The following is a 72089-nucleotide window of genomic DNA, read 5'->3' as shown; positions in this document are numbered from 1 at the left end:
TTTGGTCTCTGTACCTTTTTCTTCTAATGCAATGAACACAGCAGCTCTCCTGCTGTTATTCAAAAAAAAATAAACGGTAGCGTGCTGGTAGTAAAATGGTGGTGTACTAGGGGTGGAATGGTTCACATACATACGCGTTGTGGGGTGGGTCGACCCGGCCGGGTCGGGGGCTAGCCGGTGAAAGGTTCAGAGACGTGGACGTGATTACGTGAACTCGATTGGACCTGTGTGCTCGTGCTTGGTTCAGACCTTTGCGACCATGCAATGGTTTCCCCTGAGAGCAACCAATTAACAACTTGTCTGAAACGTACTTCCGCGAGGCAACTGCACGCATATTCTAAACCGAGAGTCTGAGACGATGGCTGGTCGTTCCCCGATCGACGCGGTACACAACAAACACACGTCGTTATGACACTTTCTGTTCGTCAATGCCCGCGTTTGGTGTACGTAATTCGAAAGGATCCAGAGCTGGAGAAGGTAGCAGGTAACGCTTTTGCATGCTCACTACTGTTGCACAAGACGAGTCGTAGCGTCAAGTCTCCTGGTCTTAAGAAATGCATTTCATTGCCCTTTATCACCCGGCCTTTACCCAAAACTGAAACTGAAAGTCACGATAAGCAAATCCGATACATAATCATTCGGTTGGTGCACGCCAGTCGCTGACGCGCGTGTGTTGCTCCCGTTGCGCGCGCGTGTCGTCGTTGGAATTTGGATCCTGAAAGATCTCCGAGCAAACACTAGACCCGTCATACTTATGTAACCATATCTTTCCCACAGCTCTGGTCGATCGTGTAGACTATAGAATCCACCCGGTTTCACTTTGTCCACAAGAACCGTATCTTCCCACTGTACGGTCAAGCCAAGTCGCCTGCCGACGCGTTACCGTGCAGACTCATAGACGCAGCCGCTGCATTTTTCTTTTCTTGTCTGACAAAACGAAGACTGAACTCGTAGCTGCCAACAAACAAAATAAGTTCCACGGCGATCAAATCCAATCTACTGGCACTGGGCAGCGCTAAGATATGGCGACCTGTTCCGAGTTCCGACCACCGCAGCACTGCTGCCGGAATGGCGACAGACGGGCCGCGAACGTACGCACTCGCCGGCACACGGCGAACAGGGGACGTACGTGCCGCGGCTGGTCGCTGCTTGCTGAGCTCAGCTGTTCTGAAGCCAAGTAGGAGTCCGTGTCATCTCTGCTCATGTCATCGGTCGTCATGAGAGCCACATGCTGAAGACTGGCCAGTAGATCGATCGCAAAGCTCTGACGTGGACAAGGAATAACGGTACCGGCCGCCGCCCGCCGGGAGGCGATTTGCACAAAAATAACCCAAAAGAGAAAGAAAAGCACAGACTGACCCTCCGGCGAAACTATTTCACCAATCTAACCCTTTTGTGTGGCGCCCCTCCCACGGGCGCCACACATGCCCATGTGGCGCCCCTCCTGCCGGCGCCACTGTCCCAGCCGACGTGGCCCCCTCGCCGCTGAGCTGGTGCGCCCATCCGATGTGGCACCATGTGTGGCGCCCATCCGAACGGCGCCACACATGCACTTGTAATTGCCCAAAACATACTGTGAGACAATGCGTCTGGGACTTAGCCGTTTTGCGAGGCTCAATGTGTGGCGCCGATGACACGGGCGCCACACATCCACTTAAGTGTGGCGCCCGCGCCCGCGCCCAGCCCGACCATCTTCTTCTCTGTTTCTTCTCCTCGCTCCCTCTCTCCCCCAAGGCGGCCGGCGGTTCCTCCTCCTCCCTCCCTCTCTCCCCCAACAAATCGGCCACAAATTCGTCAGATCTGTTCGGCCAATCTCTTCCCCATCCATTCCTCAAGGTAACCCCCTTCGAATCCCTCACATTCATCCACTAATTTCATAGATCTTGCTAGATTTGTACATAAACCCTAGACATGGAAACTAGATTTGAAATGGCTATGTATGTGTTGAATGTGTATGTGTAGGAACCCTAGATATGTAGGAACCCTAGATGTGTTGAATGAAATTTTTACATGTATGTGTTGAAATCCTATGTATGTATGTGTTGAAATGTCTAATATTTGCCTAGCAAATGCATTCAAATTTGTTACATATGCCTATTATTTGTGATGGAATAACTCATATTTGAACCAAATATTTGTTGGAACCCTAGATATGAATGTATGTGTGTATGTATGGAACCTTATGTATGTATGTGGTGAAAGGCAAAATTGGAGCTTAGCAAATGCATTCTATTGTCTTACATATGTCTATTATGTGCCTAGGAATGGTATGTTTTACGAAATTCATATGTGTGATGTATTTGGATATGAACTCTCATGTATGTGTTGCTCATTTTTGTTAGTGGAATGACTCATAATATGGTTATGTAAACATGTAGGATGGTGTGGCTTCTGGATGAAGAGTACGACAGGGAGCACCGGGCTGTTCATATGACGGAGAGGGGAACGGATCTTCACCCTTTGAAGATTCGTTACCATGGCACAGCGGATATACCGTATGACGAGAGGCACACGGAGTTCATCCAGCCTACCGGTCTTATGCCGTTCATATCCCTTGTAAGCCGTGGGAGGCCACACATGAACCCCTCGGCACTCACCGCCCTTGTCGACCGGTGGAGGCCGGAGACTCACACCTTCCACTTGAGGGCCGGCGAGATGGCCCCTACTCTCCAGGATGTTTCCATGATCCTTGGACTACCTATTCAGGGCGAGCCACTGTGTATGAACACAGCTTCTGATGGGTGGCGCCAGCAGATGGAGGTGCTTATTGGCAGGGCTCCTCCGCTGCCAACAGAACCAAAGAAGAGAGCTCCCGCCGGCGCGTCTTTCGAATGGATCAGGACTAACTTTGGAGAATGCCCGGAAGAGGCCGACGAGGACACTCGGAGGACGTACGCCCGCGTGTACTTATGGTACATGATTTCGAGGACTCTCTTTCCTGACAGTGGGGGGAAGCTGGCCCATTGGTGTTGGCTGAAGGCGCTTACGGTGTTGGATAACCGGTGGAGTTGGGGAACAGCGGGACTTGCCTACCTCTACCGGCAGGTGATGATTTGCTCTATGTACTATTTTCCTATAGTAGTGTGCTAGACAAAGTACTAACCAAATGTCTTATGTGCGCAGTTGGACGAAGCTTGTCGCGGGACTGGGAGTAGGACTGGGAGCGGTGGTATTGGTGGATGCATGCTCCTACTTTCCGTATGGAGCTAGGACCACCTATCAGTTGGGCGTCCCAGGGTACTCAACGAGAGGCCATGGCCTCATCACCCTCACAACCCTGATCGGGAGCCCACTTGGGCATACCTTTGGGACAATGTCTCGGAGATGACGAGCGATCCAATGGTCATGTACAGGCAGTACACTACGGAGTTGGACACTCTTACCGCTGAGCAGGCAACCGATCACTCTTTTGCAATCCTAGTTTTCATTGATTCTACTGGCATGTTCTAAATTCTGAGATATTTGTATGCTGCAGGTGGAATGGGAGCCATATGGTAGCTACTACCATATTGGCGCGGGGATGGCTGACCTCAACCACAAGTGCACGGAGGAGGCGCGGTTCTGGCGTATGCGCTGCCCACTCATATGCATGTGGCTTGTTGAACACCACCAGCCGCAAAGAGTGATGAGACAGTTTGGGTCATATCGTGAGTGCCCATGATGTGGCAAGACACGGACAAGGCGCTTCATAGGTAAACTTCTGAAATCATGCGATGGAAGATTCTTGATAGAAGAGGTACAAACTAACTTGTTGATTCTTGCAGGCTTGATAGGCAGCGGCAGAGGAAGATCACAAATTGGCCAGTCCATCATAGCGGCCACGTCGCAGCGTTCCAACACTGTTTGCAAGCGGCACGGAATGCTGGCCCTGAGCAGATTGTGCCTCACGACTTCGCCGCTTTCAACAACTACCTCGAGTGGTTCCATGAGAACACGCGTATCGAGTTAGTTAAGCACGCGTATCCTGAGGAGATCATGGACGACCCCATCCAGTTCGATGAGGTTGGGCAAAGCCAGCACGACACCTTTGCTCGCAGAGGGAGATCGACTTCTATTGCTTCTGAGCTGAACTTCGTGGTAATGGATTCTCTCACTAACTATTACATCATCTACATTGCCATGTGCTCGCTTCAATTGTGTATGCTATGTTTGTCACAGCGGGAGGAGATCCAAAAAACAGCTGAGGAGTGCGAGGTTATGTGGGAGCAGAGCGGGAGAGATGACAAGCCTGTCGGACCGTTGCGGTATTTCATTAAGGTATGATCACCAACTTTGAATGTACGCTACTATGATGTGGTAGCTTTGTAACCATGAACGGCATGACGCAGAACACTGCACGAAAGATGCGGCGGTTAGCCAGCTTGCTAGGTTGCCGGGAAGCCGAAATCGCTACATCTTCCTCTTCAGAAGAGCGGGAGGTATGGACTATTTTGTTGCTGTCAAACACGTTCTTACTAATTTCAACTTTTGTAATCTCATGTGTTCATGTTTGTGAAGATTCCTGAGGACGAGCTAATTCTGAGTCAAGGCATACTTCCAAAGCATACCTCCAAGCAAGCCCCAAGGTCAGCTTACCAGTTGAAGCCAAGGGGCAAGGGTCCAAACCGGTACACTCCTGAAGATTATGTCAACCGAGGAAAGAAGGTTGTCACTGAGGAGGATGAGGGGCCGCCGCGGAGATCAGCTTTGTCGAGGATGAGGAACGACGAGCCGTTCTCTTCAGAGGAGGAGGAGGAGGAGGAGCAGGAGGAGCAGAGCGACGAGCGGGAGCGGCCCACAGCTGACGAAGAGGATGGCCATCCGGAAGCAGCTCGCGAGAACGGCACGTCGAGGACGCTACTAGGATGTGCTACGTGTTGTTCTGAAATCTATCTTCATAAGTATCGATTTGTGAACCCTATGTCATTTCGAACCATGGTCTGTTATGCTACTTGTTGTTTGAATCTACGTGCTACAATGTGACCTATGAAGTGTTATATGTGTACGTCATGAAATTGCTACTTGTTGTGTCCAATGTTGTACTCATAAGTGTTATATATGTAATGCTACTTGTTGGAGTTTGGTAGGATTTTTCATGGTTTTAACACAAGTCAATGTGTGGCGCCCTCCACACTGGCGCCACACTGGAGTGTGTGGCGCCCGTGGCATCGGCGCCACATATGCCAACTAATATAAACTTCTGGGTCGAAAACATCCAGGGGCTCCGGACGATAAGTCCTTAGCCGTTTTCGCGAGCCTCTATGTGTGGCGCCCGTGGCATCGGCGTCACACATTGAGCCTCGCAAAACGGCTAAGTCCCAGACGCAATGTCTCACAGTATGTTTTGGGCAATTACAAGTGCATGTGTGGCGCCGTTCGGATGGGCGCCACACATGGTGCCACGTCGGATGGGCGCACATTTCCGGCGGCGAGGGGGCCACGTCATTGAGACGATGGCACCGGCAGGAGGGGTGCCACATGGGCATGTGTGGCGCCCGTGGGAGGGGCGCCACACAAAAGGGTTAGATTGGTGAAATAGTTTCGCCGGAGGGTCAGTCTGTGCTTTTCTTTCGCTTTTGGGTTATTTTTGTGCAAATCGCCCCCGCCGGGACGCCGACGACGTCAACGCGCGGCGTTGAAATTTGAACGCGGCTCGCTCTCTCTCTCTCTGCAATCCTGACCGATCGACCGCCGATAGCATTGCGCCAAAAGGCCCAAAACGCATGACGACAACAGAACGGCGACCCAGGCGACCACCCGAAGGCGACAGGCGGGCGTACGTCTCTGAGTAGAACGTACGCTAGGCGCGGCGAACGAACGTATGGCCGGCCGGCGAGTAACTAATTAATTATGGCTCTCATGTCGCTAGCTGATTTAATTAACTATCGCATACGTCGCATGCATGGCGGCTTAGCATTGCTGCCCATAATAACATATTAACATGTGCACGGATGGCGCTGCAGGCATGGACGTCTTTTCCACGTTCCGCTCCACCTTCTTCGTGATGATCGTGATGCATATGCTTTGCGTTGATTGTTACACTACTTATCTTCACTGAACCACGTTACCCGATGGCAGAGCCGGTGCCCACGGAACGTTCCGGAGAGGAGGTTCTGCAGTATGCACACCACAGGTCCAGACGCACATCATGCGGTGGTGAGCACAGACAAGACACGTATCTGGCCAACCGTACGTCGTGGGTGCGCGACCGCCCCCACCATTCGACCATCAAGCTCCCCGCCAGCAACCGTTGCACCTACGCAAAGGAGCACGAGCTAGCTCGGGACGTGTCGATCACCTGTTCCGATGCGCATTCGGATCGTGTCAAGATCCTCGAGTCCTCGACGTGTGGCCAACCTCGTGGCCACATCTAGCTAGCCGGCCACGGCCGGGATCCAAAAACGCACTCTCAAAAGGTAAAATGTACACTAATGCGCACGGGGGACACACTAATGTGCCGAGCGAGCAAGGGATGTCGGGGCAGGTGGACCCGCCGTGTTCGCTGGCCAACGCAGATCGGACCAGGGAGACGCGCGCGGCAGCCCTTGTTTTTCCGAGAACCTAACCGAGATGAGAACCTAACCGAGATGTTGCACCGTGCATGCATGCACGTCCTCTCTCTCGCCGTTGCGATGCGCCGTCCATCACCCATCGATCGGGACGGAGCTGCCTAGCTTAAGTGTATTGGTGTCAACTGACCCCAATGAAAAGTAGTAAATCCTTCACTAACTAGAGTTAACTATGCTTTATTTACTGAATATGACACCAGTGCAATTGAGAGCCTTCTAGCTTCGTCCCTTGACGATCGATCGATCGAGCAGCGCTCTCGCATCCATCAGTCATCCGTCCTCGCCTTTTGCGTGAAGCACCTGCCGGCGTGGGCGCCTGCTCGATCCGGTGGTGCACAGATATGACAGCAGCCGCCGGCCGCTGCGTGGGCTGCACTGATGCATGCACCGCATGATGTATCAGTGGTTTGTTGATCGCCCTCGCGCCAAGTTGCCAAAACGATCAATCCTCACACGGGTGTGGCAGTTTGGGCGATGTATACATTGTTGAATATAATTGCATAGACTCTTCCATTAGATCGATCTTTTGGTTAAACATGCTAGAGCATGCAATTTCACGTATACTACTGAAATTCTATTCTTTGCCGAGAGGGTTAAATACCGGGTAGGCTTATTGGCCCTACGGGTAGCAAGCATCCAAGACCCATAGTGCATCTGATTTTCCTTCCACACACCATCACCACATTCTTCATGATCATGACCTATCAGTTCATAATGCTTGCAAAAGAACTTTCTCATATTTGAAAGCCAACCTCCGTCTTCCTTTCGGCAAAGACAACGAGACAAATCGCAGAAGAGGTCTTGTATCGATCCTGACGCGGATACACACATAGTTTCCCTCATAGTAGAGCTTCGGTGATCTTTCGACCTCCTTTACTTTCCCCACGCGCAAATCACCTCCTACTTCCGATATAATTCCGGTATGCCATGAATTTGATCCCAAACATGCATGCAACGAAAAACGAATTCATCCGGATCGGATCACCGAGGCCCTCGTAATCCTCAATCAGCACACCCCAACCCCTAAAAGTCCAGTGCCTTGGTATAAAACATGTTTCCAATCACCTAAATGCATCTGAAAATTAAACAGGTTCTTCCTAGCTTCCACCGGATCACGCGAAAGGTTCTGGATGCTCTTCATCTTCTCAAACAGCGCCTCTATGCTAAATGATCTGGTGGTTTGCACATTCCCGATCGCCAACCATATGGCTTCCTGCTTGTACTCCTTTGCCTTGTTCGCTCCGATCACAATGTCCCCTGAGCTCCTCTTCGTTCAACTCCAGGTGGCTGAACATGTGAACATGTTGTCCAGATCCACATCCTCCCCCCCCCCCCCCCCCCCCGCTTAATGACGGGGAATCTGCAAAATCTCCTTTGCCTCCATGGACACCAACCAGATCCTGCCGTACATGCTTCAAAGGAGAAGAAATCGAACGGAGACACATACATAGGGAGTCGGGATTGACACAAGGGCGAACGGAGACACACACATAGGGAGTTGGGATCGACACAAGGGTGAAAAATATAAAGGAACTGGTATGGGATGAGGCCAGAATCCGAATGCCGCTAGAGCACTAAACCCTAAACGAGAAAGTGCGCTTTTTCTTTTTCTTTGCCAAGTGTTTTCTTAAACATTTGCGTAGTGTTTTCGCAAACTTTACTGAGTGGCCAAGTGTTTTTTTGTCACACACTCGGTAAAGATGTTGTTTGCCTAGTTCCGTATGACGTAGGCTCAAGCGTGTTGGTGCATGCCAGTCACTCACGCGTGTTGCTCTTCTACCTAGCGTGTGTCGTTGGAATCTGGATCCTGACAACAAAGCCGTCATATACTCCCTCCGTCCAGGATTAGTAGGCTCCTAACGAAAAACTATTTGTCCAGAAATTAGACCTCCACAAGGCTTGTAAAAATTGATTGCTCCTAAATTAGTGGGCCTATAATTACTCCACCACCGCATGGTTTCTGGACAAATTCTCCACCGCACCTTCCTCCCTCCCTCTCCTTAATTATCTCCACCACCGCATGCATGCATGTGAAAACGTTTCTGTTTTGTGAAGTCTGAACGTACTCCCTCCCTTGCATGTGAGTAATTGCATGCATGTGAGTAATTGCATGATGTTGCATGCGAGGCTTTCCCTTCATTTCCACCGCACCTTCTCTGTCTCCTCCTCTCTGTCTCTTCTTCTCCACCTTCCTTCCTCCCTCTCTCTCCCTTCATTTCAGCTGGCTATAAAACCGTAGACAATAGAGTCCATGTGAGACACAAAACTTGGAGGTCCCTGCCATGGAGGAGGTGCAAGGCGTGCTGAAGGTTCATGGCGTGGAGGTGGTGCAAGAGCAAGATGGCGTCCATGGCGATGTCGATGGCGTACAAGGCGAGGTGGAGAATGTAGATGATGATGTGGAGGTCACAGAAGGCCAAGTGCAAGAATTAGAGGATGAATTCGAGAGGGTTCATCAGAACATCCAAGATCTTTTTCAAAGAGTCGATCGTGCAACCAATGTTCGAGGTACAGAGGCAAGGATTTCAGGTACTCCAAGGATTACAAGCTCCGGCTTCATCAGAACCTACTCCAACCCGAGCTCAACTTGCGAGGTGTGCATTCATCCGGCTTTGTGCCTCAAGTGTGGCGTCTGCGGTGACCCTTCCATATTCGTTTGCTTAGGATGTAGGCTACCGGTACCAACAGATTTGCGTTGTTGCGAAGCTTGCGGAAATCCTTGCTTGTGTGACAACTTTTGGTGCAAAGATTGTGCTACTACGGTGGCGATAAACGAAGAAGGGGTATGCATAAGGTGTCGTCGCAACCCATCTATCTATCTCGAGGAAGAAAAGAAAGCACATAATGTGCCGGATAGTCAAGTTTAGATTCGCCGGAATATGTAATGGTTTCATATGCTTCAAGTTTATGTAAGAAAGTGAGTGAGAATATGGTTTTATATAACCTTATTATGAGCTTATAAAAAGATGGTTTGAGTCACATACGGCATTCTACTTTGTTCTTCAGCAGAGAAGTTCATTAGCTTAGACAAAGAAGTTCAGTAGCTTATACAGAGAAGTTCAATCTGGACAACTCAGAAAAACGTATATGAATTGAAACGCATGATCTCAAACAGATGAGTACTGTCCATAGCATTACAAAATTGAAAACAGATGAATTGAAACGCATGATCTCAAACAGATGAGTACTGTCCATAGCATTACAAAATTTAAAAAGTAGGAGTAATAGGAAAGTTTGCGTTAAGCCACGCAAATGCATCTTCTACGAGCTGCTTCTCTACTTTCAAACGGATTGGTAACTTTCCTTGCCTCTCAAGTGCTTTCTTCTTCAAGTGAGGTACATCATAATGAATTGATCCCTTCTTCTTGATAATCTCCCTCATGCATGCTTGGTGGCTCAAGAAAATCCTATAACATGGTTCAAACATGTCAATATCACCTTAAGAAAAAGCGTACGAATGAAAAAAAAGTGTACTGCCACGTACCTATTGAGTTTTTGATGTGGATATTCCGCTAAGGATTGATTAACCTTTGAAACTATTTCTGCAAGAGTTTTTGGCATTTTCTTTTGAAACAATGATTGAATAGAAGCAAACCAACCAAGATCCAAAATATTGCAGTCCGGTGAGTTAGGAGGTTGATAGACCATCCGAATGTCCCAACCTCCACGTGCAGCCTCAGTAAGAAATATTGGATCATCGGGCTGAATATGAGTTCTAGCGTTGTCTTGCTGAATGTAGATTGGTTTGTGCCTGTCACTAGCCGGCCACTTTGCCTTGATCGCAGGAAGAATGAATTTAACAAGGTACTCTCTACTTTTGGCCTTGTCAACTTCGGTGCATGGTTTGAGCTCCCAATCTCCCCTCTTCCTGTTAGAAACAATAGAATGTACACTTAGTGCAGCCCAAGGAGTACTGAATTTTTAGTTGTAAAATGCACATACCTATTAGCACTTCTCTTTTGTGCTTGCACCCATTCAACATAAGCCCAAACGCCTATCTTCCCATCAAAAGTGCAATTACCTTGTGCATCATATCTTGGTCTAGCCATTACGGAAACAAACATTATTTTCTCGATATAATTCTTGTTCTTTGTTGATCTTTTTGGGGCTTCCTCCCTTTTGCTCAAATATACATTTTCATTCCTCCTAATTCTGTAGAACCACTTCTCATCATAATGGGCAACATTGAATCCACCCTTCATTGTGGGATCATCACCAAACAGAGTAGAAGGCTCAACTTGATGGAGAGCATAGACCAAACGTTGCTTCTCGTTTTCGTCTCCCAACATGGGCTTCACATCGCTTGTGACTCTTCTTATTTCCTTCTCTTTCAACCTGCACAAATCGTATGAATGAAATAATTATTTCGTAACTAAACAACAATTTCAGCAAAGAAATAGTGTACTACTGCAAGTTCATACCTTTGGAAAACAGTAGATTTTGGCATGTTCATAGCTTCTGCAAGTTGACGTATAGTGGTGCGTTCGGTTGTTGGGATAGCTTCCATTGCTTCTATGTCCAGTATGTTCTTCTTTCTACCAACTTTCCCGATCTTTCCACACTTCACACTATTTATGCCACCTCCATTTATTCCCTGCCTCCAAATTCTTGTGACTACCCTTCGTGGACACTTAGCCAACATTGCAACTTCAGCCGTGACGCCACGTTTCATCTTACAGGAGGTTCCATTACGTTGCTGGATCCATTGGTAAATCTGCCGTTTTTCTTCCGTGCTGTAAAACTTTCTTGTACGCTTATTTGCTAGATCATCTACACACATGAAACAGAACAAAAAGTAGTGCAAGTTAGGAACATATTGGCCGCGGCACAAAAAGTACACAAGCCTATGCCGTAGGCTTACTCAAATCTATGATCTTGCGAGGGTTTGCTTGAACCGGTGTTTGGCTTGGAGGGTACTCATCTGCGTTCTCGAAGTTAGGGTTGTACCCAACTCCACGGTACCCTTGAGGCAATGCACTATCACTAGCTGGTTCATCTACAAACAGAAACATAAGATTAAAACAGTACGATTACTTTGACAACAGTAGAATGTAGGAAACATACTCAAGTTGAACCCTCTGTCCCGGCCAGAATAAGCTTCAATATTTTCTGCTTGTGGTCTTGTACATAAATCTACATGGAAAACAGAAAACAGAAGTACTCATGTAAAACAGAACTCATCTAAACATATTTCGTGTAAAACAGAATAGAACTAATTTAAAACAGAAAAACCCTAAACATAGTTCATGTAAAACAGAACTAGTCTAAAACAGAAAGCATGTAAACAGAATTCGTGTAAAACAGAATTCATCTAAACACATGTCATCTAGACACATGTCATCTAAAACAGAATTCATCTAAATTACTCTAAAAACATAGTTCATCTAAAACAGAAAACAGTAAACAGTTTTATCTAAAACAGAACTAAACTACAGTAGAATTCATCTAAAACAGTTTTCATCTAAAATAGAACTAAACTACAGCAGAATTCATCTAAAACAGAAAACAGTAAACAGTTTTATCTAAAACAGAACTAAACTACAATAGAATTCATCTAAAACAGTTTTCATCTAAAATAGAACTAAACTACAGCAGAATTCATCTAATCTAAAACAGAATTCATGGTTTGTAGAGTGATCATGTAAAACAGAAACTAGGCTGATCATCTTAACCCTAAACAGAAACTACCAGGGAGTGCATCATCTAAAACAGAAACTCCAGTGATCATCTAAACCCTAAACAGAAACTACCAGGGAGTGCGTCATGTTAAACAGAAACTACAGTACTGATCAAGTACCTCTAGTGTTGAAGAAGCTGGAGTGCATGTCGACGCAGAAACCCCCTCCGAAGTTCAGCGGAGGGTCCACGGCGACAGGGACGACGTTGTTTGCCCTAGTTTCTTCACGGCGACGTCGACATGGTCCGCGCGTCCCTGTTCCGCCGCCGCTCCCTTGTCCACCGCCGCTCCCTTGTCCACCGCCGCTCCCTTGTCCAGTGCCGCTTCCGCTACCTTGTCCCGCCGAAGGAAAGGAGAAAAGACTGCCGCTGCCGCCGATGAGAGAAGAGCCGTGCGGGCGCATGAGGCCGACGCGCCGCACAGGAATCGACGGTGGAGCGCCTGTACGGCGAACGGGCCTCTCCCGCAAGGGATCCATTCACGAACGGCGCCGCCGATCGTAGACCAGACAACCCGAGGGTTCCAGTACTCCGCCGCGACGAGCTCTCTGGTGGTTCTTCGGCCATTGGGGACGGGAGAGGAAGCGAGAGGAGAGGACGCGATGAGATGCAGAAGAGAGGAGACGAGGAGATGCCGTATATAACAGCGATCCTTTTGGAAATCAAAACAACAATTGCCGCCATGATTTTCGGCAGTCTGGGCGCGGAAGGAAAGCTCAGCTCGGCGGGGAAGGAAGTTCTGCCTCGCGGGGAAGGAAGGAGAGACCAAAAAAATCCAAACTGCCAATGCATGCCACGAAAAAATAGCGCCAGAAATTTCTCTCAGCCGCGCAGATTTCGTTCGGGTTTTTTCCTGCATCCATGCGACGATTTGCATGGCCGTAATTACTGGGCTTTTATGGAGAAAATATGGAAACTATTTTCTGGTTGGTTGAAACAAACGTTTTTGGCTCCAGGAAACGAACCACTAATCTGCTGCCTTGGTCTTGCTGTTTTTCATTAGAAGCCTAGAAATCCTGGACGGAGGGAGTATTAGAGTAGACTTACACACAATTAATTGACCCAGTTGTCTGGTCTTAAACTAAGAATCCACCCGATTTCGCCTTGGCCACCAGAGCCGTGTCTGATCTGTGCCTTACTTACTTGGGTGCGGTCAAGCCAAGTCGCCTGGCCACGCGTTACCCCGCAGACTGACTCATGCATATACACGCGCAGCCTCTGCATTTTTCTTCTTTCTTTCCGATAAAGACTTGACCGGCCGCTAGCTAGCTGCGAACAAATCAATCTCCACGGCGATCGAATCTACTGGCAGACTGGACCTTTTCTTGCCATGGCTGCCGCAAGGCCGGGCGCGCGACAGATACGGGAACGTACGCATTCGCTGGCACACGGCAACGGCCAACGGCGACGTACGGTTTCGAACGTATCCACTGCAGAGTCATCACTATTCACGAGCTGTATGTATATATGCGCGTCATATGATGAAGACCGGCCGGCGTATCACATCGATCTCGAGGGATCGCTCAGCTAGCGTGTGGACAGCGAGCGGCGAATAACGGTACCGGCCGCTAGGATGCCGACGATCGAGGTCAGCGAGCGGCTTTGAACTTTGAACGTACATGGCATAAGTCACTCTGCAATCCTGACCGCTCGACCGCCGATATGTATATGTATAGCTATGCGCCAAAACGCATAGGACAAAGAGCGTATGTTTCAGAGCCGGATCAAAGTAAAACGTAGACACCGGATGGCGACGCCGAAAATTTGTTTTTACAGGCGTCGGTACCTACCGAAGTGACGTCAGTAATAACATCAGCTATGTGCTGACCATTTTTTTCACAAAATTGTAAAATAAATTTGAAACATAACTGAAACACTAATATTTTTGTGAAACAAACCGTAGTGACGTCATCAATGATGTTATCAGTTTCACTTTTTGTCAGACTGTTTCACAATATTTTCATGTATCATTTTAGTTTCAAAAAAATTCACTTGTGTTGCAAATATTAGTTTTATATTAGATAAATGTAAAAAACCTCACCAATCTCAAAGCAGAGAATGGATGGTAGATGTGACACCTACACCTACCCACTCCTTTAAAATCGCCGCTCTCATGGCGACGGTAGCTGCTCTCAGCTCGGCAGCGTAGTATGGCTCTAATGTTGCCGATTTAATTCGAAAACTGTACGTGGCATGGACGCGCGCGGGATGGCATGGCTGCCCATGCATGACACGCGCACGCATGGTCTCTACCAAGTACCAGTGCACCGTCGTCGTGCGGACGTACGTGACGACGCATATGGGTTCCCGTCGATTGATACACTTGTCTTGTCTGAACCGATTAAGATACCTGATGGCCGTGCCCCCAGTACGTGCCCACGGAATGTTCCGGAGAGGCTCCCGCGCACGCACTGACGCACATGCACTGCCCGAATCAGACCGGCTGATCACCGGGGTGATGGCGAGCACACACCGGCCGGTGTAGTGCTCGATCGCGCGCTCGCCCACCACCATTGGACCATCCGTCTCGCGGCCAGCAATTAACCGTCGCTCCTACGCAAAGGATGTAACGTGTCGCCTCTTCGGTACGTCGACGTGCGCGCTGCACAAATTCCCATCATATATAGCGTCATCAAAAGCCACAACCGGCCGGCCGGCGGGCCGGTTATCACGATCGGCTACGAGGGAGCGCCGATTCGATACGTAGCCAACCGCGCGGCCACATGCACACGATGTTGCCGGCCAGGGCCCAGATCAAAACCGCACTCTCAAAAGGCACCTGTGACTCTGTGAGGATGATAATATGATATCATATCAGGAGAGAGCACGATAGATGATACACACTACTGCGCACGGGGTACACGCGAGAGCAAATGAATGGTGACCAAGAGACCGAGGAGAATGTGGCGAGCGATTGACGGTGAGGCACGACCCGCCGGCCCGCATACTGGGCCAGGTGGACCCGCCGTAGTGTTTGCCAACGCCGATCCAATCAGGAGACGCGCGCGGCGGCCAACCCTGCTACTGCCTCCATTGAAGATTATAAGGCTTGAGAGCTTTTTTAAAATGTTAGGAATTATAAGGCCTATCTCCTTCTTTTTCTCTCTCTTCTTTCATGCATGCAAAACTATTAATCCGTGCACTAATTAATGAGAAGAATAATGGTCTTTCTTGATGTTAGCAAACTGGCCCCAAGCCTTATAAACCCTAACAGAGTGAGTAGCTTGCTTGATCGGTTTTCCGAGCAACCTCTCTATCTGTCGCCGCTGCGTTGAGACCATATCACATATCGATCGAGCAGCCGTGGCGCACTCTGCTCGATTGACGTAGATAGGTGGTGCGCCGTATGTACGTGGAGACGCCGAGAGCTTCCAACCATGGACCCATAGTCCTTTTGCTCGTTTGCTTGCTTGCTTGCTCACCGTTGTGTTTGTTTCTCAAGTAAACAATGCTACACGAGTATATGATCCAGATGAGCATCCTTTTTGTTGCACCCTCGCCAATTGAGTTGGCAAATGAACCAATCATTCGCACCGGTGTGGCAGTGTGCGTGATGTACCATTGGTAATGCATCATGGCTCATGATTCATGAATGACGGTTCAATCGAGAAAAACTCATCCGATAGTTAGTACCAAACTCTAGAGCACTAATCCCCGCAAAAACTCTAGTACCAAACAAGGCATCACGGTGGAAAATTGTTTGAAAACTCATCCGATAGTTAGTACATAGTTTTGACTTGCAAATTTATGTAAACTTACCTATATGCCTGCCCTGCGACTTAATTTACATGAAATTCCCCCCTCCACCTTTTTCCTAACTTTCCTAGCTTTGTTCCAGGATGTCAGAACGCATTCAATACACCCAAGGTTTGCTGCAGTCGGTGCAACCAACTTAGAAACACACGTTGAAAGTTATTAAAAACAATAAAAAAAATAGTCTGATACACCATAAAATTACTATGTCACAAAAAGTTCAAGTCTATACCCTACCCACACCTAAGGAACAAAAATAATTCAAAACATGTACCAATTGTATTTACTTTAAATTGGACCTGAGTTGAGCCCATTAGTACTATGATGGCAGCAGGATTTTAAACCTTTTCTTCCTATGGCTTTGTCTCAAATTTGGATTTGACTTAAATGGTATAATTTACTTGTAGATCCTTTGTCAGCTTTTAACATGTGTTGTCGACATTATTGTGCACGGGCCGCTTGCACAACAAGCTAATTTAGGTGCGTCATATGCCTCATCTTCTTGGTGCCGCCTAGAGAAAAGACAAGATAGATGAGGAATGTCCCATGAAAATCGTAGATCTTTTTCCGCTACTGACGCGCTCTAGATCCTTCGGGGCAACAATCAACATGGTGGCACACCGATCAGAAACCGAGGAGTGCAAATGCGCAACTTCTCTAACCAGTAGAGCCGTGCCCAAAGTCGATTCGGCATCCCATATCGCTCTAGTAAAACAACGGTCCTTGTATCGGCGCAAAACGGTCTTGGGAGGCCAAGTAGAGCCACTCGGTGTGTAATGTTAAATGTTAGTGGTGTGAGATTTTCTTATGCCTAAGTAGAGTTATATATGAACGTGACGGTTAGATGGGGCGATAAGCATGGTTGAGCGACTTGGCCATAATAAGACTCACTCTTCTTTGGTGTAGATGCGTTTTCTTCCTAGTTGAGAAGATGCGACGTGTACATGTGCACTTGGCAATAGAAGGTGCTTGGAAGCTGGACATTTCTAGAAGCCGATGATCAAGATGGATGAGGTTCCTTAATTAATCCAGAAACCTACTCATCCCTCCAAATATGGTCAAATTGAAGTCAGCTTGCTTGCATTTCATGCATGCTTCCGCTGTACTACTAGTAATATGAAATCAAGCCCCATAAGCAAAGACTCCGTATGAACATTCCTGGTCCGGTTCAGGTTCGGATAAGTTTATGTTGGCCGTCACCAACAAGAGAATCTTCCTCCCCAGCCAGCCAGATTCTTTTCAGTTTCAACGCGCAGCCTAACATCCGGGCCCCTGACAATCATCAGCATGCAGCTCGCGTGCGGTGCATGCCCGGCGCGGGTGGCCAACCGCCGTACATAGATGATAGATCTCCGGTGGTCCGCGGAGCCGCGTCGCGCTCGCCGGGGTTTGGCGCCGGCCGGGACCGTGCACGCCCAGTGCGCGCGCGCGCACCGTGTGATTCGCATCGTACGTGTCCGTCTGGCGGGGAGGTCAGGTGGTGGCCTGGCCGCCCGCCCGCGCGCAACAATCATTGTCAACGTCTACCGTGCCGATGGAGACGGCCGGATGGAACGGTGGCGCCACCCCCGGGATGGGATGGGCCCCGCGAACCGCTAGCGACGAGGAGACGGCGACCGGCGCGCGCGGCAGCAAAAGGGCGCGTTTAGTGGAGCGACCTCCTACCTCGCATCGGCCCAGCAATTTTTGCTCGTTTTTTCATTGCCCGTGCTGAATGATGTTGTTGCACGAACTGCTTCTCAAAGAATCATCGGGTCAGGTCCTAGAGAAATGCCTAATTCGGCAGTTTCCAGCAGTGCAGGTAAATCTCCAACGCGGCTGGTGCAAAAGCGAATCTTCGGCGCACGCGCGGAGACGAGGATGGTGATGGCGGAAGCTGCGGCGTGCATTGCCGAAAGCGAAATGGGGGCGGGAAGGATTCCGTCACCTCCCGCCGCGCCCCATCACCTATTTCTACCCCATCCTCCACTCTCCCCCCAAATTTCAAGCTCATCTTCCCGTAGGCAAGCAGGTAAGAGGCGCACGCATCTCCGGTCGACAACGGTGGCAGCGGCGGCGGCGACTATGTCTGGGCGGCTTCATCTACTTCCTGATGCAGCACATCTTCACCTCCGGCGATGACTGTAAGAAATCCCTTATCTCGGTACCGCGGTTATGTTTAGATCTAAGTTAGGAGTTGTCAGATCTTGACTGTAAGGAATCCTTATCCCGGTACCAAGGATGTTTAGATGACATTTCCGGTTGCTTGTTTATCCCAAATGTGTTGACCTACCATGATCTTGCTAGGGTTTGTGTTGTTCACAATTGCAATGAACTGCTTGTATAATTTAGGATAATTGTTGGTATGGTTTGTGTTATCCACTTTAGGCATGTCTTTGCTTCCAAGTAGATTCACGTTATATGTACTACGATGTGTGTAGGACTCCTTCTGTGATGAGTTTAGCCAGACGCTTTTCTGCGTTGGGGACTCTCAGATCCCTTCGCAAGTTCCCGATTCACGACCCCTCTATGACTCCAAGGTGGCGGTCACCCCTCCACCGGTCGTCAATGGGCCTATGGCTGACCTGGTGGCTCAGGTAGCGGCAAAGGTCGCGGCTAGGTTGGCCGCCAGAAAGACTAATAAGAACCACAGGGGAGCGGACAGGGACTTGAAGGCCTCATAGAAAGGGACTCGCACAATGAAATGGCTTCCATTCATGTCCAACTTCGTCTTGGAGAAGATGTGCAGCTTGATCAAGACCGGAGTGAGAATTGACAAAGGATTCAAAGAAGTCCATCTGACTGCTATGGCGAAGGGCCTGTTTGAACATTGTGGTGTCTCCGCGTGCTCCACTCAGGTGTACAACCACCTGAGAAAGTGGAGGCGGAGGTGGATCACCATTACCAGACTCTGCGATCTAAGCGGGGCTCAGTGGTGCGAGGATACCAAATGCATCATCCTTGAGGGTGAGCACTACCGCGAGCATGTCGCGGTGAGCATGCTCAGTCCACCTAACTTTTTTGATCAGCAACGAGCATTGATTCCTACATACTTGCATATTGCACTTATTATATTACTCTATGTTGACAATTATCCATGAGATATACATGTTACAAGTTGAAAGCAACCGCTGAAACTTAATCTTCCTTTGTGTTGCTTCAATGCCTTTACTATGAATTATTGCTTTATGAGTTAACTCTTATGCAAGACTTATTGATGCTTGTCTTGAAGTACTATTCATGAAAAGTCTTTGCTATATGATTCACTTGTTTACTCATGTCATATACATTGTTTTGATCGCTGCATTCACTACATATGCTTTACAAATAGTATGATCAAGGTTATGATGGCATGTCACTCCAGAAATTATCTTTGTTATCGTTTTACCTGCTCGGACGAGCGTAACTAAGCTTGGGGATGCTGATACGTCTCCGACGTATCGATAATTTCTTATGTTCCATGCCACATTATTGATGTTATCTACATGTTTTATGCACACTTTATGTCATATTCGTGCATTTTCTGGAACTAACCTATTAACAAGATGCCGAAGTGCCGATTCTTGTTCATTTGTTTTTGGTTTCAGAAATCCTAGTAAGGAAATATTCTCGGAATTGGACGAAATCAACGCCCAGGGTCCTATTTTGCCACGAAGCTTCCAGAAGACCGAAGAGGAGACGAAGCGGGGCCACGAGGTGGCCACACCCTAGGGCGGCGCAGCCCCCCCCCCTTGGCCGCGCGGCCCTGTGGTGTGGGCCCCTCGTGCCGCCTCCTGACCTGCCCTTCCGCCTACTTAAAGCCTCCGTTGCGAAACCCCGCATCGAGAGCCACGAGACGGAAAACCTTCCAGAGACGCCGCCGCCGCCGATCCCATCTCGGGGGATCCAGGAGATCGCCTCCGGCACCCTGCCGGAGAGGGGAATCATCTCCCGGAGGACTCTACGCCGCCATGGTCGCCTCCGGAGTGATGTGTGAGTAGTCTACCCCTGGACTATGGGTCCATAGCAGTAGCTAGATGGTTGTCTTCTCCCCATTGTGCTTAATTGTCGGATCTTGTGAGCTGCCTAACATGATCAAGATCATCTATCTGTAATTCTATATGTTGCGTTTGTTGGGATCCGATGAATAGAGAATACTTGTTATGTTGATTATCAAAGTTATGTCTACGTGTTGTTTATGATCTTGCATGCTCTCCGTTACTAGTAGATGCTCTGGCCAAGTAGATGCTTGTAACTCCAAGAGGGAGTATTTATGCTCGATAGTGGGTTCATGTCTCCGTGAATGCGGGAAGTGACAGAAATCTCTAAGATTATGGATGTCTTTGTTGCCACTAGGGATAAAACATTAGTGCTATGTTCGAGGATATAGTCACGATTACATTACGCGCAATACTTAATGCAATTGTCTCGTTGTTAGCAACTTAATACTAGAGGGGGTTCGGATGATAACTTTGAAGGTGGACTTTTTAGGCATAGATGCATCTTTGGATGGCGGTCTATGTACTTTGTCGTAATGCCCAATTAAATCTCACTATACTCATCATAATATGTATGTGCATGGTCATGCCCTCTTTATTTGTCAATTGCCCAACCGTAATTTGTTCACCCAACATGCCGTTTATCTTATGGGAGAGACACCTCTAGTGAACTGTGGACCCCGGTCCAATTCTCTATCTTGAAATACAATCTACTGCAATCGTTTCTCATGTTTCTGCAAACAATCATCTTCCACACAATACGGTTAATCCTTTGTTACAACAAGCCGGTGAGATTGACAACCTCACTTGTTTCGTTGGGGCAAAGTACTTTGGTTGTGTTGTGTAGGTTCCACGTTAGCGCCAGGAATCCCTGGTGTTGCGCCGCACTACATCCCGCCGCCATCAACCTTCAACGTGCTTCTTGGCTCCTCCTGGTTCGATAAACCTTGGTTTCTTTACGAGGAAAACTTGCTGCTGTGCGCATCATACCTTCCTCTTGGGGTTCCCAATGAACGTGTGAGTTACACGCCATCAAGCTCTTTTTCTCGGCGCCGTTCTGTCGGGAGATCAAGACACGCTGCAAGGGAGTCTCCACTGCCCAATCTCTTGACTTGGATTTTGTCTTGCTTAGTTTTATTTACTACTTTGTTTGCTGCACTAAATCAAAATACAAAAAAATTAGTTGCTAGTTTTACTTTATTTGCTATCTTGTTTGCTATATCAAAAACACAAAAAAATTAGTTACTTGCATTTACTTTATCTAGTTTGCTTTATTTACTGTTGCTAAAATGGCTACCCCTGAAAATACTAAGTTGTGTGACTTCACAACCACAAATAATAATGATTTCTTATGCACACCTATTGCTCCACCTGCTACTACAGCAGAATTCTTTGAAATTAAACCTCGCTTTATCGAATCTTGTTATGCGAGAGCAATTTTCTGGTGTTAGTTCTGATGATGCTGCTGCCCATCTTAATAATTTTGTTGAATTATGTGAAATGCAAAAATATAAAGATGTAGATGGTGACATTATTAAACTAAAATTGTTCCCTTTCTCATTAAGAGGAAGAGCTAAAGATTGGTTGCTATCTCGCCTAAGAATAGTATTGATTCATGGACTAAATGCAAGGATGCTTTTATTGGTAGATATTATCCCCCTGCTAAAATTATATCTTTGAGGAGTAGCATAATGAATTTTAAACAATTAGATACTGAACATGTTGCTCAAGCTTGGGAAAGAATGAAATCTCTGGTTAAAAATTTTCCAACCCATGGACTGACTACTTGGATGATCATCCAAACCTTCTATGCAGGACTAAATTTTTCTTCGCGGAATTTATTGGATTCAGCTGCTGGAGGTACCTTTATGTCCATCACTCTTGGTGAAGCAACAAAGGTTCTTGATAATATGATGATCAACTACTCTGAATGGCACACGGAAAGAGCTCCACAAGGTAAGAAGGTAAATTCTGTCGAAGAAACCTCTTCCTTGAGTGATAAGATTGATGCTATTATGTCTATGCTTGTGAATGATAGGACAAATGTTGATCCTAATAATGTTCCGTTAGCTTCATTGGTTGCACAAGAAGAACATGTTGATGTAAACTTCATTAAAAATAATAATTTCAGCAACAATGCTTACCGGAACAATTCTAGTAACAACTATAGGCCATATCCTTATAATAATGGCAACGGCTATGATAATTCTTATGGGAATTCTTACAACAATAATAGGAACACACCCCCTGGACTTGAAGCCATGCTTAAAGAATTTATTAGTACACAAACTGCTTTTAACAAATCTGTTGAAGAAAAGCTTGGGAAAATTGATATACTTGCTTCTAAAGTCGATAGTCTTGCTGCTGATGTTGATCTTTTGAAATCGAAAGTTATGCCTAATAGGGATATTGAAAATAAAATTGTTACTATAGCAAATGCCATTCAAGTTAGAATTAATGAGAATATAAGATTAATGGCTGAACTGCGTGCTAGGTGGGATAGAGAAGAAAATGAAAAACTAGCTAAAGAGAAGAATGTAGCTAAAGTTTGGACTATTACCACGACTAGTAATGCTAATGCTACACATGTTGCTGCACCTCCTACTATTAATGGTAAAATAATTGGTGTTGGCAATGTTTCTACTCCTAGTGCAAAGCGCGAGAAACTGCCTGAAATTGCTAAAACTATTTGGCTTGCACGATAAATCGCTGAAATTTTTTCCAACATTGGGGATGATGATCCCATTGCTTTAGATTATAATGGTTTGAATTTTGATGATTGCCACATCTCTGAAGTTATAAAGTTCTTGCAAAAACTTGCTAAAAGTCCTAATGCTAGTGCTATAAATTTGGCTTTCACGCAACATATTACAAATGCTCTCATAAAAGCTAGAGAAGAGAAACTAGAGCGCGAAGCCTCTATTCCTAAAAAGCTAGAGGATGGTTGGGAGCCCATCATTAAGATGAAGGTTAAAGATTTTGATTGTAATGCTTTATGTGATCTTGGTGCAAGTATTTCTGTTATGCCTAAGAAAATTTATAATATGCTTGTCTTGCCACCGCTGAAAAATTGTTATTTGGATGTTAATCTTGCTGATCATTCTACAAAGAAACCTTTGGGGAAAGTTGATAATGTTCGCATTACCGTTAACAATAACCTTGTCCCCGTTGATTTTGTTGTCTTGGATATTGAATGCAATGCATCTTGTCCCATTATATTGGGAAGACCTTTTCTTCGAACTGTTGGTGCTATCATTGATATGAAGGAAGGTAATATAAAATATCAATTTCCTCTCAAGAAAGGTATGGAACACTTCCCTACAAAGAGAATGAAGTTACCTTTTGATTCTATTATTAGAACAAATTATGATGTTGACACTTCGTCTCTTGATAATACTTGATGCACACTTTCTGCGCCTAGCTGAAAGGCGTTAAAGAAAAGCGCTTATGGGAGACAACCCATGGTTTTTACCTACAGTACTTTGTTTTTATTTTGTGTCTTGGAAGTTGTTTACTACTGTAGCAACCTCTTCTTATCTTAGTTTAGTGTTTTGTTGTGCCAAGTAAAGTCGTTGATAGAAAAGTTCATACTAGATTTGGATTACTGCGCAGAAACAGATTTCTTTGCTGTCACGAATCTGGGCTGTTTTCTCTGTAGGTAACTCAGAAAATTATGCCAATTTACGTGAGTGATCCTCAGATATGTACGCAACTTTCATTAAATTTGAGCATTTTCATTTGAGCAAGTCTGGTGCCTCGATAAAATTCGTCAATACGAACTGTTCTGTTTTGACAGATTCTGCCTTTTATTTCGCATTGCCTCTTTTGCTATGTTGGATGAATTTCTTTGATCCATTAATGTCCAGTAGCTTTATGCAATGTCCAGAAGTGTTAAGAATGATTGTGTCACCTCTGAACATGTTAATTTTTATTGTCGCTAACCCTCTAATGAGTTGTTCTAAGTTTGGTGTGGAGGAAGTTTTCAAGGATCAAGAGAGGAGTATGATGCAACATGATCAAGGAGAGTGAAAGCTCTAAGCTTGGGGATGCCCCGGTGGTTCACCCCTGCATATATCAAGAAGACTCAAGCTTCTAAGCTTGGGGATGCCCAAGGCATCCCCTTCTTCATCGACAACATTATCAGGTTCCTCCCCTGAAACTATATTTTTATTCCATCACATCTTATGTGCTTTTCTTGGAGTGTCAGTTTGTTTTTGTTTTTTGTTTTGTTTGAATAAAATGGATCCTAGCATTCACTTTATGGGAGAGAGACACGCTCCGCTGTAGCATATGTACAAGTATGTCCTTAGCTTCTACTCATAATATTCATGGCGAAGTTTCTTCTTCGTTAAATTGTTATATGGTTGGAATTGGAAAATGATACATGTAGTAATTGCTATAAATGTCTTGGGTAATGTGATACTTGGCAATTGTTGTGCTCATGTTTAAGCTCTTGCATCATATACTTTGCACCCATTAATGAAGAAATACATAGAGCATGTTAAAATTTGGTTTGCATATTTGGTTTCTCTAAGGTCTAGATAATTTCTAGTATTGAGTTTGAACAACAAGGAAGACGGTGTAGATTCTTATAATGTTTACAATATGTCTTTTATGTGAGTTTTGCTGCACCGGTTCATCCTTGTGTTTGTTTCAAATAAGCCTTGCTAGCCTAAACCTTGTATCGAGAGGGATTACCTCTCATGCATCCAAAATACTTGAGCCAACCACTATGCCATTTGTGTCCACCATATCTACCTACTACATGGTATTTCTCCGCCATTCCAAAGTAAATTGCTTGAGTGCTACCTTTAAAATTCCATCATTCACCTTTGCAATATATAGCTCATGGGACAAATAGCTTAAAAACTATTGTGGTATTGAATATGTACTTATGCACTTTATCTCTTATTAAGTTGCTTGTTGTGCGATAACCATGTTCATTGGGGACGCCATCAACTACTCTTTGTTGAATTTCATGTGAGTTGCTATGCATGTTCGTCTTGTCTGAAGTAAGAGCGATCTACCACCTTATGGTTAAGCATGCATATTGTTAGAGAAGAACATTGGGCCGCTAACTAAAGCCATGATCCATGGTGGAAGTTTCAGTTTTGGACATATATCCTCAATCTCATATGAGAAAATTATTAATTGTTGTTATATGCTTATGCATAAAAGAGGAGTCCATTATCTGTTGTCTATGTTGTCCCGGTATGGATGTCTAAGTTGAGAATAATCAATAGCGAGAAATCCAATGCGAGCTTTCTCCTTAGACCTTTGTACAGGCGGCATAGAGGTACCCCTTTGTGACACTTGGTTAAAACATGTGCATTGTGATGATCCGGTAGTCCAAGCTAATTAGGACAAGGTGCGGGCACTATTAGTATACTATGCATGAGGCTTGCAACTTGTAAGATATAATTTACATGATACATATGCTTTATTACTACCGTTGACAAAATTGTTTCATGTTTTCAAAATCAAAGCTCTAGCACAAATATAGCAATCGATGCTTTTCCTCTATGGAGGACCATTCTTTTACTTTCATTGTTGAGTCAGTTCACCTATTTCTCTCCACCTCAAGAAGCAAACACTTGTGTGAACTGTGCATTGATTCCTACATACTTGCATATTGCACTTATTATATTACTCTATGTTGACAATTATCCATGAGATATACATGTTACAAGTTGAAAGCAACCGCTGAAACTTAATCTTCCTTTGTGTTGCTTCAATGCCTTTACTATGAATTATTGCTTTATGAGTTAACTCTTATGCAAGACTTATTGATGCTTGTCTTGAAGTACTATTCATGAAAAGTCTTTGCTATATGATTCACTTGTTTACTCATGTCATATACATTGTTTTGATCGCTGCATTCACTACATATGCTTTACAAATAGTATGATCAAGGTTATGAGGGCATGTCACACCAGAAATGATCTTTCTTAACGTTGTACCACCTCGGGACGAGCAGAACTAAGCTTGGGGATGCTGATACGTCTCCGACGTATCGATAATTTCTTATGTTCCATGCCACATTATTGATGTTATCTACATGTTTTATGCACACTTTATGTCATATTCGTGCATTTTCTGGAACTAACCTATTAACAAGATGCCGAAGTGCCGATTCTTTGTTTCTGTTTTTGGTTTCGAAATCCTAGTAAGGAAATATTCTCGGAATTGGACGAAATCAACGCCTGTGGTCCTATTTTGCCACGAAGCTTCCGAAGACCGAAGAGGAGACGAAGTGGGGCCACGAGGTGGCCACACCCTAGGCGGCGCGGCCCCCCCTTGGCCGCGCGGCCCTGTGGTGTGGGCCCCTCGTGCCACCTCTCGACCTGCCCTTCCGCCTACTTAAAGCCTCCGTTGCGAAACCCCGCATCGAGAGCCACGATACGGAAAACCTTCCAGAGACGCCGCCGCCGCCGATCCCATCTCGGGGATCCGGAGATCGCCTCCGCACCACTGCCCGAGAGAGGGGAATCATCTCCCGGAGGACTCTACGCCGCCATGGTCGCCTCCGGAGTGATGTGTGAGTAGTCTACCCCTGGACTATGGGTCCATAGCAGTAGCTAGATGGTTGTCTTCTCCCCATTGTGCTTAATTGTCGGATCTTGTGAGCTGCCTAACATGATCAAGATCATCTATCTGTAATTCTATATGTTGCGTTTGTTGGGATCCGATGAATAGAGAATACTTGTTATGTTGATTATCAAAGTTATGTCTATGTGTTGTTTATGATCTTGCATGCTCTCCGTTACTAGTAGATGCTCTGGCCAAGTAGATGCTTGTAACTCCAAGAGGGAGTATTTATGCTCGATAGTGGGTTCATGTCTCCGTGAATCTGGGGAAGTGACAGAAATCTCTAAGATTATGGATGTGTTGTTGCCACTAGGGATAAAACATTAGTGCTATGTTCGAGGATATAGTCACTGATTACATTACGCGCAATACTTAATGCAATTGTCTCGTTGTTAGCAACTTAATACTGGAGGGGGTTCGGATGATAACCTGAAGGTGGACTTTTTAGGCATAGATGCATGCTGGATGGCGGTCTATGTACTTTGTCGTAATGCCCAATTAAATCTCACTATACTCATCATAATATGTATGTGCATGGTCATGCCCTCTTTATTTGTCAATTGCCCAACTGTAATTTGTTCACCCAACATGCTGTTTATCTTATGGGAGAGACACCTCTAGTGAACTGTGGACCCCGGTCCAATTCTCTATACTGAAATACAATCTCTTGCCAATCTTGTTCTCTTTTCTGCAAACAATCATCTTCCACACAATACGGTTAATCCTTTGTTACATCAAGCCGGTGAGATTGACAACCTCACTGTTTCGTTGGGGCAAAGTACTTTGGTTGTGTTGTGCAGGTTCCACGTTGGCGCCGGAATCCCTGGTGTTGCGCCGCACTACATCCCGCCGCCATCAACCTTCAACGTGCTTCTTGGCTCCTCCTGGTTCGATAAACCTTGGTTTCTTTCTGAGGGAAAACTTGCTGCTGTGCGCATCATACCTTCCTCTTGGGGTTCCCAACGAATGTGTGAGTTACACGCCATCAAGTAGCTAGGGCTGAAAGACATTTGATGGCTCCCTTTTGTAACTATGATGAGGTGGTATATATACTAACCCCTCAGGTGATGGTGAACTTGCGGTGTTAGGATGACACCCACTTTTGTTGTGGTGGTAGGATCACACCATAGTAGTGTAGGATGAACTTGTGATCCACTTTTGGATGATCATGATGCCCCGGTTAGTTTATCACTTGTTGTCAACACTTGTGTGGTTCTATTGCTCTGTTATGAATTGGTACATGGTTCTGATTGATTACCTGTTCGTTTTATGCCGTGCTAGTGGTATGTGCTGTTCAGCGGACGGGTTCGAGAAATCTAGAGTTCATGGAGGGTCTGTCAAGACCAGGTCAGTGGCTACTCCAACAAGAGCTACCGAGGGTATGAAACATTGGAGGAGGCAGATCAAGAGTACCTCACTGATGCGTGTAGTTGACACGTCCATTGGGAACCCCAAGAGGAAGGTGTGATGCGCACAGCGGCAAGTTTCCCTCAGTAAGAAACCAAGGTTTAATCGAACCAGTAGGAGTCAAGAAGCACGTTGAAGGTTGATGGCGGCGGGATGTAGTGCGGCGCAACACCAGAGATTCCGGCGCCAACGTGGAACCTGCACAACACAACCAAAGTACTTTGCCCCAACGAAACAGTGAGGTTGTCAATCTCACCGGCTTGCTGTAACAAAGGATTAACCGTATTGTGTGGAAGATGATTGTTTGCAGAAAACAGTAGAACAAGTATTGCAGTAGATTGTATTTCAGTATAGAGAATTGGACCGGGGTCCACAGTTCACTAGAGGTGTCTCTCCCATAAGATAAACAACATGTTGGGTGAACAAATTACAGTTGGGCAATTGACAAATAAAGAGGGCATGACCATGCACATACATATTATGATGAGTATTGTGAGATTTAATTGGGCATTACGACAAAGTACATAGACCGCTATCCAGCATGCATCTATGCCTAAAATGTCCACCTTCAGCTTATCATCCGAACCCCCTCCAGTATTAAGTTGCTAACAACAGACAATTGCATTAAGTATTGCGCGTAATGTAATCAGTGACTACATCCTTGAACATAGCACCAATGTTTTATCCCTAGTGGCAACAGCACATCCATAATCTTAGAGGTTTCTCACACTCCCTGCATTCACTAGAGACATGAACCCACTATCGAGCATAAATACTCCCTCTTGGAGTTACAAGCATCTACTTGGCCAGAGCATCTACTAGTAACGGAGAGCATGCAAGATCATAAACAACACATAGACATAAATTGATAATCAACATAACAAGTATTCTCTATTCATCGGATCCCAACAAATGCAACATATAGAATTACAGATAGATGATCTTGATCATGTTCGGCAGCTCACAAGACCCGACAATTAAGCACAATGGGGAGAAGACAACCATCTAGCTACTGCTATGGACCCATAGTCCAGGGGTAGACTACTCACACATCACTCCGGAGGCGACCATGGCGGCGTAGAGTCCTCCGGGAGATGATTCCCCTCTCCGGCAGGGTGCCGGAGGCGATCTCCTGAATCCCCCGAGATGGGATTGGCGGCGGCGGCGTCTCTGGAAGGTTTTCCGTATCGTGGCTCTCGGTACTGGGGGTTTCGCGACGGAGGCTTTAAGTAGGCGGAAGGGCAGGTCAGGGGGCCACACGAGGGGCCCACACCACAGGTCGGCGCGGCCAAGGGCTGGGTCGCGCCGCCCTAGGGTTTGGCCGCCTCGTGGCCCCACTTCGTCTCCTCTTCGGTCTTCTGGAAGCTTCGTGGCAAAATAGGACCCTGGGCGTTGATTTCGTCCAATTCCGAGAATATTTCGTTACTAGGATTTCTGAAACCAAAAACAGCAGAAAACAAAGAATCGGCACTTCGGCATCTTGTTAATAGGTTAGTTCCAGTAAAATGCACGAATATGACATAAAGTGTGCATAAAACATGTAGATAACATCAATAATGTGGCATGGAACACAAGAAATTATCGATACGTCTGAGACGTATCAGCATCCCCAAGCTTAGTTCGTCGTCCCGAAAGGTAAAACGATAACAAAGATAATTTCTGGAGTGACATGCCATCATAACCTTGATCATACTATTTGTAAAGCATATGTAGTGAATGCAGCGATCAAAACAATGTATATGACATGAGTAAACAAGTGAATCATATAGCAAAGACTTTTCATGAATAGTACTTCAAGACAAGCATCAATAAGTCTTGCATAAGAGTTAACTCATAAAGCAATAATTCATAGTAAAGGTATTGAAGCAACACAAAGGAAGATTAAGTTTCAGCGGTTGCTTTCAACTTGTAACATGTATATCTCATGGATATTGTCAACATAGAGTAATATAATAAGTGCAATATGCAAGTATGTAGGAATCAATGCACAGTTCACACAAGTGTTTGCTTCTTGAGGTGGAGAGAAATAGGTGAACTGACTCAACAATAAAAGTAAAAAGAATGGTCCTCCATAGAGGAAAAGCATCGATTGCTATATTTGTGCTAGAGCTTTGATTTTGAAAACATGAAACAATTTTGTCAACGGTAGTAATAAAGCATATGAGTTATGTAAATTATATCTTACAAGTTGCAAGCCTCATGCATAGTATACTAATAGTGCCCGCACCTTGTCCTAATTAGCTTGGACTACCGGATCATCGCAATACACATGTTTTAACCAAGTGTCACAATGGGGTACCTCCATGCCGCCTGTACAAAGGTCTAAGGAGAAAGCTCGCATTGGATTTCTCGCTATTGATTATTATCAACTTAGACATCCATACCGGGACAACATAGACAACATATAATGGACTCCTCTTTAATGCATAAGCATGTGGCAACAATTATTATTCTCATATGAGATTGAGGATATATGTCCAAAACTGAAACTTCCACCATGGATCATGGCTTTAGTTAGCGGCCCAATGTTCTTCTCTAACAATATGCATGCTTAACCATAAGGTGGTAGATCGCTCTTACTTCAGACAAGACGAACATGCATAGCAACTCACATGAAATTCAACAAAGAATAGTTGATGGCGTCCCCAGTGAACATGGTTATCGCACAACAAGCAACTTAATAAGAGATAAAGTGCATAAGTACATATTCAATACCACAATAGTTTTTAAGCTATTTGTCCCATGAGCTATATATTGCAAAGGTGAAGAATGGAAATTTAAAGGTAGCACTCAAGCAATTTACTTTGGAATGGCGGAGAAATACCATGTAGTAGGTAGATATGGTGGACACAAATGGCATAGTGGTTGGCTCAAGGATTTTGGATGCATGAGAAGTATTCCCTCTCGATACAAGGTTTAGGCTAGCAAGGTTATTTGAAACAAACACAAGGATGAACGGCGCAGCAAAACTCACATAAAAGACATATTAAAAACATTATAAGACTCTACACCGTCTTCCTTGTTGTTCAAACTCAATACTAGAAATTATCTAGACCTTAGAGAGACCAAATATGCAAACCAAATTTTAGCATGCTCTATGTATTTCTTCATTAATGGGTGCAAAGCATATGATGCAAGAGCTTAAACATGAGCACAACAATTGCCAAGTATCACATTATCCAAGATATTATAGCAATTACTACATGTATCATTTTCCAATTCCAACCATATAACAATTTAACGAAGAAGAAACTTCGCCATGAATATTATGAGTAAAGCCTAAGGACATACTTGTCCATATGCTACAGCGGAGCGTGTCTCTCTCCCACAAAGTGAATGCTAGGATCCATTTATTCAAGCAAAAACAAAAACAAAAACAAACCGACGCTCCAAGAAAAGCACATAAGATGTGATGGAATAAAAATATAGTTTCAGGGGAGGAACCTGATAATGTTGTCGATGAAGAAGGGGATGCCTTGGGCATCCCCAAGCTTAGACGCTTGAGTCTTCTTAGAATATGCAGGGGTGAACCACCGGGGCATCCCCAAGCTTAGAGCTTTCACTCTCCTTGATCATATTGCATCATACTCCTCTCTTGATCCTTGAAAACTTCCTCCACACCAAACTTAGAACAACTCATTAGAGGGTTAGTGGACAATAAAAATTAACATGTTCAGAGGTGACACAATCATTCTTAACACTTCTGGACATTGCATAAATCTACTGGACATTAATGGATCAAAGAAATTCATCCAACATAGCAAAAGAGGCAATGCGAAATAAAAGGCAGAATCTGTCAAAACAGAACAGTTCGTATTGACGAATTTTATCGAGGCACCAGACTTGCTCAAATGAAAATGCTCAAATTTAATGAAAGTTGCGTACATATCTGAGGATCACTCACGTAAATTGGCATAATTTTCTGAGTTACCTACAGAGAAAACAGCCCAGATTCGTGACAGCAAAGAAATCTGTTTCTGCGCAGTAATCCAAATCTAGTATGAACTTTACTATCAACGACTTTACTTGGCACAACAAAACACTAAACTAAGATAAGGAGAGGTTGCTACAGTAGTCAACAACTTCCAAGACACAAAATAAAAACAAAGTACTGTAGTAAAAACCATGGGTTGTCTCCCATAAGCGCTTTTCTTTAACGCCTTTCAGCTAGGCGCAGAAAGTGTGTATCAAGTATTATCAAGAGACGAAGTGTCAACATCATAATTTGTTCTAATAATAGAATCAAAAGGTAACTTCATTCTCTTTCTAGGGAAGTGTTCCATACCTTTCTTGAGAGGAAATTGATATTTAATATTACCTTCCTTCATATCAATGATAGCACCAACGGTTCGAAGAAAAGGTCTTCCCAATATAATGGGACAAGATGCATTGCATTCAATATCCAAGACAACAAAATCAACGGGGACAAGGTTATTATTAACGGTAATGCGAACATTATCAACTCTCCCCAAAGGTTTCTTTGTAGAATGATCAGCAAGATTAACATCCAAATAACAATTTTTCAATGGTGGCAAGTCAAGCATATTATAGATTTTCTTAGGCATAACGGAAATACTTGCACCAAGATCACATAAAGCATTACAATCAAAGTCATTGACCTTCATCTTAATGATGGGCTCCCAACCATCCTCTAGCTTTCTAGGAATAGAGGCTTCGCGCTCTAGTTTCTCTTCTCTAGCTTTTATGAGAGCATTTGTAATATGTTGCGTGAAAGCCAAATTTATAGCACTAGCATTAGGACTTTTAGCAAGTTTTTGCAAGAACTTTATAACTTCATAGATGTGGCAATCATCAAAATTCAAACCATTATAATCTAAATCAATGGGATCATCATCCCCAATGTTGGAAAAAATTTCAGCAGTTTTATCACAGGCAGTTTAAATAGCTTTTAGCAGTTTCGGGCAGTTTTGTACGCTTTGCACTAGGAGTAGAAACATTGCCAACACCAATTATTTTACCATTAATAGTAGGAGGTGCAGCAACATGTGAAGAATCAACATTACTTGTGGTGGTAATAGTCCAAACTTTAGCTACATTTTTCTCTTTAGCTAGTTTTTCATTTTCTTCTCTATCCCACCTAGCACGCAATTCAGCCATCAATCTTATATTCTCATTAATTCTAACTTGGATGGCATTTGCTGTAGTAACAATTTTATTTTCAATATCCCTATTAGGCATAACTTTCGATTTCAAAAGATCAACATCAGCAGCAAGACTATCGACTTTAGAAGCAAGTATATCAATTTTCCCAAGCTTTTCTTCAACAGATTTGTTAAAAGCAGTTTGTGTACTAATAAATTCTTTAAGCATGGCTTCAAGTCCAGGGGGTGTGTTCCTATTATTATTGTAAGAATTCCCATAAGAATTAGCATAACCGTTACCATTATTATAAGGATATGGCCTATAGTTATTACTAGAATTGTTCCGGTAAGCATTGTTGTTGAAATTATTATTTTTAATGAAGTTGACATCAACATGTTCTTCTTGTGCAACCAATGAAGCTAACGGAACATTATTAGGATCGACATTTGTCCTATCATTCACAAGCATAGACATAATAGCATCAATCTTATCACTCAAGGAAGAGGTTTCTTCGACAGAATTTACCTTCTTACCTTGTGGAGCTCTTTTCGTGTGCCATTCAGAGTAGTTGATCATCATATTATCAAGAAGCTTTGTTGCTTCACCAAGAGTGATGGACATAAAGGTACCTCCAGCAGCTGAATCCAATAAATTCCGCGAAGAAAAATTTAGTCCTGCATAGAAGGTTTGGATGATCATCCAAGTAGTCGATCCATGGGTTGGGCAATTTTTAACCAAAGATTTCATTCTTTCCCATGCTTGAGCCACATGCGCAGTATCTAATTGTTTAAAATTCATTATGCTACTCCTCAAAGATATAATTTTAGCAGGGGATAATATCTACCAATAAAAGCATCCTTGCATTTAGTCCATGAATCAATACTATTCTTAGGCAGAGATAGCAACCAATCTTTAGCTCTTCCTCTTAATGAGAAAGGGAACAATTTTAATTTTATAATGTCACCATCTACATCCTTATACTTTTGCATTTCACATAGTTCAACAAAATTATTAAGATGGGCAGCAGCATCATCAGTAACTAACACGAGAAAATTGCTCTCGCATAACAAGATTCAAGAAAGGTGTTTAATTTCAAAGAATTCTGCTGTAGTAGCAGGTGGAGCAATAGGTGTGCATAAGAAATCATTATTATTTGTGGTTGTGAAATCACACAACTTAGTATTTTCAGGGGTGGCCATTTTAGCAGTAGTAAATAAAGCAAACTAGATAAAGTAAATGCAAGTAGCTAATTTTTTTGTGTTTTTGATATAGCAAACAAGATAGCAAATAAAGTAAAACTAGCAACTAATTTTTTTGTATTTTGATTTAGTGCAGCAAACAAAGTAGTAAATAAAACTAAGCAAGACAAAAACAAAGTAAAGAGATTGGGAAGTGGAGACTCCCCTTGCAGCGTGTCTTGATCTCCCCGCAACGGCGCCGAGAAATTTGCTTGATGCGTGTAGTTGACACGTCCGTTGGGAACCCCAAGAGGAAGGTGTGATGCGCACAACGGCAAGTTTCCCTCAAGAAGAAACCAAGGTTTAATCGAACCAGGTAGGAGTCAAGAAGCACGTTGAAGGTTGATGGCGGCGGGATGTAGTGCGGCGCAACACCGAGATTCCGGCGCTAACGTGGAACCCGCACAACACAACCAAAGTACTTTGCCCCAACGAAACAGTGAGGTTGTCAATCTCACCGGCTTGCTGTAACAAAGGATTAACCGTATTGTGTGGAAGATGATTGTTTGCGTAAAAACAAGAGAACAAGTATTGCAAGAGATTGTATTTCAAGATAGAGAATTGGACCGGGTCCACGATTCACTAGAGGTGTCTCTCCCATAAGATAAACAGCATGTTGGGTGAACAAATTACAGTTGGGCAATTGACAAATAAAGAGGGCATGACCATGCACATACATATTATGATGAGTATTGTGAGATTTAATTGGGCATTACGACAAAGTACATAGACCGCTATCCAAAGCATGCATCTATGCCTAAAAAGACCACCTACGCCTTATCATCCGAACCCCTCCAAAGTATTAAGTTGCTAACAACAGACAATTGCATTAAGTATTGCGCGTAATGTAATCAGTGACTACATCCTTGAACATAGCACCAATGTTTTATCCCTAGTGGCAACAGCACATCCATAATCTTAGAGGTTTCTGTCACTCTCCCAGATTCACGGAGACATGAACCCACTATCGAGCATAAATACTCCCTCTTGGAGTTACAAGCATCTACTTGGCGAGAGCATCTACTAGTAACGGAGAGCATGCAAGATCATAAACAACACATAGACATAAATTGATAATCAACATAACAAGTATTCTCTATTCATCGGATCCCAACAAACGCAACATATAGAATTACAGATAGATGATCTTGATCATGTTCGGCAGCTCACAAGACCCGACAATTAAGCACAATGGGGAGAAGACAACCATCTAGCTACTGCTATGGACCCATAGTCCAGGGGTAGACTACTCACACATCACTCCGGAGGCGACCATGGCGGCGTAGAGTCCTCCGGGAGATGATTCCCCTCTCCGGCAGGGTGCCGGAGGCGATCTCCTGAATCCCCCGAGATGGGATTGGCGGCGGCGGCGTCTCTGGAAGGTTTTCCGTATCGTGGCTCTCGTGACCGGGGTTTCGCGACGGAGGCTTTAAGTAGGCGGAAGGGCAGGTCAGGGGGCCACACGAGGGGCCCACACCACAGGTCGGCGCGGCCAAGGGCTGGGCCGCGCCGCCCTAGGGTTTGGCCGCCTCGTGGCCCCACTTCGTCTCCTCTCGGTCTTCTGGAAGCTTCGTGGCAAAATAGGACCCTGGGCGTTGATTTCGTCCAATTCCGAGAATATTTCGTTACTAGGATTTCTGAAACCAAAAACAGCAGAAACAAAGAATCGGCACTTCGGCATCTTGTTAATAGGTTAGTTCCAGAAAATGCACGAATATGACATAAAGTGTGCATAAAACATGTAGATAACATCAATAATGTGGCATGGAACACAAGAAATTATCGATACGTCGGAGACGTATCACTCACCTTCCTGAAAAATGAGCTCATGGCAGATCAAGCCATCGATGAGCCAGTGCCATTAGCACAGCTACCGCCGGAGGAAGTGCATGCTCTACAAGAAGCACCACCGGAGGTACGTCCGAGTCGGGTCAAAGATTACATCATCGCCTTCCTCATCGTGGTGATCGTGAGGTTTTTGTTCTTCTGAATGGTGTCTGATCGTATGTAACATGCTATGCCATGGTAATCTCACCCCTATTTAAATTGTGGTAAGAATGTGGAACTGTGATTTGAACAACTAAATAGTTGATTCCTATTTTCCTGCGTGTAAATTGGGCTGAAAACGGACAACCAAACAATGGAGCATGGTTTCTCTCTTCGAGGCCGAAAAGACCACTCAGACTACCAAACGACCCGTGTTTTATTATTACGTATGGCCCTAAGACTCGTCTCGCTGAGGCAGTGGGCGCAGAAATTCCACACATGCTACCAAACGAGCGCAAAGTTGACACGAGCAGGAAGAATACTGGCGCGAGTGCGCGCGCGCGCGGGGTGCAGGTGGTGATGGTGGTGGTGCTTGTCTGTCTCGCCCATCATTTCCACGATTCCTTTCCACCCCCCTCTCCCTGTCTGCCCCCTTCCTCCCCCATTCTCTCCCCCGCCGCCGCCTTTATCCGTCTCTATAGACCGGAGTAGACTGGTCCGAGGCAGCACCACCACCACACCCGTATCCCAGCTCTCGATTCCTCCCCCTTCTTCCCTCGCGGTCTCAAAGGATCCCCCTACCTTCCTGCGTCCATGGTTCGGTGAGCTAGGCGCTCGTGTTCTTGTGCTGCCGAGGTTAGCCTGCTTCCTTCCTCCCCTGCCATCAGCTCTCCGAATCTCTCCTGCTTCTTGTGATTGATTCGGTCCTTCGCCATGTGGTTGCAACTTGCAGGAGGGTTTATCCCCTTGGGCCCTGTGAGAGAGGCAACGAAAAGGAGGCCAGCCAGCCAGGCCCTTCCCCCTGCAGGCGGACAGCCTGATTCTCCCCGACAAGCGCGCGGAGCTCCCCCAGTCGCCGAGCAGGTTGGTTAATTGCCTTCTCTTCTCTTCCTTCCAACTCGATTCCGCCTGTCTATGCCGATGCTCGATTGAAATCCTCTCTATCCTCTGTTCCTTTCCTCCCCTCATAATCATGCGGAGGATTGGGGCTATTTCATTTCCGCAGACACTTAGATATACTTTCTTACCTCTCACCGAGCTAAGAATCGTTTGCTGGCTGGAAAGAGCAGAAACCCCATCTTCGTTTCGTTGTTTCCTTTTGATACAGAAAGGGGCTAATTTTGTATGTATCCCTCTGTGCGCTTTCCCCTTTTTATGAATGGCCGGTGGAGGGGCCGGGGTTTATGCCTCGTGGAGTAACAACACCTATCAATCATACTGGCATGAGGCAGTAATAATAGCATGGTAGAGCATCTGATCGATGGATCCTGTAAACTTGGTTTTCTTTTTCTGTGCTTATTATGCTTCTTGCAGCAAGCTTAGCACTTGCAGTATGCGCGCATGATTAGCAAGTTTGTCAAGCGCCAATTGGCAAAGTCGAGGACTTAGAGCGTACTAGCTTCTATCTTCGTCCTTCTTGCTCTTATCCTCTGCTTTGATTTCTTCAACCAACTGTGTGCGGTGGAGGCATGAGATGGTCTACATATAGTAATAGTAGAAAATCAACTCGAAACGCCTTTTTATTTTGTTTTATTCAGCCAATTCTCTGAGGTGGACATATGAAATGGTCTAAATGGAGTAATAGTCTAGCTATAATCAACTCAAAACCCCTTTTATGTTATTCTATTCAGCCTGTTGTATGGGGTGGAGATATGAAATGGTCTAAAGAGAGTAGTACTAGTCTATAATCAAATGGAAGCGCCTTTTATTTTATCTTTGTCCCATGGTAGTTGAAGGACAAAAGACCCGTCTGCGGACCAGTTTGTTGACTTTCAATAATGGTGGCAGTTCAAGCCGTATGTTGACCAACCAATTGACTTTTTGCATATGCTGGGAGGCTGGGAGTTGGGTCAGGGCCATATCCTATCTTTTGCTAATGATATACTACTCCACTATCTTGGTTTCTTCATGATAAATCACTGTTCATGAATGTGATTTAGTGATGCAGTTGTTCCTGTAAGGGGAGTTTGCTTTGGTTGTTGACCATAGCACACGCGCCCCGTATAATTATAATAATGCCTAGTTGCTAGAAAAAAAAATACTTCCTTGAAATATCCAAATATGATATGGATAAAGTATTTAGAAAATGCATCGTGAATGCTTTGTATCAAAGAAAACACAAGTGGTGTTCCCTTGACAGCTTGATTAAAATGCATTTATGGCATGCGCAGATTGAATTTTATCTGATGTTAACAACTTAACATTCTTCAATGTCATGATATGATTGGACTTCCCTGAATTACTTTATGATATATTCATGACACTATCGTCTTATGTGTTGGACAGTTCAAGACAGGACCCTTGATATTAAGATTGGCAGGACTCGTCGTGGATGGAGAACATGGGTTTATCGCGCCGTAACTCTTGCCCAAAGGTGGGATACTGAATTACTTCTGCATTCTTATTATCATTTTACTTTTTATTGAAACATGAAGCATTTGATTGTATCCGACTCTCATGCAAGAGGAAAACCTCCTTTTGCATATGGTAGGGAAATCATACTGTTTTCCGTGTGTCATCTTAGCCATACAATTTGATTCCATGGTCTTGTACCTAATCTTTTGGTTATGTCTTTGTTAGGTTCACAGCTCATTGTGCAGTGAGATGACAATGATGCTAGATAGAGTCTCCTCCATTCTTCCATCAATTGAGGCAGCTCGTCCAGGATGCAGAGCAGGAATACAGGAATTGTGCAACCTATACAATATAGTGGAGAAAGGAAAACTCATAACTCAGCACTGCATTGAATGTAGTAAGCTCTACTTGGTATGTTATTCCTGTCTTAATGTGAAATTTAAGAATCTAATATCATAAATTTATTATCGGTTTCCAGATCTTTTGTTATGATTATTCAACGGTTTTGGATATTTATGTTTCAGGCTATTACTGGAGAGGCTATTTTAGCACGGTGTGAAAGGATCAGAGACTCACTTAGGCGGAGCCTGTTCCTGATTCAGAATATGGTCCCAACAGTATTAGCTAACCAGGTTAGTTGATTTAGTTTCGTGTTCTACTCTATTTTTTTTTTAATTTAGTGATTACAGAAGTATGTGACCAGCTTCTCTCATATACATAAGTTAATCTTCATAGCTCACCTGTAATTTTTTTTCTAGGTTCTCCAAACCTATAGTATAATTTAACATATTCTCTACAAGTTTAACATAATTTGTAGAAGTGGCCTCAAGTAAGTGGAAACCAATCAGAATATGCCTCCTTTAAGCAAGTATTATATGGGAGAATTATTGGAAAACTGATATCCGTAAACCCCACGATATTTCTTATCCTACAATTTCAGGCATTCTTATGACATCATCTTCACTATTATTTTTCTTTGATTGATAGTTTGTGGGAAAATTATATATCTGTAATATTTCATATCATACAATTTCTGGCATTCGTTTTCGTATGGTTGCATCTTCACAATTTTTTGCTTTATTGATTGTTTACTACTTTGCTATATACCACAGATTGCCGAGGTCCATATTGATCTTGGAGAAGTAAAATTTGTTATTGATCCACTGGAAGAAGAGGCAGGCAAAGCCATTTTAGAGATGCTTCGGCAGTCTGACGCAACTGAAGAACTTGAACTTCAGACATTTGTGGAGGCAGCTTCAAAGTTAAACCTGACATCTCCTAAAGCTATCTTAATTGAAAGAAGAGCAATCAAGAAACTGGTCGATAAGACTAGTGGTACTGATCACAAAAAGGAGCAGGTTCTGAAGTTTTTTCTGTATCTTGTTAGAAAGTATGGAAAGAACATTAAACCAGACACTGGTGAGCGGGCAGAAAATTTGCAATATGAAAATCAGTCTAGTCCAAGTTTAAGTCTTGCTAGTGATGGCAGTACTCCTGGAAAATGCTACACACCGACATACTTCCAGGGATATGAGTATCAGTGTAGTATGTCTGGAGAAACTACACCACCTACAGAGTTATGTTGCCCAATTTCAACAAAGCTAATGCATGATCCTGTCATAATAACATCTGGACAGACTTACGAAAGAGAATATATCGAGAAGTGGTTCAGTGAGGGATATGATACTTGTCCCAAGACACAGACAAAGCTAGAAAACTTCACGATGATTCCAAATACCTGCATGAGGGATCTCATTTACAATTGGTGCAAAGAGCATGGTTTCACAATCTCAGATTTTCTACCAGGCAAAGATGCCTACAGTTATTCGTCAGAGCAATTGCATGGTCACTCTATGTCAAGCTTGCACAATGTTTCAGTACCTCTTATTGTTGGAAATGCCAGGAATTTTGTGATTGACAATTCGTCAACCACGTTTTCTGATGCCAGTTATGTCTCAGATTCCTCCCATGTGAAGGAGATGGAGGAGCCGAAGAATAGGTTTTCTCGGTTCTCTTGGAGTGCAGACTATCAGAAGTACCTGTCATTCCAAAATTTCAACCAGAGCATGTTCCTGACGTTCTTTTGTGAGTTTTCCAAGCTTACACCAGAAATACAAGGCATGTCCATTAAGGATCTGAAGAACATTCTTGACAATGACAACGAGGTTTCTTATGCTATGGTTTCCAATGGATTTGTAGAAGCATTTCTCGATTTTTTGAGAAATGATAGCGGAAGCTACAGTATGCAAGCTCAACAAGCTGGGTTACATTTTTTCCTCGCGTTCCTTTCCAATAGCAGGCAAGAGAATCTTCTCTGACTATCTGCATCTTCCTTTCATTAATTTATTCGAGTACTATTAGATTTATCTATTCTACTAGTTGGTTGCTATTGGGTTATTAGTTTTATTCATGCATAAGGCCTCATGATAGCATCCTAAAAGACACATCTGTTTGAGTTGCAGAGCCAAGAGGATTCCATCCATGAATGAAGAAACATTCCATCTCATCACATCCTTTTTGAATTCCGAGTTAAAAACTGAAGCGTTGATGGTACTTCATGAACTGATTTCACATTTGAATCGTCGACAGTCCCGTCCGATGGCCTCTGTGGTCACTCCTCCAATTGTCGCAATATTGGCTTCTGAAGATATCGAGGGGCTTGAACTTCCCTTGAAGATTATCTGTGATCTTTCATCGGATGCTGATGTAAAGTCACACCTAATTTCACTGGGAATAATCTCGAAGCTGGTTCCCATTTTGACTGAAGGAAGCTTCGTTGAGTGTTGTTTGAAGATTCTGTGGAACTTATGCGATGTGGAAGAAGCTATGGTGCTTATTACCCGAACGGACCGATGTCTCGCTTCAATTGCAGACCATCTCGAAACTGGAAGCCCTAAAGAACGTGAACTTGCGGTGATAATCCTTCTAGCAATATGTTCCCGCAGTGTAGAGGATTGTTCACATGTCATGAAGGAGGGTGTCATCCCTGCCCTTGTGGACTCTTCAGTTAATGGTACCGATGAAGCGAAAAGCTGTTCATTGAAACTACTAAATCTTCTCAGGGATATGAGGCAAAGCGACCAATGCAGCAACTCGTGTTCGCAAGAAGTGGCTGTCGCGGATGCGGTAGAGGATCCTCCAGAGAGCCCAGTTCCAGTTCGCAAACAGCAAATATCAAAGTCGTCTGGTTTTTTCCCAAGAAAGTTGAACATTTTCTCGAAAACTCGGTCTGTGACGCTGTTTTGAGAACTGGGAAAGGTAGATTGAGTTTGGTAGTCCTTGTACATGCTACAATACTAACCGTTCTTTATTTCTTTCTCGGGCATATATAGATGGTAGCATTTGTATTGCCCGAATGAAATGCTTGGTGAGATGATGTTATTCATCCTCATGCCTTTCAGTAGATATTGGTTAGCAGTTATGCATCTTGCAGATTGCAGTTGTTATGCTTGTTGCTGTGTGTAAAATGTAAAAAAGAAAGCAGGTATAGTTCCATATTTTTGTGGCAAAATTTTGCCCTACTGTTCCGCGGTAGCTGGAAACCCTGACAGAAGATTGTATTCATCTTATCTCAGACAAGTGACTCATCCTCTTGCTGTCATTCTTTTTTCCTTCTTATCCCTTGTGAGTTGGGATACGGATAATTGACCATTCAGCGGAGTTTCTTGGTAAATCCCGAGTGGAAGTTTGCAGCTAATTTCATTTTCTTAGTACATAATAGTAGTACTACTACTGTAGTCTTGTAGAAATTCAGAAAAATAAGCATCTGGCTTTTTAGAACCTGGGTGCATGTGAACCCACTTTTTCAAAAGTGCGTTTATGATGTAAAACATGTTTTAAAAATCGAAATACAAAATGAATGCAAAGGTGATCTCAAACATGTGCCCTGGACATGAGTTTCGTGACGAAAAAATATTTTATTTTGCCTCGGCAAAAAAGTGAAAATTTGTAGGGCTATATAGCAGTATATATTTGACGTATTTTGTCTTTTTTAGATTCTGAAATAAAAAAGTTGTTTCTCCGCAAAAACTTTCTACACACACAGAACATGCATAAACGTAACCCGTTATTTTATTTCAGAATTTTTTAACATTTGAAAAATGCATTTTTCACCTGGGTTCACGTGGCACCCAGGTTCAACTGGGACTTTTCCTCTGTTTGACATATGGAGAGTGCTTAGAGCATCTCCAGCCGGTCCCCTCAAAGCCCACCCCACCCACACACCCCCAAATTTCTTTTTGGGCTGGTAGAGGCCGTTATCCCGGCCGGCGCTCCTAGGCCGCACCCAACCCACATGGATGTTAGCGGGAGCGCTGTATGAAGTTGAAAAGCGGACGGGCCATCCTTGTGGGCAAGAGTGGGGAAGCATTCCCTCCCAAATTTTAATGTTCCCTTCCTTTTCTCCTCCATATCTCATTTATTTCCGCCGTACTACCACCACTCCCGCCACTTTTCCTTCCCGCTCGTCGCCTCCTCACCGAGATGCCACTGAGGAAATTCGTTATCCCTCGCATGGCCGACGAAGTTGTGCCACAAGTGAAGAAACCGAGGGTGGAGAAGTAGCATTCGCCCGGCTGGACCAACTCCTAGTGGGCAGCGGACATTCGCTCGCCGAGCGGTGGTCTCCGATGGCCGGTGGGAAGGGAGGCCCGAACGAAGGAGGGAAAGGCCAAGGCGGCAATGAGCAAGATCTTTGATGGGATTTCACCATCACAACACGCTGGCCTTTGGGCGAGCCAAAGAAGCGTCTTGTCGCGGGCGACCCCGGGGTTCTCGTCGCCACCCGAGTACGCCGATAGTGATTCCTATGGCGGCTTCAACCCCAACTCCTTCTTCGCTCTAGAGCGGACACCGTCCAGCGATGCGTGCCTCCATACCATCCTCGCGCTGTCGGACCTCAACGGCCCATACGACAGCTCACCGACCATGCTGCGTGCCCTCTCCCGTCAGGCGGTGCCGACGCTCGAGGAGCCAGTTTGTCGCAGTTGTTCAACGATGCCGGCCATGAGACCTGCGGCGTGTTCGGTGGAATGTCGCAGGGCAACTCCATCATGCACGAGCTCATCCAACCGGCTCCCAGTCAGCATACATGCAGGAGGAGTACCAGACCTACGCCGAGCAAGAAGAGGAGTAGGGTGAGGAGGACAGGTCGGTCCCCGCGCCAGCCGGGAAAAAGAAGAAAGCACCGGCCGGGAAGAAGGTAGGAACCGGCAACAGAGGCTCGAGGTGGAGGTCCAAGGAGGACGAATGCCTCACCAAAGTCTAGAAGGTGGTAAGCATAGACCCTCTCACCGGCGTGGACCAAAACTCAGAGACATTGGGTGAGGGTGAAGGTGGTGTTTGACAAGCGCAAACCTGTCGATCCCAAGTTCAACACGGTGCACATGGATAGCAACCAATCCAGCATGTCACGCCGTTGTGGCATCATACAAGGATGTTGCAACTAGTGGCTTGGCATTTAAACCGAGATCACCAACCATGTGGTGAGCGAGATCTCCACCACCGACCAAGTAAACCACATTTCGTTCATATCCTCGCCGTTTTGCGTTGGTACATTTGTGAATAGTGTGCCCATTTCGTTGTAGTTTCTTCAAATGCTCCAAGCCTACCATGGTGACAACGGGACGTTGAGTTCAAGTTTATCCATGTCTTCAAAAGGATCGAGAATTGCGAGAAGTGTATATTGACTCGTGTGGTTCTCACCAAGGACAAGGAAGGCGGCTTCCATCCAACTGCGGTAGCACTGGCGCCCCATTGTTAGCAAGGCGGCGAAGATGGCAAGGGACGGGGCACTCTTACGGCAGGGAGGAAAACAAGGCCACTCTTGTGAAAGGGAGAGAGGATAAGGCTGACGCGAGGTGGTCGGGCGATGTTGGACAAGCAATAAGTGAAGATCAGATTTCTCAAGACCAATGTCACGGCGAAGTAGTGGAAAGAAGACTTCGCTTCCGATGTGTGACACATCTACGATGGACACCGAGACACGAGCATGGTAGAATGAGCAACGCGACATCATCTTGCAGGAAAGGAGAGCACCACTGGCGCCCGTGATGAGTTCGACTCCACCGGCGACGAGCTCAACACCAACGGCGATGTCGGCTTCCACGGAAATCCATCGCGGGGGGTCGAGTGTAGATGCTCTTAGTTACTTCGTAACTTAGTATGTATTAGTTTACAGACATACATACACACAAGTTGCCGTTTGTCAGCTGGAGGCGTTGTTCTGCACTCATGATTTTGTTTTGGCTAGCATCAGCATCATGCAAAATGTTCAATCATGCGATCTCATTTGCAATTCTGCATTTCCCTTTCCTCCCACCAGTTGTTGAACGTCCACATGCTCTGAATTCGTCTATAAGGCTGCAGGCAGTGATCGAAAGATCGCGTATCTGCTCCTTTTGCGTCATTGCACGATCACTGAAATGGGGCGAAAACGCTCATGATCATGTCAGTTTCACTCGCCATGACTTGCTCAGGTGTAGCTCACTAACTGGCGCTCTATCTGAACCTGGTACGTGCATGCATGTATCCTGCCGGAACCGGTGGCCGTCACAGGCTCAGAGGCTCTGAACTTCGGTTTCGTCCTGCATCTCCTTTCCTGAATGTCCCCTTTTCACTTTCAGCCCCATTAATTCCATGGCACGCCCGATCATTCCCCACTGACAGCGCCCATCCCAGTTGATGGACGGATGGATGGGCGGACTGATCATGAATCCATTATCATGGATGGATGGATGGATGTGTCTGCTTCCTATGCCCAGGTGCAGCGTACGGTGTTCCTTCCGTGCAAAGGCAGGGAGTCCAGGCAGGGCACCATCATGATCAACTCATCGCGTCCATCCTGGCACGAGGGATATCTGCACCTGTGCCCCTTGACCGCCTGTTCCTCCGGTTCCAAACCTCCAGCTGCCCTCACCATCACCAGTGCACTGCAGTGTAAGTGTGTAACGATAATAGTATGACATCATATCTGTTGACATCATCTCTAACAGATACCGTAAAACTCATCTCTGTCTTTCACGGTGTAAAAGTTGCCGCGACAGGGCAGATCTCCGTTCTGCCGTGACAATATCTATACGGCAAATCAGGTTTTAAATTATAATGAGGTTTTAGCCTGATGCATCAACAGTATTCAAAACCTGAACACAGGTAATTCAAATTAACAACAAAGTTTGATTCGAAAGCATAGCCTAGATGAGATAGCGGTCAACAATTCACACAAGTTTGGATGAAAATAATCCGGATCAAGCAAGATCACCACCAGAGCTGCCACCATCGCCGCCACCACCAGTCGCCACATCCCTTGCCCTTCTATCTTCCACCATTGTTTTGTTAGAGGATCAATTGTATTTGAATCCATCTTCATCCGGTTCTCCTCCTTAGTCTGCTCTAGACGGATCTTTCTATTTTCAAACTCCACCTTCCTCTTCTTATCTTATCAAATTGCAAGCCATGTTGTCATTTTATCTTGTTACTTCTTCTCGGCCAACTCTTTTTTGGCTTCCAATTTCTCTTGCGCTTTTTTTTTGCTTGGACTTCATCATCTCGTCGATCTTCTCTCTCAGTGTTTCTCGCTCGGCCCTTAATTATCTTCAACTCCAACTTCTCTTTCCTCCTTCAATTTGGCCTCTCTTTGTTTCTTCCTCCTCTCGGCGCATCATCACTATCATTATTTCATCCAAAGTAATGGGAGCTCCTCCCTCAACTTCCAACTTCTCACTAGTTTCTAGCAACTTCTAATAATCACGAAGGACAAACGTTTTTTTTACTTATGGGCATTTGCTTATACCTCTCTTGTGTATGCGTGGCCGAAGTGGGAGCTGAAATATACTCGCGCAAAGCGAAGAAACACAACGATGCGGTAAACTAGAAATCTAGCCCACCAAACTGAATGCTAAATTCGGTGCAGCTGTCGGCAAAACCATGTTGTAAGCCTATGTTATGAGAAATGCAACTTGCGGTTGTGTATGACATAGTAGGCAGATTAGTGGCAGTTTCGTCGGTGTTCAGTATGTAAGCGCACAGCCGTATGGCTAACTGAAACTTAACTCGAGCCTCCTCTATCCAGAGTTCAGAATTGCTAGTCCAAAAGAAACGCAGAGTTGAGAGTGGCGCGCACTGCACATCGGCAGGCTTTCAAGTTTCAACCAAGGATTTTCCCAGTCCAGCCTCCTTTTTGACCCAGCTCAGGATGCCAGGGTCAAGATTCCGCAATAATTCTCGAGCGCGGCTGCTCCCCGATAGCTGGAGCGCAGAACGACGACGTGACGGATCCTCGTGTAAAATAATCCCACGGTGGGTTCAGTTGCATGCTGCTGCGTCGTCTCTTTTCCTCCACTCCTCTCTCGACTCTCGGTGGCAAGCGCGCGCAGCCTTGCGTTGCTCTCCTTCTTCCCGAGGCCAAGTTCAGCGCACCGTATGTGCCAGCCGAGAGAAACATCCTTTTCGCTGCCGTGCGCGCGGCGGACACGCTCGCTTTCGTGTTCGGCAACGGTGGCTGCCTGCCTCCGATGATGATCGGGAGGCGAGTTAACCGGGGGACTGGCTAGGAAGCACTGATGGAGGCGTGAGTGTTAGCGTGTGGCGACACGTTCTCCCCTGAAGGGCACGATTTCGGTTCAGTGAAAATGTTGAATTTCTGCTGTGGGTGCAAGGATAAGGTTTTTAGTGGCCTGTGTGTGATCTGCCGACACCGCATGGACAAAGAATTCTTTTTTTCATTTCAAATTGCTAATTCTCAAGCTAGCTGATAATGAACTTTTTTCTCTCACGACCAATAGATTTGCATCACGGGTCACACGCTCCATAAGTTGTAAGTAGATTTGCAGCTGAGATATTTAGTTGTAAATGAGGTTGCAAATCAGATTATATTTTAGTAAGTAGCAAATGGGTTGCAAATAAATCGCAAGTGAGTTATAACGGAAAAATGGTCCACCCACTACAAAATTGTGAGATGACACCACTTAACTAAAAGTTAAGCTAATTCTGGGCCTACTAAGAATTTATCACCCCCTTTATTATTTGCGATGAACGAAACATTTGTTGGTGGTCATGGTCGATATATAGTTGGTGTGAATATTCCAATGAGAATGACTTGCAAATACATGTGAAAATGACCACGGATTTGTCATTGAAACTATAATGATGGTAGGGTACCTGGCTGCTTCGAAAGCGCTAGTCAATGGAGTGAGAGAATGACATGCAAATACACGTGAAACCTATTCATCAAAAATACATGTGAAAATGACCACGGATATTTCTTTGAAGTAATAATGGTAGATTACCTGCTAATTGGGAAGCGGTAGTCGATGGAGACAGAGGAAGGACTGAAGCCAAGCCTCCAGAAAGACATGGATGAATGGGTAGCCTGTCATGTGTGGTTGGGTACGTAGGAGATGCGTCCTGGTATTCATGAGGGACAATTTAATCATAATCAACTTGCTTGCATTTGCTACAAGTTCAACACACATGGCATTAGTCGGTAGGGGAGTTCGTAATTTGTAAAAGAACATTTCAACATCATCATTTTTCAGACTTGATCCCCACTAGGTTCCAATAATGCGATCCATGACCTTTTTATTCCTCCATGCAATCATTCGGACGTACCCAACATCTTGATTTTCCATTTCTCCTGAAATCCTAGTAATGCTTGGTCGTATTTGGTGGTGGAAATTCTGAACGGACCACTCCATGCATGGTGGCTATCTGAACTGAATATGCTAATTTGGAAACCTCCAAACCTGCATTTGCTAAATCCATTTTCCTTTTCAAAAGCTTGACTTTCTGTTCCCAAGGTCTGTGACATTGTGCCTTGCTCTTATCTTCACAGCTGTGTAAAGGCGGAAGGCGTCCGACAGAAGGGAATGGAAGAGTGAACCACCCGAAAAGGATACCTACCAGATATCTGTTCTTCTCTCAGGGGACCTATCAATCATTCTGGGGCCCTAGCTCTTGGAAGCCAACAAGCAAGCTTGATAAAGACCAGGTGCTGATTCACCCTATGATCGGCTATTGTTACTCCGGGTCCGCTTCTCATACTTAAACACAAGCCCCTTGAGCGGACGCAAGACCTTGACCATTGATCGATTGATAAAAAAGGCCATTGATCGAGGAAAAGTCCGGTTTGAACCTGGGTGCACGTGAACCCTAGTTGGAAATGCATTTTCCAAATGTTAAAAAATTCTGAAATAAAAATATCCGGGTACGTACGCATGTTCCATATGTGCGTAGAAAGTTTTCGCGGAGAAACCACTTTTTTATTTCAGAATCTAAAAAAGACAAAATACGTCACATATATACTGCTATATAGCCCTGCAAAATTTCACTTTTTTACCGAGACAAAATAAAAAGGTTTTTTCGTCACGAAACTCATGTCCAGGGCACATATTTGAGATCATGTGGGAAATCATTTTGTGTTTCGATTTTTAAAACATGTTTTGACATCACAAACGGAACTTTTCAAAAAGTGGGTTCACATGCCCCATGTTCCATATATGCAGTCTCCATTGATCGATATATAATTGGGTGCTTGTGTTAGAGATATATTTGGTATAGATATAATTGGTAGTATATGATTTGTAATCATCTCCTGCCTAATATTTAGGATAGCCTTTTTGGCTCCCAAAACTTATAGCCCTATATATACTCGCCCGAGAGGCTCAATACAAGATCCATCATATTCTGCATATCCCTCTGTCCTTCTACATGGTATCAGAGCGGCACACTCCTTGACCTAGCCGCCGCAAGTTTCCGCGCCGCCCTCGGGGAGGTCGATCTCCATGATCTACTCCGGGGGCCGCACAACCTGTATGAGGGTTCGTTCGCCGATCCGTTGATCTGCTACCCTCGAGTTTTGTTTTTCCAATCTGTAGATTGGTTTTCTTTTTTGCTCCGCCGGTCGCTCGACCGGCGTTTTCTTTTTTGGTTTTACCGATCATAGATCGGATTGAGTCGCCCATCGCCGTCGTCCACATGCGCATCTACTCCGACAACGGCATCGATCTGCACCAGCCATCAACCGCACGACACAGCCGGACATGCTGCACACGGGGCACCCCTACGTGCGACGCAGCAGGCTGTCTCGCTCGCGCGGTCTTCATCGCCGGTTCGTCTCCACCGTCATCACCCGGAACATCGTCGATAACGTCGCCATCGGCTCCGATCTGCGCGTCGTCCACGCCATGGCACGTATCGCGCTGCCGTCGGTCTGATCAACCGACCCCGTGCCAAGCACATCCCCGAGCACGCGCCTACCACCGATCGAGCATCGGGTTGCCGCTGCGTCGCCCCTTCGGGCAGCAGCGTCGCCGCCTTTGGTCCATGCTACCGGCTCCGACGCGCCTTCCGAGGCGTGTACGTCACTGATGGTCTCCCGCCGCTGCACCGACTCGCGCCCTGCAGCTACGCCGGCCCCTCGGGCCGTGGTGTCACTGCACGCGTTCACCTTCGCCGTCCCCCGCGCATCGATGTCCGAGGCCACCACAGCGCCGCCCCTTCGGCGTAGGTCGCCTCCGTTCGCGCATGGTCTTCGTCACGCCGCCGGGTCTTCCTCGCCTACTTCGTGTACCGTCGCCGCGCCTCCACCCCAAGTCGCCGCTGGGCTCGCCAACCACTCCAGGTCGCGTTGGGCTCGCCGACCACCGCCCAACGCCCGTCTAGGCATCCAGCATGATTACCCTAGGTCACCGCTGGGTTAGCCGCCTTCTACATCTTCGTACACTACAGCTTTGCCGCCAGCGTCCTCGCCTCTTCCCCGACTATGCCACCTGCTCCTCTACTCTGACACCCATCGTCGAGACCTCCTCTGCTTGTCTACTCCGACATGGCGCGCACTTTGTATTGCTCCCTGCCCACGCACGCCCGGTACTGGCAACACCGGCACGTGCCTTCGTCCCCGACGTGTCCCCGTGCCTGGCAAGCTCGGACCGGCGCCTCATCGTCATCGGCTTCGACGACGTCTTCATCGGCATCACTTCTACGACTGCCTCGACCGCGTCACCGCCGAGTTCTTCTATGTGTACTCGGTTCTGGCAAAACCAGAGTATGCCTTCGTCCCCGACGTGCGCCTGGTTCTGGCAAAACTATGGTTGCACTTCGTCCTTGATGGCTCAGACTGCATAGACTTCGGCATTGACCATCTCCACGACTGCCTCGGTGCGTCTCCGTCACTCTCCTCGCACACCATCTCGCCTGCGGCTATATCGACACCGGCACCCGGCCACGATATCGACCACGGCAGTCCCTCGCGCGGCTCCCTCGACCAAGGTTGCAGCACCCACACTCTCAGCTACCTCGACATCGGCACAAGGGCTACCACCTCGCACGAGCACCTCGGCTTCCTCTACAGTCCAAGCATCCGCGACGCGACATCGTCCACGACTCTCCCGCTACGACTGCGGGGGAGTGTCAGCCCGTTGGTTCATACCTTCGGTTTCTCTCCAGTCTGACCGTCTACGACGCTTCCATTGTTCACGTCACTACCGCTAAGACTGTGGGGGAGTGTTAGAGATATATTTGGTATATGTGTAGTTGGTAGTATATGATTTGTAATCATCTCCTACCTAATCTCTAGGACAGCCTTCTTGGCTCCCAAGACTTGTACCCCTATATATACTCGCCCGAGAGGCTCAATACAACATCCATCATATTTCGCATATCCCTCTGTCCTTCTACAGCTTGAGGTCAATTTGTTTATATCTTTACTGTTTTTTAAGTAGATTCACTAGTAGGAAAATGCTCATTAGTGGCGCACCAAAAACCACATTCTGCGGTGCATGAACGGTGCACCACAGAATTCTCGTCACAAAAATAAGAATTCTGTGGCGCACGGACCCATGCGTCACAGAAAGTCTTATTTATGTGGCGCACCGAGCGGGCGTGCGCCACATAAAACTTTCTGTGGCGCAACGAGCGGTGGTGCGCCACATAATATTTTTTTTGAATTTTAAAAAAATGGCGGCCAGATCTAGATCTAGATCTGGGGCCACCCGAATTTCACCGGATTTTTTTTTTTGAAATTTTCCGGCCGGAGGTGGGTGGAGGAGGAGGAGGCCGGCCGGATGTTGTTGGTGGAGGAGGAGGTGGCGGTGGAGGTGGAGGTGGAGGTGGAGGTGGAGGTGGAGGTGGAGGTGGAGGTGGTGGGTGGAGGAGGAGGTGGTGGTGGTGGTGGAGGAGGAGGTGGTGGTGGATGTGCTCGCCGGAGGAGGAGGAGGTCGCCATAGGAAGAGGTGGTCGCCGGAGACGGAGGAGGTTGTCGGGCGTGGGTGGAGGAGGAGGAGGGAGAAGAAGGGGAGGAGGAGGAGGGAGAAGAAGGGAGGAGAAAGAGGGGAGGGGAGAAAAAGGGAGAAGGAGGAGGAGGAGGATGCCACCGAAATTCAAATTTCAGCACTAGAATTCTGTGGCGCATATGCATTTGGTGCACCACCGAATTTTTTTCAATTTTTTTATTTTTACAGGAAAAAATCTTGACTTCACCGTATCTTTTTACTCTTTTCGAATTTGGCGATTCTAAAAATTGTCTAACCGGGCAAGCCCTTATTTCTGCGACACACCAGGCAAGGTGCACCACAAATTGTCTTATTTATGTGGCGCACAGGTACGCCACAGAATTAGTGGAACCAATTATTGAGCCTAGCTGGAGGTGGGGCCCACCATATTTCTGTGGCGCATCTGTGTATGGTGCGCCACAAAAATAAAAATACACTTGTGGCGCACGCAAAACTGGTGCATCACAGAATAGCATCCCCACTTATAGCTAGTTTCCTACTAGTGATTGGAGTTGGTGAGATGTGGAGCATCTAGAACACCTGTTTTTCTTTATTTCGTTTTTTCGAAAGAGAATTATTCTAATCTTTGCAATAGTTTACATGATTAAACTATCGCAGAAAAATAGACAGGGAAGCAATTTGTTGAAGACGATCATCACCCTTTAAAGTACTTAGTCGAATAGCACAATATGCCTTGAATTTCTTGGATGTGAAATTACTGCCATTGTCCGTGACGATGCTATGAGGTACTCCAAACCGAAAAACAATGCTTTTCACGAACTTGATTGCCGACGCTCCATCTGGTGAATTTATCGGCTTTGCTTCTATCCACTTGGTGAATTTGTCGACAGCGACGAGCATATACTCGTACCCTCCTGGCGAGGCCTTGTGTAATTTTCCCACCATATCGAGGCCCATTGAGCAAAGGGCAAAGATATTGGCATCAACTCCGCTGCCGGAGAATGAGGTTTTGCGGCAAATCTCTGGCGCGCATCGCAAGTTCGAACTATCTCCTTCGCATCTTCGATTGCTGTCAACCAATAAAATCCTGCTCTGAAAACCTTGTTCGCGATAGCTCGACTGCTTGCATGATGACCACATATTCCTTCGTGTACATCCTTCAGAATTATCCTCCCTTCTTTGGGTGTGACGCACCTTTGTAACACTCCCGAGATACTCCGCTTGTACAACTCCCCTTTGACCACAGTCAAGGCTTTAGATCGTCTAATAACTCGCCTTGCTTCAACTGGGTCGTCGGGTATTTCTTTTTTTAGGATGTATGATATGTACGCCTGCATCCATGGAATCTGCACCATCATTACTAGGTCTTGTTCCTCTTCTTCCTCTGGCGCTTCTTTTGGAGCCCTCAAGGGTTTCTCATCCTTCTGCTTCTTCTGTACTTTCTTCGGCTTTGTAGATCTCTCGGCTATCTCTTCCCAGAACACGCCTGGTGGAATTGAGAGACACTGTGACCCAATGTTTGCAAGAACATCGGCTTCATCATTGCTCAGCCTGCTGATGTGATTTACTTCGCATCCATCAAACAGCTTCTCTAGCTCGTTGTACACTTCTTTGTATGCTACCATACTATCATTGACTGCATCACATTGGTTCATGACTTGCTGAGCCACCAATTGTGAGTCGCCAAATATCTTTAGTCGAGTTGCGCCACAAGCCTTCGCCATCTTCATCCCGTGTATAAGAGCTTCGTATTCTGCCTCATTGTTAGACGCGTTTGGAAACGTCATCCGCAAGACATACTTTAATTTGTCGCCTTCAGGTGATATTAGTATCACACCTGCTCCAGCTCCCTCTAATCTCTTGGACCCGTCGAAGTTCATAGTCCAGGTTCTCGATAAATCCGGGGGTCCTGTATTTTGTAGCTCCATCCACTCTGCGATGAAATCTGGCAGAATTTGTGAATTGATTGCTTTTCTTTTTTCATACGTAATGTACCGAGGAGAAAGTTCTATTCGACCCGTAGCCTCTGGATTGTTTAATATGTTGGATAAAGGCGCCTCGTTAACCACTATTATCGGATGTGCCGAAAATTAGTGCCGCAATTTTCTTGCGGTCGTAAACACTCCATACGCTAGCTTCTGGTACTGCGGATACCGCTGTTTTGAAGGCGATAAAACTTCACTGATGAAATATACCGGCCTCTGTACTCCATGGAGTTTTCCTTCTTCCTCTCTTTCAACTACAAGTGATGTGCTGACCACCTGAGGTGTGGCTGCAATGTATAACAAGAGGGGTTCCTTCTCCTTAGGCACCACCAAGATTGGCGGTGTCGAAATTGTGCGCTTGAGGTCCTCGAAAGCTCTATCTGCCTCTTCGTTCCACTGGAACTTCTCTCCTTGCTTGATCAAAGCGTAGAACGGTAACGCCTTTTCTCCCAGCCTGGCGACGAATCTGCTTAAAGCTGCGACTCGCCCAGTTAACTGCTGTATTTCTTTCAACTTCGTTGGCTTTCTCATTGTTATGATAGCTTGAATTTTTTCTGGGTTAGCCTCAATCCCTCTTGCTGAGACTAGGAACCCAAGAAGTTCTCCCGCAGGGACGCCGAAGGAACATTTTGTCGGGTTCATCTTGAGGCAGAACTTGTCAAGGTTGTCGAAAGTTTCCTTTAAGTCCTCGATCAATGTTGTCCCCTTTTTTGATGTTATGACGACATCGTCAATGTGCACTTGTACGTTTTTTCCAATCTGTGTTGCCAGACACTTCTGCATCATCCGATGATATGTTGCTCCAGTGTTTTTCAAACCAAAAGGCATTGTTTTGTAGCAAAACACGCCGTAAGGTGTAATGAACGCTGTCTTGACCTCATCTTCTTCTTTTAGCCTGATCTAGTTATAACCAGAATACGCGTCCAGGAAGGAAAGACGTTCGCATCCTGCCGTGGAGTCGATAATTTGATCGATCCTTGGGAGGGGAAAGTGATCCTTTGGACAGTGTTTATTGAGACACGTAAAGTCAACACACATGCTAAGGACTTTCGTGTTTTTTCTTCGGGACCAGCACTGGGTTAGCTACCCAACTGGCCTCTGTATGCAGCTCTTTAATAAAACCAGCTTCTCTGAGTCGATCAATCTCTGACAGCATAGCTTTGCGGTTTGGTTCCGAAAAACACCGCAAAGGTTGTTTAATTGGTCTCGCTATTGGATCCAAGTTTAGGTGGTGCTCGGCAAGTTCCCTGGGTACTCCTGGCATGTCGGCTGGACACCATGCGAAGATTTTCCAGTGCTTGATACGTCTCCAACGTATCTATAATTTCTTATGTTCCATGCTACTTTTATGATGATACTCACATGTTTTACACACACTTTACATCATTTATATGCATTTTCCAGAACTAACCTATTAACAAGATGCCAAAGAGCCAGTTGTTGTTTTCTGCTGTTTTTGGTTCCAGAAATCTTACACAGGAAATATTCTCGGAATTGGACGAAATCAATGCCCAGGGTCCTATTTTCCACGGAAGGTTCCAGAGCACCGAAGAGAGACCAGAGGGGAGCCAAGGGGGCCCCACCCCACATGGCGGCGCGGCCAAGAGGGGGGCGCGCCCCCCTAGTGTGTGGGTCCCCCAGGACCCCTCCGAGGCTGCCCTTCCGCCTACTTGAAGCCTCCGTCGCGAAAACCCTAAAAACATAAGCCATGATACGAGAAAAGTTCCAGAGCCGCCGCCATCGCGAAGCCAAGATTTGGGAGACAGAAGTCTCTGTTCCGGCACGCCGCCGGGACGGGGAATTGCCCCCGGAAGGCATCTCCATCGACACCATCGCCATCTTCATCGCCGCTGCTGTCTCCTATGATGAGGAGGGAGTAGTTCTCCCTTGAGGCTAAGGGCTGTACTGGTAGCTATGTGGTTCATATCTCTCTCCCATGTACTTCAATACAATGATCTCATGAGCTGCCTTACATGATTGAGATTCATATGATGAGCTTTGTATCACTATTAATCTATGTGCTACTCTAGTAATGTTATTAAAGTACTCTATTCCTCCTCCATGATGTAATGTTGACAGTGTGTGCATCATGTAGTACTTTGAAGGAGATATGCCCTAGAGGCAATAATAAAATGGTTATTATTATATATCTTTATGTTTATGATAAATGTTTATATACCATGCTATAATTGTATTAACCAAAACATTAGTACATGTGTGATATGTAAACAACAAAGAGTCCCTAGTATGCCTCTTAACTAGCTTGTTGATTAATGGATGATTAGTTTCATAATCATGAACATTGGATGTTATTAATAACAAGGTTATATCATTGTATGAATGATGTAATGGACACACCCAATTAAGCGTACCATAAGATCACGTCATTGAGTTATTTGCTATAAGCTTTCGATACATAGTTACCTAGTCCTTATGACCATGAGATCATGTAAATCACTTATACCGGAAAGGTACTTTGATTACACCAAATGCCACTGCGTAAATGGGTGGTTATAAAGATGGGATTAAGTATCCGGAAAGTATGAGTTGAGGCATATGGATCAACAGTGGGATTTGTCCATCCCGATGACGGATAGATATACTCTGGGCCCTCTCGGTGGAATGTCGTCTAATGTCTTGCAAGCATATGAATAAGTTCATAAGAGACCACATACCACGGTACGAGTAAAGAGTACTTGTCAGGAGACGAGGTTGAACAAGGTATAGAGTGATACCGATGATCAAACCTCGGACAAGTAAAATATCGCGTGACAAAGGGAATTGGTATCGTATGTGAATGGTTCATTCGATCACTAAAGTCATCGTTGAATATGTGGGAGCCATTATGGATCTCCAGATCCCGCTATTGGTTATTGGTCGGAGTGAGTACTCAACCATGTTCGCATAGTTCGCGAACCGTAGGGTGACACACTTAAAGTTGGATGTTGAAATGGTAGAACTTGAATATCGAATGGAGTTCGAATATTTGTTCGGAGTCCCGGATGAGATCCCGGACATCACGAGGAGTTCCGGAATGGTCCGGAGAATAAGATTCATATATAGGAAGTCATTTTATGTGATTTAAAATGATCTGGAAGGTTCTATGGAAGGTTCTAGAAGGTTCTAGAAAAGTCCGGAAGAAACCACTAAGGAAGGCGGAGTCCCGGTGGGACTCCACCTCCCATGGCCAGCCAACCCTAAGGGGGAGGAGTCCCAAGTGGACTCCCCAAGGGGAGCCGGCCACCCCCTCCCAAGGAAAGTGGGAATCCCACCTCTAGTGGGAGTCCTAGCTTGGGTAGGTTTCATATGTTATGGAAGGTTTTGGTTTGGGGTCTTATTCGAAGACTTGTAGACCAACTCTTGGGTGTTCCACCTATATAATGAGGGCCAAGGGGAGGGGGCCCGCCACCCCAACACCACAAGGTGGCCGCACCCCTATAGTGGCCGGCGCCCCCCTCTCCCCAAACCCTAGCCGCCCCACTCCTCCACTTCCCGCACGCTTAGCGAAGCTCCGCCGGGTTTCTCCACCACCACCAACACCACGCCGTCGTGCTGCCGGATTAAAGAGGAGCTACTACTTCCGCTGCCCGCTGGAACGGGGAGGTGGATGTCGTCTTCATCAACAACCGAACGTGTGACCGAGTACGGAGGTGCTGCCCGTTCGTGGCGCCGTGATCAAGATCTTCTACGCGCTTTTGCAAGCGGCAAGTGAACGTCTACCGCAGCAATGATGGCGTGTAACTCACACGTTCGTTGGGAACCCCAAGAGGAAGGTATGATGCGCACAGCAGCAAGTTTTCCCTCAGAAAGAAACCAAGGTTTATCGAACCAGGAGGAGCCAAGAAGCACGTTGAAGGTTGATGGCGGCGGGATGTAGTGCGGCGCAACACCAGGGATTCCGGCGCCAACGTGGAACCTGCACAACACAACCAAAGTACTTTGCCCCAACGAAACAGTGAGGTTGTCAATCTCACCGGCTTGCTGTAACAAAGGATTAACCGTATTGTGTGGAAGATGATTGTTTGCAGAAAACAGTAGAACAAGTATTGCAGTAGATTGTATTTCAGTATAGAGAATTGGACCGGGGTCCACAGTTCACTAGAGGTGTCTCTCCCATAAGATAAACAGCATGTTGGGTGAACAAATTACAGTTGGGCAATTGACAAATAAAGAGGGCATGACCATGCACATACATATCATGATGAGTATAGTGAGATTTAATTGGGCATTACGACAAAGTACATAGACCGCCATCCAACTGCATCTATGCCTAAAAAGTCCACCTTCAGGTTATCATCCGAACCCCCTCCAGTATTAAGTTGCAAAGCAACAGACAATTGCATTAAGTATGGAGCGTAATCTACTCAACACCGACATCCTTAGACAGAGCCTCAATGTATTATCCCAAGTGGCAACAGCACAACACAACCTTAGAACTTTCTCACATCGTCCTGTGTGTCAATGCAGGCATGAACCCACTATCGAGCATAAATACTCCCTCTTGGAGTTACAAGCATCTACTTGGCCAGAGCATCTACTAGTAACGGAGAGCATGCAAGATCATAAACAACACATAGATATAACTTTGATAATCAACATAACAAGTATTCTCTATTCATCGGATCCCAACAAACGCAACATATAGAATTACAGATAGATGATCTTGATCATGTTAGGCAGCTCACAAGATCTGACAATGATAGCACACTGGGGAGAAGACAACCATCTAGCTACTGCTATGGACCCATAGTCCAGGGGTAGACTACTCACACATCACTCCGGAGGCGACCATGGCGGCGTAGAGTCCTCCGGGGAGATGATTCCCCTCTCCGGCGGTGGTGCCGGAGGCGATCTCCTGGATCCCCGAGATGGGATCGGCGGCGGCGGCGTCTCCGGGAAGGTTTTCCGTATCGTGGCTCTCGGTACTGGGGGTTTCGCGACGGAGGCTTTAAGTAGGCGGAAGGGCAGGTCAGGAGGCGGCACGAGGGCCCCACACCACAGGGCCGCGTGGCCAAGGGGGGGGGGCCGCGCCGCCCTAGGGTTTGGGCACCTCGTGGCCCCACTTCGTCTCCTCTTCGGACTTCTGGAAGCTTCGTGGCAAAATAGGCCCCTGGGCGTTGATTTCGTCCAATTCCGAGAATATTTCGTTACTAGGATTTCTGAAACCAAAAACAGCAGAAAACAGCAACTGGCACTTCGGCATCTTGTTAATAGGTTAGTTCCAGAAAATGCACGAATATGACATAAAGTGTGCATAAAACATGTAGATAACATCAATAATGTGGCATGGAACATAAGAAATTATCGATACGTCGGAGACGTATCAGCATCCCCAAGCTTAGTTCTGCTCGTCCCGAGCAGGTAAAACGATAAATACGTATAATTTCTGGAGTGACATGCCATCATAACCTTGATCATACTATTTGTAAAGCATATGTAGTGAATGCAGCGATCAAAACAATGTATATGACATGAGTAAACAAGTGAATCATAAAGCAAAGACTTTTCATGAATAGTACTTAAAGACAAGCATCAATAAGTCTCGCATAAGAGTTAACTCATAAAGCAATAATTCATAGTAAAAGCATTGAAGCAACACAAAGGAAGATTAAGTTTCAGCGGTTGCTTTCAACTCATAACATGTATATCTCATGGATATTGTCAACATAGAGTAATATAATAAGTGCAATAAGCAAATATGTAGGAATCAATGCACAGTTCACACAAGTGTTTGCTTCTTGAGGTGGAGAGAAATAGGTGAACTGACTCAACATTGAAAGTAAAAGAATGGTCCTCCATAGAGGAAAAGCATCGATTGCTATATTTGTGCTAGAGCTTTGATTTTGAAAACATGAAACAATTTTGTCAACGGTAGTAATAAAGCATATGTATCATGTAAATTATATCTTACAAGTTGCAAGCCTCATGCATAGTGTACTAATAGTGCCCGCACCTTGTCCTAATTAGCTTGGACTACCGGATCATCGCAATGCACATGTTTTAACCAAGTGTCACAAAGGGGTACCTCTATGCCGCCTGTACAAAGGTCTAAGGAGAAAGCTCGCATTGGATTTCTCGCTATTGATTATTCTCAACTTAGACATCCATACCGGGACAACATAGACAACAGATAATGGACTCCTCTTTTATGCATAAGCATGTAACAACAATTAATAATTCTTCTCATATGAGATTGAGGATATTTGTCCAAAACTGAAACTTCCACCATGGATCATGGCTTTAGTTAGCGGCCCAATGTTCTTCTCTAACAATATGCATGCTTAACCATAAGGTGGTAGATCTCTCTTACTTCAGACAAGACGGACATGCATAGCAACTCACATGAAATTCAACAAAGAATAGTTGATGGCGTCCCCAGTGAACATGGTTATCGCACAACAAGCAACTTAATAAGAGATAAAGTGCATAAGTACATATTCAATACCACAATAGTTTTTAAGCTATTTGTCCCATGAGCTATATATTGCAAAGGTGAATGATGGAATTTTAAAGGTAGCACTCAAGCAATTTACTTTGGAATGGCGGAAAATACCATGTAGTAGGTAGGTATGGTGGACACAAATGGCATAGTGGTTGGCTCAAGTATTTTGGATGCATGAGAAGTATTCCCTCTCGATACAAGGTTTAGGCTAGCAAGGCTTATTTGAAACAAACACAAGGATGAACCGGTGCAGCAAAACTCACATAAAAGACATATTGAAAACATTATAAGACTCTACACCGTCTTCCTTGTTGTTCAAACTCAATACTAGAAATTATCTAGACCTTAGAGAAACCAAATATGCAAACCAAATTTTAGCATGCTCTATGTATTTCTTCATTAATGGGTGCAAAGCATATGATGCAAGAGCTTAAACATGAGCACAACAATTGCCAAGTATCACATTACCCAAGACATTAATAGCAATTACTACATGTATCATTTTCCAATTCCAACCATATAACAATTTAACGAAGGAGAAACTTTGCCATGAATACTATGAGTAGAAACTAAGGACATACTTATCCATATGCTACAGCGGAGCGTGTCTCTCTCCCATAAAGTGAATGCTAGGGTCCATTTTATTCAAACAAAACAAAAAACAAAAACAAACCGACGCTCCAAGCAAAGCACATAAGATGTGATGGAATAAAAATATAGTTTCAGGGGAGGAACCTGATAATGTTGTCGATGAAAAAGGGGATGCCTTGGGCATCCCCAAGCTTAGACGCTTGAGTCTTCTTGATATATGCAGGGGTGAACCACCGGGGCATCCCCAAGCTTAGAGCTTTCACTCTCCTTGATCATGTTGCATCATACTCCTCTCTTGATCCTTGAAAACTTCCTCCACACCAAACTTAGAACAACTCATTAGAGGGTTAGTGACAATAAAAATTAACATATTCAGAGGTGACACAATCATTCTTAACACTTCTGGACATTGCATAAAGCTACTGGACATTAGTGGATCAAAGAAATTCATCCAACATAGCAAAAGAGGCAATGCGAAATAAAAGGCAGAATCTGTCAAAACAGAACAGTTCGTATTGACGAATTTTATTAGGCCACCAGACTTGCTCAAATTAAAATGCTCAAATCGAATGAAAGTTGCATACATATCTGAGGATCATGCACGTAAATTGGCTTAATTTTCTGAGCTACCTACAGGGAGGTAGACCCAGATTCGTGACAGCAAAGAAATCTGGAACTGCGCAGTAATCCAAATCTAGTACTTACTTTTCTATCAACGGCTTTACTTGGCACAATAAAACACTAAACTAAGATAAGGAGAGGTTGCTACAGTAGTAAACAACTTCCAAGAAACACAATAAAAACAAAGTACTGTAGGTAAAAACATGGGTTGTCTCCCACAAGCGCTTTTCTTTAACGCCTTTCAGCTAGGCGCAGAAAGTGTGTATCAAGTATTATCAAGAGATGGTGTGTCAACCTTACCTTGGGCTTTACCCTTACCTTTCTTATTGTTTTTCTTTCCCTTTGATTTAGGAAATATATGATTTCCCCCCGGTATAGAGGTGAATTTCAGAGTGCCTTCTCCCACATCAATGACTGCTCCCAATAGTTTCAGCAGGGATCTTCCGAGTGTGATTTTTCCTGTCCCTACACATTCAATAACAAGATAATCAATGCATATTGTTCTTCCAAGAATGGTTGTATGCACACCTGCAGCTATTCCCTTAGGAATTATAACAGAGTTATCAATGAAAGTTATTTCTTCTCCTCCTTCCTCGACTCCCCAAAGTTTCAAAGATTTATAAATGCTCTCAGGCATAAGGCAAAATTCAGACATAATATCACAGTAGGCATGAAGAGTTCGATCACCGATAACAATTTTAACAGTAGGATCCCACAATGAAAGTTCAGAGTTCACTAAAACTTGTTCAAGACGATTACGAACATGGCAATAGTTATCATCCAAACGAGATGTACTTATCTCGAGATTGTTTAATCTACTATATATGCTAGTGAGGGCTGAATCAAAGTTATTAGCTAAATCATGTGATGCAACCAACTTCTTTATGGCATTAAAAGCTTGATCCCCATTGCAATGAAGGAAATCTCCTCCCACTAAAGTGTCCAAAGCATATCTATAGCGAACCATAAGACCAAAATAAAAATTACTAAGGAGCAAACTTAGAGTCATTTGAGGTTCAGTTTTACGATAAGAAGTAAAAATTCTAGACCAAGCATCCTTAAAACTCTCCTCATCCCCTTGTTTAAAAGTGAAGACTAATTCTTCAGGCGAAGAAGTAACAGGTTCAGAGCTAGACATGGTAACAAAAGTAACTAATTTTTTTTGTATTTTTAATGTAGAGTGCAAGACAGTAAATAAAGCAAACTAGATAAAGTAAATGCAAGTAACTAATTTTTTTGTGTTTTTGATATAGTAAACAAGATAGCAAATAAAGTAAAACTAGCAACTAATTTTTTTGTATTTTGATTTAGTGCAGCAAACAAAGTAGTAAATAAAACTAAGCAAGACAAAAACAAAGTAAAGAGATTGAGAAGTGGAGACTCCCCTTGCAGCGTGTCTTGATCTCCTGCAACGGCGCCGAAAAAGAGCTTGATGGCGTGTAACTCACACGTTCGTTGGGAACCCCAAGAGGAAGGTATGATGCGCACAGCAGCAAGTTTTCCCTCAGAAAGAAACCAAGGTTTATCGAACCAGGAGGAGCCAAGAAGCACGTTGAAGGTTGATGGCGGCGGGATGTAGTGCGGCGCAACACCAGGGATTCCGGCGCCAACGTGGAACCTGCACAACACAACCAAAGTACTTTGCCCCAACGAAACAGTGAGGTTGTCAATCTCACCGGCTTGCTGTAACAAAGGATTAACCGTATTGTGTGGAAGATGATTGTTTGCAGAAAACAGTAGAACAAGTATTGCAGTAGATTGTATTTCAGTATAGAGAATTGGACCGGGGTCCACAGTTCACTAGAGGTGTCTCTCCCATAAGATAAACAGCATGTTGGGTGAACAAATTACAGTTGGGCAATTGACAAATAAAGAGGGCATGACCATGCACATACATATCATGATGAGTATAGTGAGATTTAATTGGGCATTACGACAAAGTACATAGACCGCCATCCAACTGCATCTATGCCTAAAAAGTCCACCTTCAGGTTATCATCCGAACCCCCTCCAGTATTAAGTTGCAAAGCAACAGACAATTGCATTAAGTATGGTGCGTAATGTAATCAACAACTACATCCTTAGACATAGCATCAATGTTTTATCCCTAGAGGCAACAAGACAACACAACCTTAGAACTTTCTCACATCGTCCTGTGTCAATGCAGGCATGAACCCACTATCGAGCATAAATACTCCCTCTTGGAGTTACAAGCATCTACTTGGCCAGAGCATCTACTAGTAACGGAGAGCATGCAAGATCATAAACAACACATAGATATAACTTTGATAATCAACATAACAAGTATTCTCTATTCATCGGATCCCAACAAACGCAACATATAGAATTACAGATAGATGATCTTGATCATGTTAGGCAGCTCACAAGATCCGACAATGATAGCACAATGGGGAGAAGACAACAGTCTAGCTACTGCTATGGACCCATAGTCCAGGGGTAGACTACTCACACATCACTCCGGAGGCGACCATGGCGGCGTAGAGTCCTCCGGGAGATGATTCCCCTCTCCGGCAGGGTGCCGGAGGCGATCTCCTGGATCCCCCGAGATGGGATCGGCGGCGGCGGCGGCTCTGGAAGGTTTTCCGTATCGTGGCTCTCGGTACTGGGGGTTTCACGACGGAGGCTTTAAGTAGGCGGAAGGGCAGGTCAGGAGGCGGCACGAGGGCCCCACACCACAGGGCCGCGCGGCCAAGGGGGGGGCCGCGCCGCCCTAGGGTTTGGGCACCTCGTGGCCCCACTTCGTCTCCTCTTCGGACTTCTGGAAGCTTCGTGGCAAAATAGGCCCCTGGGCGTTGATTTCGTCCAATTCCGAGAATATTTCGGTACTAGGATTTCTGAAACCAAAAACAGCAGAAACAAAGAATCGGCACTTCGGCATCTTGTTAATAGGTTAGTTCCAGAAAATGCACGAATATGACATAAAGTGTGCATAAAACATGTAGATAACATCAATAATGTGGCATGGAACATAAGAAATTATCGATACGTCGGAGACGTATCAAGCAACAAGAGCCTCATCTTGTAGGCTTTGGAATCTCTTCAAGGGTGAGACTCGATAATCCCCTCGTTGCTACCGTCTTCTAGATTGCATCTTGGCTTGGATTGCGTGTTCGCGGTAGGAAAATTTTTGTTTTCTATGCAACAAATCCCTACAGTGGTATCAGAGCCGTGTCTATGCATAGATGGTTGCACGAGTAGAACACAATGGTTTTGTGGGCGTTGATGCTCTTGTTATCTTTAGTTTGAGTACTTTGCATCTTTGCGGCATAGTGGGATGAAGCGGCTCGGACTAACTTTACATGACCACGTTCATGAGACTTGTTCCTCGTTCGACATGCAACTTGTATTGCATAAGAGGCTTTGCGGGTGTCTGTCTCTCCTACTATAGTGAAGATTCAATTTACTCTTCTATTGACAACATTAGTATCAACGTTGTGGTTCATGTTCGTAGGTAGATTAGATCTCTATCGAAAACCCTAAACCACGTAAAATATGCAAACCAAATTAGAGACGTCTAACTTGTTTTTGCAGGGTTTGGTGATGTGATATGGCCATAATGTGATGATGAATATGTATGAGATGATCATTATTGTATTGTGGCAACCGGCAGGAGCCTTATGGTTGTCTTTAAATTTCATGTTGAGTAGTATTTCAAAGTAGTTGTAATAGTTGCTACATGGAGGACAATCATGAAGACGGCGCCATTGACCTTTACGCTACGCCGACGATGATGGAGATCATGCTCGAAGATGATGGAGATCATGTCCGTGCTTTGGAGATGAAGATCAAAGGCGCAAAGACAAAAGGGCCATATCATATCACATATGAATGCATGTGATGTTAATCCTTTTATGCATCTTATTTTGCTTAGATCGCGACGGTAGCATTATAAGATGATCCCTCACTAAAATCTCAAGATAATAAAGTGTTCATCCTTAGTAGCACCGTTGCCAAGACTTGTCGTTTCGAAGCATCTCGTGATGATCGGGTGTGATAGAATCAACAAGTGCATACAACGGGTGCAAGACAGTTTTGCACATGCGGATACTAAGGTGACCTTGACGAGCCTAGCATGTACAGACATGGTCTCGGAACACGTGATACCGAAAGGTAGAGCATGAATCATATGGTTGATATGATGAACACTTTGAGTGTTCGCCATTGAAATCACACCTTGTCTCGTGATGATCGTACTTAGGTGCGGTGGATTTGGTTCGTGTGATCACTAAGACAATGCGAGGGATATTGTTTTGAGTGGGAGTTCACCTAGATTTTTAATTATGTTGAATTAAAATTTGAACTCAATTTGTCATAAACTTACTCTAAACTTTTGCAAATATATGTTGTAGAGATGGCGTCCCCAATCAATTTTAACCAGTTCCTAGAGAAAGAAAAACTTAAGAGCAACGGTAGCAACTTCACCGACTGGTTCCGTCATGTGAGGATCTTCCTCTCTGGCGGAAATCTGCAATATGTGCTTGATGCACCGCTAGGTGACCCTCCTGCAGAAACTGAAACCGATGAAGTAAAAGCTGTTTACGAGACTCGGAAAACTCGGTACTCTCAAGTTCAGTGTGCCATCCTGTGCAGTCTGGAATCCGATCTTCAAAAACGTTTTGAGCACCACGATCCTCATGAGTTGGTCAATGAGCTGAAAGCTATATTTGAGACTCATGCGGCCGTGGAATGCTATGAAGCATCGAAACACTTCTTCAGCTGTATGATGGAAGAAGGCAGCTCCGTTAGTGAGCACATGCTCGTTATGACCGGGCATGCGAAGAAACTCAGTGACTTGGGAATAGTGATTCCTAATAGATCGGGGATTAATCGTGTCCTTCAATCACCGCCACCAAGTTACAAGAACTTTGTGATAAACTACAATATGCGTAACATGAACAAGGAGTTACTCGAACTCTTTGGCATGCTAAAAGCTGCTGAGATTGAGATCAAGAAAGAGCACCAAGTGTTGATGGTCAACAAGACCACCGATTTCAAGAAACAGGGGCAAGTCTAAGGGAAAATTCAAGAAGGGTGGCAAGAAAGCTGCCACGCCTCCAAAGGAAACCTAAGAACGGCCCTAAGCCCGATGCCGAGTGCTATTACTGCAAGGAGAAGGGACACTGGAAGCGTAATTGCTCCAAGTATCTGGCTGATCTGAAGAGCGGCCTTGTCAAAAAGAAGAAAGAAGGTATATCTGATATACATGTTATAGATGTTTATCTCACTGGTTCTCGTTCTAGTACCTGGGTATTTGATACTGGTTCAGTTGCTCATATTTGTAACTCGAAACAGGAACTAAAGAATAAATGAATACTACTGAAAGATGAAGTGACGATGCGCGTTGGAAATGGATCCAAAGTCGATGTGATCGCTGTCGGCACACTTCCTCTACATCTACCTTCGGGATTAGTTTTAAGCCTAAATAATTGTTATTTTGTACCCGCGTTAAGCATGAACATTATATCTGGATCTTGTTTAATGCAAGACGGTTATTCATTCAAGTCTGAGAATAATGGTTGTTCTATTTTTATGAATAATATCTTTTATGGTCAAGCACCTGAAAAGAATGGCTTATTTTTGTTAGATCTCGATAGTAGTGATACGCATATACATAACATTGATGCTAAGCGAATTAAATTGAATGATAATTCTACTTATATGTGGCAATCGCTGCCTTGGTCATATTGGAGTGAAACGCATGAAGAAACTCCATACTGATGGACTACTTGAATCACTTGACTTTGAGTCACTTGATAGATGCGAAGCATGTCTAATGGAAAAATGACTAAGACTCCATTTTCTGGTATGATGGAGCGAGCTACTGGCTTATTGGAAATCATACATACCGATGTGTGTGGACCAATGAGTATAGCATCGCGCAGTGGTTATCGTTATGTTCTAACCTTCACAGATGATCTGAGTAGATATGGGTATATCTATTTCATGAAACATAAATCCGAAACTTTCGAGAAGTTTAAGGAATTCCAAAGTGAAGTAGAAAATCAACGTAACAAGAAGATTAAATTTCTACGATCTGATCACGGAGGTGAATATCTGAGTTATGAGTTTGGCATGCATTTAAAGAAATGCGGAATACTTTCACAATTGACACCGCCGGGAACACCACAACGAAACGGTGTATCCGAACGTCGTAATCGAACTCTCTTAGATATGGTTCGTTCTATGATGTCTCTTACTGATTTGCCGTTATCTTTTTGGAGTTATGCATTAGAGACAGCCGCATTCACTTTAAATAGAGCACCATCAAAATCCGTAGAAACGACACCGTATGAAATATGGTTTAATAAGAAACCTAAGCTGTCGTTCCTGAAAGTTTGGGGTTGCGAAGCCTATGTAAAGAAGTTACAACCGGACAAGCTAGCTAGAACCCAAAGCGGAGAAATGCGTCTTCATAGGATACCCTAAGGAAACTATAGGGTACACTTTCTATCACAAATCCGAAGGCAAAATCTTTGTTGCTAAGAACAGAACCTTTCTTGAGAAAGAATTTCTCACTAAAGAAGTGACTGGAAGAAAAGTAGAACTCGATGAGATTGATGAATCTATACTCGTTGATCAGAGTAGCGCAAAGCATCGGAAGTTGTACCTGTACCGCCTACACCGGCAACAGAGGAAGCTAATGATAATGATCATGAAACTTCGAACGAGGAAACTACTGAACCTCGCAGATCGACAAGGGAACGTGCCACTCCTGATTGGTATGATCCTTGTCTAAATGTCATGATTGTGGATAACAATGATGAGGACCCTGCGACGTATGAAGAAGCGATGATGAGCCCAGATTCCAACAAATGGCAAGAAGCCATGAAATCCAAGATGGGATCCATGTATGATAACAAAGTATGGACTTTGGTAGACTTACCTGATAGCCGAAAGGCTGTCGAAAATAAATGGATCTTCAAGAGAAAAACAGACGCTGATGGTAATATTACTGTCTATAAAGCTCGACTTGTCGCAAAGGGTTTCCGACAAATTCAAGGAGTTGACTACGATGAGACTTTCTCACCTGTAGCGAAGCTAAAATCTGTGAGGATTTTGTTAGCAATAGCTGCATTTTTCGATTATGAGATTTGGCAGATGGATGTCAAAACGGCGTTCCTTAATGGAGACATTGAGGAAGAGTTGTATATGGTACAACCCAAAGGTTTTGTCGATCCTAAAAATGCTGACAAAGTATGCAAACTTCAGCGTTCAATCTATGGACTGAAGCAAGCATCAAGAAGTTGGAACCGACGTTTTGATAAGGTGATCAAAGACTTCGGGTTTATACAGTGTCATGGAGAGGCCTGTATTTACAAGAAAGTGAGTGGGAGCTCTGTAGCATTCCTGATATTATATGTAGATGACATATTATTGATTGGGAATGATATAGAACTATTAAGCAGTGTAAAAGGTTATTTGAATAATAGTTTTTCAATGAAAGACCTTGGTGAAGCATCGTATATATTAGGCATCAAGATTTATAGAGATAGATCAAGACGCCTAATAGGGCTATCACAGAGTACATACCTGGATAAGATTCTAAAGAAGTTTAGAATGGACAAAAGCAAGAAAGGGTTCTTACCTATGTTACCAGGCAAGGTCTTGAGTAAGACTCAAGGACCGGCTACGGCAGAAGAAAGAGAAAGGATGAGTAATATCCCCTATGCCTCGGCAGTAGGATCTATCATGTATGCCATGCTATGTACTAGACCGGATATAGCACATGCTGTTAGTTTGACTAGCAGATATCAAAGTGATCCAGGAATGGAACACTGGACAGCGGTCAAGAATATCCTGAAGTACTTGAAAAGAACTAAGGATATGTTTCTTTGTTATGGAGGTGACCAAGAGCTCGTTGTAAGCGGTTACACCGATGCAAGTTGGAACACTGATCCTGATGACTCTAAGTCACGGTCTGGGTACGTGTTTATATTGAATGGTGCTGCAGTAAGCTGGGCAAGCTCGAAGCAGTGCACGGTGGCGAAGTCTTCAACAGAATCAGAGTACATAGCGGCTTCAGAGGCTTCATCAGAAGCGGTATGGATGAAGAGGTTCATTGTAGAGCTCGGTGTGGTTCCTAGTGCATTGGACCCACTAGTCATCTACTGTGACAACATGGGTGCCATCGCCAATGCACAAGAACCAAGGTCACACAAGAGGCTGAAGCATATCAAGCTGCGTTATCACTCGATTCGCGAGTACATCGAAGATGGAGAAGTAAAGATTTGCAAAGTACACACTGATCTGAATGTAGCAGATCCGTTGACTAAAGCTCTCCCTAGGGCAAAGCATGACCAACACCAGAATGCCATGGGTGTTAGGTATATTACTATGTAATCTAGATTATTGACTCTAGTGCAAGTGGGAGACTGAAGGAGATATGCCCTAGAGGCAATAATAAAATGGTTATTATTATATATCTTTATGTTTATGATAAATGTTTATATACCATGCTATAATTGTATTAACCGAAACATTAGTACATGTGTGATATGTAAACAACAAAGAGTCCCTAGTATGCCTCTTAACTAGCTTGTTGATTAATGGATGATTAGTTTCATAATCATGAACATTGGATGTTATTAATAACAAGGTTATATCATTGTATGAATGATGTAATGGACACACCCAATTAAGCGTAGCATAAGATCACGTCATTGAGTTATTTGCTATAAGCTTTCGATACATAGTTACCTAGTCCTTATGACCATGAGATCATGTAAATCACTTATACCGGAAAGGTACTTTGATTACACCAAACGCCACTGCGTAAATGGGTGGTTATAAAGGTGGGATTAAGTATCCGGAAAGTATGAGTTGAGGCATATGGATCAACAGTGGGATTTGTCCATCCCGATGACGGATAGATATACTCTGGGCCCTCTCGGTGGAATGTCGTCTAATGTCTTGCAAGCATATGAATAAGTTAATAAGAGACCACATACCACGGTACGAGTAAAGAGTACTTGTCAGGAGACGAGGTTGAACAAGGTATAGAGTGATACCGATGATCAAACCTCGGACAAGTAAAATATCGCGTGACAAAGGGAATTGGTATCGTATGTGAATGGTTCATTCGATCACTAAAGTCATCGTTGAATATGTGGGAGCCATTATGGATCTCCAGATCCCGCTATTGGTTATTGGTCGGAGTGAGTACTCAACCATGTTCGCATAGTTCGCGAACCGTAGGGTGACACACTTAAAGTTGGATGTTGAAATGGTAGAACTTGAATATGGAATGGAGTTCGAATATTTGTTCGGAGTCCCGGATGAGATCCCGGACATCACGAGGAGTTCCGGAATGGTCCGGAGAATAAGATTCATATATAGGAAGTCATTTTATGTGATTTAAAATGATCCGGAAGGTTCTATGGAAGGTTCTAGAAGGTTCTAGAAAAGTCCGGAAGAAACCACTAAGGAAGGCGGAGTCCCGGTGGGACTCCACCTCCCATGGCCGGCCAACCCTAAGGGGGAGGAGTCCCAAGTGGACTCCCCAAGGGGAGCCGGCCACCCCCTCCCAAGGAAAGTGGGAATCCCACCTCTAGTGGGAGTCCTAGCTTGGGTAGGTTTCATGTGTTATGGAAGGTTTTGGTTTGGGGTCTTATTCGAAGACTTGTAGACCAACTCTTGGGTGTTCCACCTATATAATGAGGGCCAAGGGGAGGGGGCCCGCCACCCAACACCACAAGGTGGCCGCACCCCTATAGTGGCCGGCGCCCCCCTCTCCCCAAACCCTAGCCGCCCCACTCCACTTCCCGCACGCTTAGCGAAGCTACGCCGGGTTTCTCCACCACCACCGACACCACGCCGTCGTGCTGCCGGATTAAAGAGGAGCTACTACTTCCGCTGCCCGCTGGAACGGGGAGGTGGACGTCGTCTTCATCAACAACCGAACGTGTGACCGAGTACGGAGGTGCTGCCCGTTCGCGGCGCCGTGATCAAGATCTTCTACGCGCTTTTGCAAGCGGCAAGTGAACGTCTACCGCAGCAACAAGAGCCTCATCTTGTAGGCTTTGGAATCTCTTCAAGGGTGAGACTCGATAATCCCCTCGTTGCTACCGTCTTCTAGATTGCATCTTGGCTTGGATTGCGTGTTCGCGGTAGGAAATTTTTTGTTTTCTATGCAACGAATCCCTACATACTTGGCATAGGTTATGATTGTAATCTCTTGTAGATTATGGAGTTAACTATTACTATGATAGTATTGATGCGATCTATTCCCCCTTTCATAGCTGATGGTGACAGTGTGCATGCTATGTTAGTCTTCGGTCTAAATTGCAACGGTCTATTATGCACTCTAGAGGTTACTTAAATATGAACTCCGAATGTTGTGGAGCTTGTTTACTCCGGCTTGAGGTGTGCTTTTATAGCCCTAAACAATGAATGGTGTTTGTTATCCAACAAGAGAGTGTAGAAAGTAGCATTTATTTATTCAGTTATGTGATCAATGTTGAGAGTATCCACTAGTGAAAGTATGATCCCTAGGCCTTGTTTCTAAGCATTGAAACACCGTTTCCAACAAGTTCTGTTACATGTTTGCTTGCTGCCATCTTTATTTCAGATTGCAATTACTACTTACAATCATCC

The 72089-nt window shown here is 45.0% G+C and overlaps 2 protein-coding genes across 2 annotated transcripts; one reads left to right on the top strand and one right to left on the bottom strand.

Moving 5' to 3' along the window:
• Window positions 1-9694: 9694 nt before the first annotated feature.
• On the bottom strand, window positions 9695-14738 carry LOC127310122 (uncharacterized). Its single transcript, XM_071822384.1, has 7 exons — window positions 14645-14738; window positions 11613-11681; window positions 11410-11544; window positions 10970-11318; window positions 10491-10883; window positions 10033-10416; window positions 9695-9955 (listed from the first exon to the last, which is right to left on the bottom strand). The coding sequence occupies exons 1-7, from the start codon at window positions 14736-14738 to the stop codon at window positions 9757-9759; spliced, it is 1623 nt and encodes a 540-aa protein (XP_071678485.1). The 3' UTR covers window positions 9695-9756.
• Window positions 14739-36658: 21920 nt separating this feature from the next.
• On the top strand, window positions 36659-42137 carry LOC127306499 (U-box domain-containing protein 5). Its single transcript, XM_051337139.2, has 7 exons — window positions 36659-36891; window positions 36989-37119; window positions 38542-38629; window positions 38836-39021; window positions 39135-39242; window positions 39723-40909; window positions 41073-42137. The coding sequence occupies exons 3-7, from the start codon at window positions 38588-38590 to the stop codon at window positions 41854-41856; spliced, it is 2307 nt and encodes a 768-aa protein (XP_051193099.1). The 5' UTR covers window positions 36659-36891; window positions 36989-37119; window positions 38542-38587; the 3' UTR covers window positions 41857-42137.
• Window positions 42138-72089: the final 29952 nt, after the last annotated feature.

This window comes from Lolium perenne, chromosome 6 (assembly GCF_019359855.2).
Source record: "Lolium perenne isolate Kyuss_39 chromosome 6, Kyuss_2.0, whole genome shotgun sequence".
NCBI lineage: Eukaryota > Viridiplantae > Streptophyta > Magnoliopsida > Poales > Poaceae > Lolium > Lolium perenne.
The sequence above is the reverse complement of the archived record's forward strand: the minus strand, read 5'-3'. Positions and strand labels throughout refer to the sequence as shown.

Coding starts and splice junctions, on each gene's coding strand:
- LOC127310122 (XM_071822384.1), bottom strand. CDS start 14,738: ATGGTGGTGGGCGAGCGCGCGATCGAGCACTACACCGGCCGGTGTGTG. Junction 11,545..11,612: donor GGACAGAGGGTTCAACTTGA/GTATGTTTCCTA, acceptor TTCTGTTTGTAG/ATGAACCAGCTAGTGATAGT. Junction 11,319..11,409: donor TCGCAAGATCATAGATTTGA/GTAAGCCTACGG, acceptor TCATGTGTGTAG/ATGATCTAGCAAATAAGCGT.
- LOC127306499 (XM_051337139.2), top strand. CDS start 38,588: ATGGAGAACATGGGTTTATCGCGCCGTAACTCTTGCCCAAAG. Junction 38,630..38,835: donor GCCGTAACTCTTGCCCAAAG/GTGGGATACTGA, acceptor TGTCTTTGTTAG/GTTCACAGCTCATTGTGCAG. Junction 39,243..39,722: donor CAACAGTATTAGCTAACCAG/GTTAGTTGATTT, acceptor TATATACCACAG/ATTGCCGAGGTCCATATTGA.